We start from the raw sequence: 68286 nt of genomic DNA on the forward strand, positions 1-68286 counted from the left end.
CATCTAGTCTAGTGAAAATGTGCAGTTCGTGGGGTAGTTTGACTTGTCAATAGGTCAAGAAGTCGTTGGTGTTGCTGTATTGAGGTTGATGGATCCGAGTTGGATGAGAAGATTTGTTCTAAAAAAGAAAATGAAATGAGAAGGTTAGTTGGCACTTGGCAGTGAGTGTACAACAGCTTGAGTCCTGTTAGGATAGTTGTCAAAAAACAAAAAAATGTGTCAGTAAAAAAGAATCAAGAAAGCTTGGGTTTGAAGAGAAGAACAACTTCTGCTGCGATAATAATAATCAGACAAACTAAAAAAAAAGGAGAAAATTTTACAAAGCAATGAAGTGCTTTAGACATAATCTATTTTACCAGCAAGAGCAGTTGGCAGTAGTTAGTGTGTCATTTAAAAATCATACATTTCACCTGTAACTTGAGCAGGTAAGCAAAGTCCCCTCCTATCTTTATTTCCCACTCACTATCTACTCTCTATATCTTCAGTCACTATTCCAATTCCAACAACTTGTTCCATTCTCTTTGATCTTTACAAACTGAAACTTTTTTGCTTCTTTTAGTCCTTCTGCAAATACACATTTAGTGTTTTTTGTTTTGTTGCCTGATTTTAACCAGCATTTCATGCTTTGAGGGTTCCATCAACAGTATATTATATATGTGGTGTGTTCATTTAAGTGCTGCAACAGTACAGAATTTCATTTTCTACTGTTTTAAGAGGTACTCATTTCTGGCCTATTCTTATGTGAGACTTGTAGCTTGAGATACCATTGTAGTTATGCTCTGTATTAGTGGTTCAAGCTTCATTTAGTAGTCATTTGGTCTTGTTCCATATAATATTATTGATGCTTGTTTGAATGAAATTAATGGTTAATTGAGTAGAGGGGATGTTTAAAAACAAAAGAACAAAAGGGAATCTGCTTTCCTTTTATATGTTTAAGTTTGGTGAGCTGTTAACTATTGTCATTCTTTACTCCTTTGTGTCCTTTATGCTCTGAAAGGTTCACTTTCTTGTCTGTGGGTCTTTTTATTGTATTAGTGTAATAAGCTTGATCTTAGGGGTTTTAGAAAGTAGAGGTAAATAGCTGGTGAGGGGTGGTAGATTATATGCCTAGTACATTGGATTTCTTCCTTTTTCTTTCAGTGTTTGGGATGCTGCAACTGACTTGGTTTCTTTTGCTTTAATTCCCTCTTGCTTATATAAAGCTGCCAAGTTTACTTGTTCCTTGTTGAGTCTGCAAGAAATTACCAACCATCTTTTAGTCAAAACCCCTTTAGCTTTTGTATTATAGACTTAACTTCTTTTTAGATTAACTAATTATTGTCTGTAATTTCTGGTTTAGGACCTCGGAATTGAGTTGTTTGGCAGTTAAATAGATCAAAATCAAAAGGTTTAACCTGTTCAACTTGGTTTCCTGAACATGGGTGACAATGGTAATCATGATCTAGGCTTTAAGCTAAGTAATGAGAACAAATTGAATTCTCGACCTTCGGAAATGTATATGGAGTCAGAAAACATTGTCAGAACAATATTGAGCTCGGAACTGTTGCCCAAATCTTCTAATGGCGCAGACTTGATCTTCAGTACTGGTTGGGACTTATCACAGAATGTGGAGTTCAAAGGCTCAGGATTGGGTTCTCACAACCCAATTTCTGTTTCGCCTTTTAGCGTTGCTATGTTGGAAACCCAGGGGACCAATGGTACCTGCCACACTCAACGATATTCAGTGGATCCCAGTCTTGTTGAGCTATCGCCAAACCTTTCTAACTTCTCGGCGATGGTTAGTTCGTTTGGCCTGTCTGAATATAATCAGATCACTAACTTCACTAGTCCTGATTACCCCTCGGCTAAGGAACATGGCATCAACAAGATCTCAAGGAAGGCAGGTAATCAGGGTGCTGTAATTCAGGGAGATATTCAAAATTCACACGAGGGCGGTAATGGATCTTCTCCTGATTCCATGAAAAGGAAAAGAGCTCCTGATTTTTCCTCTGGCATCACTCATTCTCAATTTCAGGTAGCCATAGTAATTACGTCTTATCTTCTTACTGAGTTAACAATTTAGAACCCGGATTTATATTTATTTCCATTCCCAAATAGGGTGGGGATGCGGAGCTTGAGTCAGTTGCGGGGTTGAAAGAGCAGGATGGTAAGAAACAGAAAACTGAGAAGAACCCTGGCTCACGTGGTAAGTCAACTGGAAAACAAGCAAAAGACAGTTCCCAGAATGAGCAATCTTCGAAAGATGATTACATTCATGTGAGAGCCAGACGAGGCCAAGCTACTAACAGCCACAGCCTTGCAGAAAGGGTAATTGTTTTGTTCCTTTTCAACAAAATGGTATATCCTTTATACATGTGGCAACATAGACATTGACTGTACGAATCTCCTCGACTTGCAGGTAAGAAGAGAGAAGATTAGCCAGCGTATGAAATATCTTCAAGACCTGGTTCCTGGATGTGATAAGGTAACATAATTTGGTTTGTTTTTCTTGTATCAACTGTGACATTGCTACTGAACTCTGATTGCTAGTTTATTATTCATCACAGATCACTGGGAAGGCACTAATGTTGGATGAAATCATAAACTACGTGCAATCGCTGCAGCGTCAAGTTGAGGTACTAATAAACTGTATGATTTGGTTGATTTGTTCTTCTTTACTGTACTGATTCCAACATTTCGCTTCTTCTAAAGAACAAAAACTACATTCCGACTCTTTTGGCATGTTTGTTTAGACCATATAATTATTTGACTCACCTCATGGAGCCACAATACCTTGATTGTTAGCTTTACTTAGCATATCCATGTTTCCAGCTCTAGATTGGAAATGTTCACGATGATATAAAAATTTGCGCTCTAGTCAAGATAGGCAAAATTTTCCCCACCTATTAGTAATCATCCTCAAATATGCCATTCAGAGGGGTTCCTTGAGGATTTGTGAACCCACCTTTATGTGATATTACGTAATGTGACCACTTTACAAGTGGTCATCAATCAATAACAAAGCAAGAAAATCTTCCGCCAACTCTTTATTTGTGATATAATGCCCAAAAGCAAACGTTGATATGGACATGCTAAACAGGTGTTGTTTTAAAGAGCTAAAGCCATCTAGGCTACTCTTTTTTTATGGACGAAGAATCACATTCTTTTTTAGCTAGGCTTAAGGAGCTTTGCACCCAATCCAGAGTCTGATTATGTACAATGCCAACATTTTAGGGCCTCTCGTATTCTGTTTAGAATGGGACAACTGTATCTCAATTTTTTCCCCTTTCACTGATTGAGATATTTCGTTTTTGCTTTTGCAGTTCCTGTCGATGAAACTTTCTACTGTTAATCCAGAATTGAGTGTTGATATAGAGCAGATTATATCGAAAGATGTAAGAGCAGTTTGTTGTCATGATTTAAATAAATAGCCGTTTCACGTTAAGTTTGTAATAACTTTTATTGTCAACTCAAACGTAGATTCTTTGTTCACGAGTTGGGGGTTCAACTATTCTTGGATTTGGACCAGGAATTAGCTTGTCTCACACTCATCCCCATATATCACAGGGAAGTGTAGATGGTCAATTACACCCTGTTCCACAGGTAACACTAGCAAACAGCACTTACTCTTTTCGTATAAATTGGATTATTGCTTTTCCTTCTGAGATAAATTGACTCCAGTTGGTTGATTGCAGATTCCAACGATATGGGATGATGAGTTTCAGAACTTAATTCAGATGGGCTTGATGCCTAACCCAGCTCTTGAAAGTCTAGGACTGGATGGTAAAGTTGGAACATGTTGATGGGCATTGGATTATGAATTCATGATGAACACAATTGGTCCTGAAATATGCACCAGCTCTAGGGTCTCTTTTTTCTTTTTTTTTTTTTTTTTTTTTAAAAACTTTTTTTTGTGCCGAAGGGAGAGGACGGGTGGTTATATAGTGCACCCATTCCAAGTGAAAGCATTCAACAGGCCCTCAGTTGAGTGCAATGATAATTGAAAAAAAAATTATTTGAAAGTTCGAAACACAAGAAGAGGGAGAAAATGGACAGAATTCTTCAGAGTTGTATAGTTCACAGCTCCTAACAGTTTGCTCTTCGAATTTTAGCAGAAGAAACTGACTCAGTAGACTCTGTGTATACTCACTCAGCTAGCATTGTAGATCTGTTTTAAAGAAATGATTGTTTCCAGTGGTGTTGTAATTTGAGAGAAGTCATGGAATTTAAGTACTTAATTGATTTGGTTGATATTTTTACTGAATTACATATGTTGCCAGGTTGTTGCAACGAATGAATGGTTGTGTTTCTCCCTAATTTATTAGTCCCGCCAAGAAAGAGCCTAAACCTGCACATAGCTAGGTCGTATGTGAGAAGTATATGACAAACCGTATATCCCAAGCATACATGTGATTTCTCAAGGTAAGTAAGGGTCTTAACTCCTAAGTGAACGAAGACGCCAGTGCTACACAGAGCCTATTTTGATGGGTAGTGCAAATTCTTTTTGGACAGCCAATTTCTTTAATATCAAACTCAAGAAGACAAGACAAAATGGCAACGACTAGAGATTCGGGGTGGCATAGCTCTCTCCCATTAACCATTAGAACCTGGCACGCACTGGAGCACAGCGATTCGAGAAGATTTCAAAGGTGAGAGAAAATTGAGCCGTCACTAGAGATATTCCACTGACAATGACACAAGAGTACAAAAACTTTCGAAATATATCGAAAAATACTACCGGTTTTATGTCAAACTCGGTTTTCACTTAAGAGCATTCCCAATGCAAGGGGGGGTTTGTGACTTTATTCACCTCCAAATGGTTCAAAACATTTGCCCAATGCAAAGGTGGATGTTAAGGTGACTATTTTCCCAAGTCAAAATGAAGGTGAAACCTTCAACCGAGATAGTGGTTGAGTTGTGAATTTTGGACGGGATGTTGGATTCGTCTCGCAAGTTTTTTTTTTTTTTTAAATTTCATACGGAATATTTCATTCTATCCGGAGTGTTTTTTCGATTTTTACGTCCAGACCGAATCTAACATCCCGTCCAAGATTAATATTCACCTTTGCATTGGCAGCTTCACCTTACTTTTCACCAAAACGGTGGAAAAAAAAGAGGGGAAATAGTGACTTGGGTTGGGACTTGGGAATGCTCTAACATAAACATAACACCAATATATCGATAGTTTTAGTGTTGATTGAAAAAAATCAGGTGATCGTTCATGGCAGTTTCTGGACATTTATCATTTCCATTTTTGAGCCCAAGTCCAACAACCATTCCTCGAACACAACAACAGAAACATCTTCTTCTTCTTCTCCACTTGCAAACTTTCTGTCAATTACGAGCTTCTTCTTCTTCTTCTTCTAGAAGAATTTCGCACTACTATACTCGAGATGCCGGCATCATCACCGACCCTCGAAATTGGAGTAGTGCGAGATTCACTAATCTCGTCAACGATAATTACGATTATGGTGATGATTACGATTCTGATGATGAAGATGAAGATGACGAAGATAGGAGTTTAGATCTTCTTGTTCGATTTATTCAAAATATGTTCAGAAAGATCTCTAAACGTGCCCGAAAAGCCGTCCGATCCGTTCTCCCTGTTTCCATCTCCACCAAACTCGTATTGATTCTCTCAACTTGTTTTCCTACAATTTAGTTTTGTAAAGCCTTAATCTTGTCTGGTTTTGATACAGGTCGGGTTCTCTGTAAATGGAGTTATCATATTGGCGTTTTTGTGGATTTTGAAGGCATTTCTTGAGGTAATAATATTTATTTTTGTTGATATGGTTGTTTTGATTTCAAAACCTTACAGTACATTGTCAACTTCTTTGCTTAGCCAAATTTGATCAAACTTAATGACCGTGTATACATAAACCAAAATGAGGACCAGGAAATCTATGAGGAAATTCTACGGCTTTTGGGTTCTTTTAGTGTAGATATTGGGACAATACCTAAGAATAAAAGAAAGTTTGAATTCAATGTGACCCGTTTGTTATATATAAGCTCTGTTGCATGGGTACGCTTGACTATTCCTCTGTAGGCTTTTGGGTTATTTGAGTGTATATATTGGGACAAAACAGACCCTAATTCTCAAATTTTGAATTCAAATGTGACCCCAAACCAGTTTGTTACCCATGCAACACAGTATATAAGTGCTGTTGAGGCGGGGCAGGAACTCTTTGCCCATTGTGTGTCTGAAGAGATTGTAACTGCAGAAGTTGTTTTACAATAGCCAGTACAAATACCACAATCCTTTCGAAATATTAAGTAATTGACATGTTTTCAAACCTATGGATGACTAAAAAAAGTTAGGCATGTATAAAGCTAAAAGGTACAAGGAAGTCAAAAGATTTAGCTATTGTTAGATGATTGCAGGTGAAGTGCATGTTCGCTGTATGCAGTTAATGTTCTATCTCAGAACTGTATTTATAGCTTTTCTTGTGCCACCGTATATTTTGTTACTTGTATAGAAAGGCAGAGTGGTCTTTAAATTTTAAAAAGAGCTATTAAACCTTGGGATTTTCTAACAACTTCTCCATGTTTATATCCTTTAGGTTGTTTGCACCTTTGGAAGTCTAGTGTTTGTAAGCATCTTACTTATTCGGGGAACTTGGTCCGGCATATCCTATTTACAAGACACTCGCCACCGTAATTCAAATATTGATGGTGAGAACAGTGCGTGGACTGGTGCACAGCCTGCAAGTTGATGTGTTTCTTCATACTACATTTTTGAAAGGCTAAAGGTGCCTATTAATATCCCGGAGAGAGAATCTCTGTAACGATAGGGAAGCAATTGAAAAAGGTTGATCAGATAACAAGACAATTGCTCCGGAGGCTTGGAAGAATCCATGGTGACTGGTCAATTACAGCCTGGGCCTTGTTTTACTGAGAAAACCAACAGCGAGCTATTTAGATTGTATTGGTTCTGATGTAATAATGGAAGCAGGTTGCCGCCATGTTGCATACGCTGGTCCAACACCTAACATGGACTACCTCTGTTTACTATAATAATTTTTAATTCTCATCATATTCTATTACTTTCATTAGCGTTAAGATGTTTGTACTACTGCTTATCAGTCATCAGTTTTAAGTACTAGTAAATGAGCCCAGTAACGTTAATGTTTGTCTTGGTGGATTGAAATATTTTCTGAGAACTTTATTTAACAAACCTAATGTCTCAATTTATCAGTGCAAGTCTGTAACAAACCTAATGCTCGATTCTAATACGCTTCCAATAAACTCGCTGTCGCAAGTTTTTGTAATCATCATACATCCAATCCAGAAAAGTATCAATCCATTCTTTACACCTAGAATGATTGGCAGCATCAATTCTATTTGGAAGTACAGAAAAAACAAGAAAGAACACCTTTTAAAATTTATTCCTTAAAATAATATTCCCAGAAGGCAAGTAACTCATGTACAACTTCCTTCCAATGAAAGAGTTGTAACCTAGCATCAATCTTAAGTTTCCAGATTCTCTCAACAGTATTAACATTCAAAGATGTGCATTGGCCAGGAAGGTGTTCTGTGTTCAATGCGATATAGAGAAATAACCATTTGCACCACCTAGCAACTCAGGTCTGGTGTGGGTTAGGAGTTAGGACAATGGTGTTTTTTATGGTTACGGAACAGATGCCCTATCCTCCGATTGAGGTTCCAAGAGCTATGATGTGCCTGACTTTCGATTAACAAGAAATAAGGTCCAAGGCCCATTTTCAGGGTAAAATCACGTGACTAAGAACAAGGCCTTTCTCAGGTCAACGAAGGAGTTGCCACAAATGCCACAAATCTACGAGGATTGCTAGCGTCCTGTCCCTTTATGGGGGGTAGGAGTGTAGGACCATCCTACCTCTCTAGATACAAAACAAAGGTGACCAGTTACTTTCAAATTTCAAAGAACTAAAAGTCTAAAACCTACGGTTAGAACTCTCTCAAATGAGTCTCAGTCCTCAAAGTATCACATGCACATTTGCCTCTACAATTCGGAGTTTTGTGAAAAATCATCTCTAGATGGAGGCAAATGTAGAGTTATCACTTGTCTAGCCGCATTTGTAAAGTTTTTACTATGTTTACACATTATACACTTAAGAGTAAGAATGTCAGATGCACACCATATTGCTGCACTATATAATCTAGGGGTGGGCAATGGGCCAGGTCGGGCTAGTCCGGCCCTAAACATTTAAAGTCTTTCAGTTATTAGGGCTTTAAAGTCTTTTCGGTTATTAGAATTTTTGGGCCAAAATTCTAAAAAGTCCCCATAATAGGGCGCATGTATAAGTCTAAATTTGAAGCCTCGACCCTATCCTAAGCCCCATCTTTAACAGTTTAGAGCCGGGTCGGGCCGGACTATATATTTTTTTTTTTCTTGACGTGGTTTTAAAACTCATTTATATTACAAAAAAATTCAAAGATTTACAAACTCAAAGTCCCACCACTTTGAAATTTGAATAACAACCAATCTAGTAATAATTCTTGATAAGTCCAACAATTTAAAATGCATATCCACAATCTAATAAACCCAAAGTATATAGAGACTCATATTTATATTTCAAAATTACAGTTAAAATGCACAAGACACATTTTGGAATGAGCTTTCACTGACATAAATTCGTTATTTTTTGTACTCAAATCTCACCAAAATTACATTTAACATTGAAGAACACAAAGACAAATAAGAGTATGGAATGAGTTTTTACTGACGTCAACCTATTTTTCATTAGGCTAGTGCCCAGTGCTCATTATTATTCTTGGCGACTAGGTTAGACGGGGAGTTGTGAGGTGTACGTGAGTTGTGAGATAGAAACAATTAGGTTTACAAGTTTTTATGATATAAGACAAGTTATTAGAAGTACCCATACGGTAAGTGATAAATTACAAAGGACAATGTTATTTTAATTGAAAATATGTAACAAGGAGTTGGATAGTTTTAATTGTGTATTTTATAGTGAAATTATAACTAGGGCTTGGTTAGGGTCGGGCCTATATTTCAGAACCTTATCCCCGACCACCCTTTAGAAGGCATTAGGGCGGTCGGCCTACATACTAAACTCTGTGAGGGCTTTAGTTGTGAGGGCTTTATAGGGTTTAGGGTCGGGTCGGTCAGGGCCGGGTTAGGGTTGTTAGGGCCAAATTCCCACCCCTAATATAATCTACATGGGATTTTGTAATGCAAGATTTTCCAAGCTGGCCATTATGCCTTGTAATCTGGGGTGTATTTCCCATGAGATGATTATTCTACAATGTTTTCATTGCTCTCTTCTTGATGGCTTTATGGGAATCAACTTTGTTAAAATCTCCTTTAGAGTGCCAAACCCCCTCTCTTTTGGAGGCTTTTGCAAAAAAAAAAAATGATAGATCCGTCATGCTGTTGCTGAAGGTGAGCATTTGTTAAAATTGTATTCCGGCTCTAGGGGCTCTTTCTTATTTTTCGCCTCAAGGGAAAAGATTTCATTTGTTACAAAATCACAATATAAATTTACACCAATGAAAAGGAGAGCAAGGCATTTAACAAACATAGACATAAGAGATAATGTGACCTAATAGGCTAATAAATGTGAGTACATTTTTTTTTTCCAAAAACATAGACAGGTTGGGTACAAGGTAATGCTAGATTCTACTTGAGGAACACATTATAGATCTTTCAAGAAAAGTATGATCTTAAGTGTTTTCCTCGACATAGTGACAATACTCACCAAAAAAGCCAAACTGATCTAATACATTGAGTAACACATATTTGAGTATTAAAAGGATCTTTAATAACACTATCGAGAATCGAACAATCCAAAATCTTAATTTCTCATTTCATGTTTCCTATTAACTTTACTCTAGAAGATTAATTGTACTCCCGTTTCTAACTCCTTAAAACGGGTTATTTAGATTTTGGTACCACTTTTTACACCAATATTAGGAGATAGTACTAGGGATGGCAATGGGTTGGATCGGTCCGGATATATGCAAATCCAAAACCGATCCGCTTTTCAACAATACAGACCCATAATCGGATCCGACCCGAACGGATATTTGAGTTAGAGAACCAGAACCGAACCGAAAACTTTTTTTTTATTCCGATCCGATCCGTTCCGAACCAATAAGCTCAATTTCAACTCGGTCCGAGTTTTTTATAATTGGATCATAATTTTCGTTATATAAATATTAAATAATTTTTTTTTTACTAAATACAAAAACAAAGTACACAAATCCAAAAGACATAATGAATTATTTGAAATCCAAATTTGTAAGGAAGGATTTTCCTTTAGATAGAAACCATCTTTTTATTATGTAAAAAAATATTATAATATTACATATGCATTTTGCATATTTTATTTTGAAACTTTAAATATTGCAATGTTGCATAAGGTAATAGAAATATATGGTGGAGGAAAATTAGGAAGAATAAGAGTAAAAATTTTAATCGGATCAGGCCTATAACGGTTCGGTACATACTTAATCCAGAACCAATCCAATAAGAGTCCGGTTCTAATTTTCAAGACCCAGAACCGGTCCAATATACTAACTACCTGATCCAGACCCGTTTTTATTGGTTCGGACCGGATCGGATATAAGTTCTTACCCGACCCATTGCCAGCCTAGATAGTACCAAATTTAAAAAAATTAGGAAATAGTACAATTTCTATCAGTTGACCGAAGTCAAACTGTTTCAATCTGTCATGATTTTCATAATGTCCACAATACCCTCAGGGTTTTTTAGACTTTGGTACCACTTTTTAGACCGATATTAGGAAATAGTACCAAATTTTAAAAAAAATAGGAAATAGTACCACTTCTGTCAGTTGACCAAGTTGACCGAAGTCGCACTGTTCACAAAACATGCATGCCCGAGTTAAATAATTTCACCTCCGATATTTCGTCCTTTATACTTTCGATATTTACCATGCCAACACTACCAAATATTCATTCCGAGAGAGATTAGCATCAAGTGGTACTAATGGACTATGGAAGTTCTCCTACATCATTGAAGCATGCAAATCCTCTGAAGGTGTTTCCAGCTCCCTCAAAACCACCAACTATAACTCGCTAGGAAAAACTTGAAAAATTAAAATTGAAAGACAAAGACATGAATACTTACATTGCAAAGCAATCAGAGACATCGACAAAACCTTTGAGGAAATAGTAATCACAGCAATCAACCACAGCATGCAAGCAACCATCTCTGTCGTCGACATGAAACTTCAGACAGTGAATATGATAATATTCAACACAATTCACATCATACGAAGAGAAAGTCCCTACAAGCCAGACCATGCATATCACTCCGTTTCCCAAATGAAACATACATGTGTATCTTGCTAGACGATCGTGAAGATTTATTGACTTGACAACCTTTTCTAAACCATGCACGGAATGAAGTCTTGCCCTCCCTGGACTAGATCATAGGCATACAATTCCTTTTTAGGCAAACAGAACATGTATAGACGGTCATCTACAATAACACTTCCACCCCGGTTCATATAGCAGTCATTTCTTATAGGCAAGGTTAGATCATATTTTCATAAATGAGTAGATACATCAAAATAACACTCACAAACGCCATTGTAGAACACAAGAATCTTCTTCTGTTTTTCATAAACTATGGGCATACCAACCCTACTCTTTAAAAGGTTAATAACCTTTTCAGAATGATAAGGTAAACCTTCCCACCTATTCATAGCTGGATCAAAACCTCTACCCACGGCTCCTCGGTAGAACCGAATATATAAATTTTCCCATCCAAAACAGTCGTTAAAGCCGTAGACTTGCCACCGTACATTGCAGTGCCCACACTCATACTAGCAGTCTTACCAAAATAGGGAGTGTCAATGACCTGGACAGTCGATGATATTCAGGCAGCTGAGAATCACAATCAAGACCTCCAATAATATAAGCTTTAGAGTCTACTGAAGCACATATAAATCCATAAAGAAGGAAGCTCCCATAATAAACAAGGGACATATTTAATTTTACTTTTACTACTACCAGTATCAAAGGTCGGATTTAACTCGTACAAGCGGTAATTACCTTTCATAAATACAACAAAGCACACGGTCATCTCTTCCTCCGCTACGTTGCCAGTTGGGCAGTTAACTATGCGAAGACAATGTTTCTTGGTTTCACTATTTATATTCAATTTTCTCTGCTTCATAAACTTTAATCCTATTCTCAACATCCCAAGTTTTGCTCCTAATCTAAACATCTCGTCTCCTTTTGTAACTAAAAGGTTTATTCTTGATTTAAAATTTTAATTCTTTTGGAAAAAATAAATAAATAGTTCAGAAAGCCTGTGTTCCGGTTGTATCAAGGTTTAGGCTCGACCCAAAACGATAATACGACATATCAATTACACATTTACACAACTACCTTGTCTCTCGATGTTCTGGCCTAAATTTTTTTGTGAAGATGGCAACAGTAGATTCGGAATGAACATTTGGCAGTGTTGGCATGGTAAATATCGAAAGTATAAAGGACGAAATACCAAAGGTGAAATTATTTAACTCGGGCATGCATGTTTTGTGAACAGTGCGACTTCGGTCAACTGACAGAAGTGGTATTATTTCCTAATTTTTTTGAAATTTGGTACTATTTCTTAATATTGGTCTAAAAAGTGGTACCAAAGTCTAAAAAACTCTGAGGGTATTATGGACATTATAAAAATCTGAACAGATTTTCCTAATTTTTGAAATCGGTATTTGACCAAAGTCTAAATCATGGACCAAAATATCGCCGACTGATCGGTATATTGGTACTATTTTTCCCACCGAATAATTTTTTTTCCGAAAAAACTTTATATCGCCGATATATCGATTTCCGATAATATATCGGTTGACTTTTTGACTAAAATAAAATGGTACCAAATATTTCGTCTAAATAACCCCTTTTCCGAAAAATAGTTTGGAATAGTCACTAACTATGTCTTATGAATTGGAGTAGATTTGAGCATTACTCTTTTTATCTGGAAATAATGTCATCAACCTACAACATTTCTTACAATTCAAACTATTTATACTAATATGGTATAATGACATAAATTTTATTGAAGGATTTTAGAGACAGTATGTGTTGAGCATATACCACACCTCAGACGTAATTCAATAATATACCGAGCTACTATGAGATTCCCAATCCATCCTAACAATGCACCCCCACAATTAGAATCCTTAAATACATTAGAAAAAATCGGGATGAAAACTTTTTTGAGTATATAATCACAAAAACTCTATGCTGATTTAATCACAACGACATCAAACAATTACGTGAAATTCACAAATAAAATCGATATTAAACGACATAGTCCTATCAATGCAGGATATATATATCTAGGCATCTAGTTGAATTGTATTGGCGTATAGCCAACAACTCTCATCTTTCATCTGTGGCCATCCACATGGAGAAATAAAAAGGGAATAAAAATGACTAATGGACCTACACAGAATGAAAAAGAATATAACATATTTTATCACTCCGGTAAAAGTGTGTATGCTCATAGTTCACCTCTACATATCATCCACCAGGAGTGGAGAGTGGACAACTTTTGAATTTGTATCATTGAGAATTATGATAAAGTGCTTTCTTTTACAAATTTATCCAAGTAAAATTTGATTATATTTTAGATTGGTATTATATTTGGATGAGCATTTAGTTTATCTCATTCTAAAGTCTGACTCTACTTTTTAGTAGTCGTATACATTTTTGTGTGAGTTAGTTATTATATATTTTTATTGGAACCCAATATGATTATTATCAAAAAAAAAAAAACCAGTCACGTTATAGTAGAAGATTGTAGATAAATTTTTGACCATATAAGCAAATAGAGGAATGCTAGTAGGCACCTTGGACTCTTGGAGCTGGGAGTATATTCAGTCGCATCACCTATCCGTTTGCATTCTTGTTCGCAAATTTGACAATTTGGATGCGGATGCGGAGTGACATTGGTAATGTCGCCGAATTTTTTTTTTGGACTTTGACCAGAACCATGCACCATGCTGGTGCTTGGCAGACGCTACTAATAATGTCAGCGAGTTTTTTTTTTTTTTTTTTTTTTTTTTTACTTTTCAATTTGGCGGCCGTTGGAAATGTTGCATGAGTTTTTTTTCACTTGGTGGCGACGATGATAATGTTATGTTGACAATAATAAAATCTTGGTGTAGCCCCGGTACCAATAATAATAGCGTAGGGTCTACAATCGCATTTGCGATTGATATTTGCAACCAATTAAAGTTGGTCAAAATTTGCGACCAATTTATCTATTTTTTTTTTTTTATTTGAAGAATATACTACCACCACCTAGAAATGCTCTTAGATGCTAAGTGCTAATACATTCATTCGAATTATCAAAAAAAATAAGCTAACACATTCATTCACAAACTCATTAAAATTGTTTGAAAACAAAAACAAAATCCACAAGTCCAATTACAATTGTGTACAAGGCTACCAGGCAACGTGGCCAAGGTGGAATGGAACACATTTGATTGTTCAAACCTAATTATGCATTTTCTATTTATCTTTACTTTTATCAAAAAAAAACAGACATACTTTATGCATGCTTACATTTTATAGTGTTAGATTATTAATCCACGAGTTTACTTCACCTTTCACCATAGATGATTTAATTATGGACTTATGGTTGCTTGACCCGGAAGAAAGTGTACTTTTGACCTTAGAGGAATGGATCAATGAAAAGGGACCACATCTTATTTTAGTGTTTAAAGTTCACCAGTTTGGACTTCAGATAAAATAAATAAATAAAAAGGTTTATTAACTTTTAGCTCCACATTTTATATGGTATTCACCGTTTAGCCCCATTTGATTCGCTTATTAGTTTTAAGCTCCATTTTTGTTAGTTGACTTAGTCCACTTTAATACCATCCTGTGGGAATGTGAGATAGTAAAATAGTAAAATCCTTTCAATACGGGACGTGGTATTGGCGACAAAAAGTAAAACAATAATAGTTATTATTTATATATTTTTTACACTTCACATACCCATAGTTCTACTACGGCGATTCTTGTGAAAATCTCATATCCCACGGCAGACAACCGGCCAGCGAGATCGCATATAATCCACAAAGCCAGCCGGCGCTTCTTGCTGGCACATTTTTTTTTTTGTATTTTTTGCTTTTTTTCACTTCAAATTTTGCATATTAAACACACACGACATATGGATACCTCATTTTCTTCTTTAAAGTTTATTTATATACTCCAAGAACAATACCAAAATCATGACAAAAAAAAAATACAATCGAGACATAATTTTGCTATCTTGCGGCAAATATTTTCATATGCTATAAGAAAATTTTGTGATCAAATTAATAAAGAAGAGTTTTGATAATTAACACAAGCAAAGACTCCATTTTAGTAAACAAAATCATCTCGCGACAACTAATTTTTTTTTTATAGTGGCTATTAAAGAAAAATTAAAAAAAAAAAAAAAAAAAAAAATCCACGGCACCCACCTTTCGTGGGATATGGGATATCGCGACAACCCGATACCGTGGATTGTGCGATCCCGCGGCAGGTCCTTGCCGTTAGTGTTTTTTGTATATTTAATTGAGGAGTACTAGTACCGTTGAATTGGTCAAAGGGGTGCTAGTCCCATTTATAGGAGTGCCAATACCGCGACCCTTTAATACTTTCTCAAAACTCAAAAGTAAGAGTTTGTAGGTATATATGTTACATATTTCAGACCAAAAATTTTAAATTTCAATTCTTTAAGATCTCAAGAATCTTCCAAAATTAATTGTAACACTATGTTGCTCATAAACATAAAATAAAAATATAGGGGTATAAAATGGGCTGAGGCGCTGAACTGGGCCAGTCCTCAAATCATGAAGCCTTCATAACTTGAGGGTTGGGCCTATATTAGTCATCTATTTAGATAATTGAGGGTTAGATTGGATTACTCTCTTAAACTATTTATTTACATTACAATATTGTTAAATTGATACGCGATAACTCAATCTCAATTTTGGTTAATGTACCTAATTAGTAATTTGACTCAAATTTGTAAAATAATCAAATTCAAAAGTTTAATTCTTAGGTTCTATGTGCTAATGTATTACATTCCATGAATCAATAAAAAGTATATACGAGACCAAATATAATGTGGTGTTGTAGGTTGTAGAATAATTTGTATGTTCATTAGTTGAAGTTGATTAAAAACATTACTAAAAATTATATCACATCACTCTAATTTATATTTTATTATAACTTATACATAGAGAAATGACCCGGGTTCATATCCATATCTAAGCCCTTACTAAAAATTAAATCCCCTTTAAAATGCAAAAAATTCCATAGTGAGTTTTTAACAAAACAAATTAAATTGCACTTGAGGGCTTAAATTTAATCAGTAACAAAAACAAATTTTTTCACCTAAACCGGTTCACCCATGGGTGGAGCAGGTCGGGGGGACTTGAGGGCTTTTTTACATCCATAGTGAATTTTTATCCATAGTGACTAGTAGTTAGTAACAAAAAACAAACAGCGTGTGAATTGGCATCACCTAAACGGTTCAACACATATGAAATTGCTATGGGAGTCCCTCGTGTCCCAATAAGTATACATCCAATATTATAATTAATCTATGTAACACGAAATACATTCCAAGACCCAAGTAAATGTAATGTTCTGAAAAGGAATGGAGTATATGGTTTGGAAAGGTGCTCGTTCTACTGAAGTGTGAAGTCCTGATAAATGGAGTCATGGAGAATACAATTGCGTATTTTGCATTAATACTATCACAAAAATGTGCATCAATCCAAGTGGGGTGGTCATAAAAGAAGGGAAAAATAGACGACCAAATAACCCTATGAACTGAACAAGACCTGTCATTATCTTTCTCAAAATTGAAAAAATTGCACAGCACAGACAGGAAGATTACCCCACAGGCCCACACACTATCTCAAACCCGTGTTTACCAAACCCAAGTTAGTGCTTCTCACACTATTCCACTTCCCAAATCTTCCTGTTCTCTATTCCCTCCTCCAACTCTCCAATACCGTACACTCATTTCTCTCTCTCTCTCTCTCTATTACACAACTGAAAACAAAGCTCAAAAGAAGAAGAAGAAGTATAGATAAATGAGTTCTTGGGGTTCTTATATTCTCATCTCTTTTCTACCGTTTTTGTTTCTAACATGTTATCACATACAACCAAGTTCAGCAGATCCAGATGATGAAGCTTGTCTGACAAACTTAAAAGCATCACTTGAAGACCCAACAAATAGTCTAAGAAACTGGACTAAAACCACTTTTGCAAACCCATGTAGTGGTTTCACTTCTTACCTTCAAGGTGCTACTTGTAACAACGGTAGAATCTACAAACTTTCACTACCTAACCTATCTCTTCGTGGTTCTATCTCACCTTATCTTTCAAACTGTACCAACCTACAATCTCTTGATCTCTCTTCAAACGCAATCACTGGTTCCATTCCACCTGATCTTCAAATACTTGTTAATCTTGCTGTTCTTAATCTATCTTCTAATCGTCTAAATGGCCCAATACCTCCACAGCTTGCACTGTGTGCTTACCTAAATGTTATAGATCTACATAACAATTTACTCAGTGGTCAAATTCCTCAACAGTTAGGTTCCCTTGTTAGGCTTTCGGCTTTCGATGTTTCCAATAATCGATTATCAGGCCCAGTACCAATTTCACTTGGGAATAGAAGTGGGAATTTGCCAAAGTTCAATGCTACTTCATTTCAAGGGAACAAGGATCTTTTTGGATACCCATTGCCACCTGCGAAAGGTAAAGGGCTATCGATAATGGCCATTGTTGGGATTGGTTTGGGAAGTGGGTTTTTGAGCTTGGTTCTTAGCTTCACTGCTGTTTGTATTTGGTTAAGGGTTACTGAACATGGTATGTCTGCTGAAGAAGGAAAAATTAGTCAACTGATGCCAGATTATTGAGCTGGAGTTTTTGATTTTGAATTGAAATCAATCAACCCCCATTTGTGTTTTTTCCAATTTCTTCAAGATTTCATCTTTACCTTTCTCTTTCTAATTTTATTTTTCAGGTTAACATTTTTTTTTCTTAATAACAATTTTCCTACCATGTAAAGTGTAATTGAAATATGAATTTTTTTTAGTGAATGAATGAATGAATGAATACTGATGATAACTTTCTCTCTCATCAATTCATTGAGGTTGCTCTCATGTTTTTTCCGCACTGAGCTACTGCACTACTGCTGCAGCTGCAGTTGTCTCGTGAAATATCCTGTGAACTTACCGTGCGTTTGAAAAATGAGCAATAAATACAAGGATTTGGACAATTTTGCTGGCAGACATTGAGTAAGAGGATGTCTCTGAGATTGCTTTCTTAATTAATAGGTAAACTTGCCTCTACAGTTATTACTTATTACGGGAAAAAAAAACACAAACAGATGAAGGTTTAAACTTCAAAATTGAAAATAACCTTTGGGGCTAAAATGGCAAAAGAGAGTGCGTTTAATAATAAGAAAGTAATAAGCAGCACAGACAGGACCTGGACCAGAAATGTCTTTAAGTGGCACTTTACTTTCACAAAGTCAGTACAGGTACCAAGTTGTTCAAGTTTAGTATTTTTTCTTTAGGTCGAAAAGTTTAGATAAGAGTATAAGACAAAACCAGTCTAAATGAATAATGCTTCATCTGAACTCTGGAGATAGAATATCCAACCAAGGCCCAACATGTATTTAAGTGGAATTTTTCAGCCGAGGGCTCAGGTACCAAGTTGTTTGGGCTCAGCGTTTTTCTTTAGGTCGAAGAGTTTAGATAAGACACCAAACCAGTCTAAATGAATAATGCTTCATCTGGACTCTGGAGATAGAATATCCAACCAAGGCCCAACATGTGCATTGTCATTTTCTAATGAAGACCCAAATCAAGGCCCAAAATTTCGATATCGTTTAATATATCAAATAAAAATATTTATATATATCGGAAATAACCGATATATCGGATATCTTCGGCTTTTGGTGACTTAAATTAAGTTTAAAATATCGGATATCTCACCGATATATCTCGGATATCTCGCCGATATATCTACGGATATATCGGATATTTCGAAATTTCAATATTAAATTATTAAAACTCGTCAAAAGTCAACCGATATATATCGATTATATCGAGCGATTATATCGCGATATAAACTTTTATATCGGGAAATTGTTATCTAAAAAAGGGGTTTAATTTCATATATCTCCCTTACCAACATGTGCATTGTCAATTTTCCAATGAAGAGCCAAATTGCACTCCAGCGTCAGGAATGTGCACAGCCTTGGTGCACCTCTGCACCAGATTCGTCTCAAAGAGTCAAAGTAACAATCCCCAACTGATGCAGGAATCTGTCCAGCCTCGCAGTCCATACTGGGTTTAGTGGAGGCAACAACTGCGCACGATTGTCCATGGCATAGTTCAAGATTTCGGAATATCTAGAATTTCGGCCTTTATTCCTAGTACATTCCAAAATTATATTTTTTTCGACTTTTAAACTGGAATTCCAAATTTCTCAAAAACCGAATTATTAAGTGGAAATCACGAACTATGGTCCACGGTGACCTAGTAGTCCAAACTTGATGGATATATATTTGGCAAGGCTCTGGTCCAATTTGGGTGATCAAGTCGAGCTTAAAAGATACATTAAGCAATTTTGTGGTGGCTGCAGTGGACATAGTGACAGAGACTAAAGTTTTTTCTTGGATAATGACAGAGACAGAAGATGAAATCTAAGTTTGGGCGTAAGTCGTAAGGATTATGGACTCATGGACATTAGTGGCTAGAATATTTCTAAAATGGTGAAGTTACTTAAAAGAAATTTTGTTTCCAAAATACTACATTGTTCTTCATTATTAGCATAAGAGTCATAGGTGACATTAGTGGCATCTGGCATGTGAAACAGAGGAGGTCGTGGATGTATAGAAGGCAAAGTTGGTAGGGGACGTAAGTGGGCATTACCAGTGCATACTGAGTATGTTCCACGCTTTCTTTTCTTATGTTCCGTGTTTTGTAATCCTCCACCACATTTTGCAAGTCAAGGATGAGATCACATATAATAATGACCATTATTATGGAGAAAGATGAAACGTCCCAATATTTCGGAAGGAATTGGTCATAATTCCGATGAAATGTCAAAATCTTTGAATTCCATAGTGACAGAGTTAAAACAAGTCCAATAGAGAGCTGTTAAATTGGCATGCTAAAAATGCCACATAAGTGTCACACACTTTTTAGTTTGCCCATCTAAATTTGGTTCCCAAAAATAAAAAAACCAATTCAATTGCGTTTTCTATTTTGAAGTGCTAAATGATACGGATAGCATAGTTTTGGACGGACGGCACAATTTCTACTATCCGTCAAAATTTAACACACGGCGCATAAACTATACCGTCCGTCTCCCGAATTTATTATAGAAGCTGCTAAGTCCTAATTTTAAATGAGTTTTTTATTCTATCTAAATTTAAGACCTTTTTAGCAGTCTGATTGGAATATTGGAATGACATTTTTTTTTTAAGGAATTAGTGCTATGTCTGTCTGTCTGTCTTTAGCAGCCCCATATAGCCCTTGTATTTGCTCTTACGTAAATGGTTTGGATAGAGATGGGAATGCGATGACCATGAAGAGGGTATTAACCAACACTTATTACAGCACTCCCATACTTGAACACTCCTCATTGTCTCCCATCTTCTCCCTCCCTATTAAATTTCCATCTTTCTACTCCACCTCTTTATCTTCTCTCTCGTCAGGTAAATAAAATAACCATCTTTCTCTCTCTCTAATTCTCTTCAAAGTTAAAATCTTTATGACTTTCGGTACTGATCTCCATGTTTGCAGGAAAAAGCAAATTGAGTTTAGATTATAATAATAATAATACTCGGATTGCGCCCTTGTCATCGATGGATTCTTCTTCTACGGAGTTGAATAGGAGGGAGTTGTATGGGGATATAGAGCCTTATAGTACCGGTTTTTTGAAGGTTTCGGATTTGCACACTATTTACTGGGAACAATCCGGGAATCCCAATGGTCATGTGAGTCCACACCTCATTTTCTAGTTCCAAATATATCAGTTTTGTGATTGCACAAACACATTTTCGTGTTGTCGTGGCAGCCAGTTGTGTTTCTCCATGGTGGTCCAGGTGGAGGGACGTCACCCAGTAACAGAAATTTTTTTGATCCTGAATTCTACAGAATCATTCTCTTTGATCAGGTTTCCCACTTACGAATTTATAGGATATGTCTTGAATTATTTTTTTTTTTTTTGTCATTTCTATTTATTAAATGAATACATTTACCAGCGAGGTGCAGGCAAAAGTACTCCCCATGCTTGCTTGGAAGAGAACACAACATGGGACCTTATCAGTGACATAGAAAAGATAAGGGAACACTTTGGAATTCCAGAATGGCAGGTTAAAATGTTGTCTTTTGCTTGTTTAGATTCTTCACTTGATATTAAACTAACTCAGTTAAATCGTGCAGGTGTTTGGCGGCTCGTGGGGAAGTACTTTAGCCCTTGCTTACAGCCAATCACATCCAGAAAAGGTGCTATATGTAATGTCATTATAATGTCTATTGTGTAGACTAGTTTGAGAGTTTCATCCTTGTTCTCAATAATCCTTTTACAATTTTTGAATTATTTTTGTTGTTATCCTTTCTAAGGTTACTGGCATGGTCCTCAGAGGAATTTTTCTTTTAAGAAAGAAGGAGCTTGACTGGTTTTATGAAGGTGGTGCTGCAGCCATATTTCCTGATGGTACAATTCTTATCTAAAAGGAATAGGTTTTATGTACCAATGCCCACCAGGCCACCAAAACAACTCTATTTCCCTGACATGCAGGGGACTGCATTTTGTTTTTGTTTTTTTGTGCACGATGAAAAGATTTCCACACTAACTAGTATGTTCATCATCATAGGATTAAATGTAGATACCTAAAGATTATCCCCTATTACACGGTAGTTGAGCTGGAAATTTCTTGACTAAGCATTTTGGAGATAATTAGAACATTTGGTTTGTAGGACACAACAAGATACCTTATCAGCTTGTCAGAGGGATTTAGCATCTTGGGTTACTAGGTGCATGTATCCGTCTTTTACTTTGTCCAGCACAAAAATCGATATCTTTATCCATGCTTACATTGTTCATGAAATATTGTCTTACTCCGTATAACGATAGGTAGTTGTGCACTCATTCTTTATTCGTCTACCTTATATTGTTGACACTTTGTTTTTTAAATTGGATCCGCTCTTATGCATCTCAATTCCAAATAATTTTTATAATATAAGGCATTGACTTTTATTCTCTTTCAATATTCAGCTTGGGAACCTTTTAGGGACTTGATCCCCGAAAGTGAGAGGAGCTGTTTCATTAATGCTTACAGCAAGAGATTGAACGATGATGATCTTGAAACACAGGTAAGAATTAAGAAATCTCTCTTTGATGTAGCTGTAAAGTGGTCATGGTTCCTGTTGAACAAAGTGTTCTGGAATTTCTGTTTTCAAACGTGAACTGTTCTTTGAAGTTTTAAAAGAATTAGGGCTACTTTGTGTTTCGTTTGAATAGCTCTCCTTTTTGCTTGATTGTCTTTCTTGTTCGTAGTATGCAGCTGCTAGGGCATGGACCAAATGGGAGATGATGACTGCTCATCTACTTCCGAACGAAGAAAACATCAAGAGAGGGGATGATGATAAATTCTCACTGGTAACTAGTTCTTTTTTATTTTTGGATCCTTAATGAAGATACAAAAACTCTTACTATTGGTTGCCCCAACCTTTATTCTACCTTCTTTAGTTGTATATGCATTCGGCATGACCAATCACAAGATATTACATGGATTGGTCATTTATTCATTGTATAATACTTTGCATTGGAATTTCTGTAGTGCTATATGTTCTTGTGTTTTAATGGTTAGGAGGTTGCATGCACGAGACGAAATTTTACTGTAAATGCTACACATTTATATACATTTTGTTCTTTTTGGTTCATATGAAGGATGCAGAACAGTATGTAGATTTAGTAACACTTTAGCATGACATCAGTATCTTAGCTGAGATTCCCTGATGCTTTCCTACTTGTCTTGCTCTATTACCTTTGGAGTGCTCAATCCGCAGGAGGGTTCTGTCTCTTGGTTTCATCACCACATCTACATCCCTTTGTTTTCCCCTCTCTATCAGTGATCTAAAGGTTCCTTCTATTTTATTTTATATTTGGCATAAGAGAGTACAAGACAATAAATAGGAGTTTCAGATTCGATTGGGGTTCTGCTTAGCAGCTTCTTTTAGGATTTCTTGCCACTTTGATTCCTCCTGTTTATTGTAATTCATAGGTCTATCCTGGTGATGATGAGTAAACTTTATTGCCTCTACTCGTTACGATTGGCAGAAACTTCTTAGATATTGTCCTTGTGCCAGTTAGCGGTTGAAGGTTGTTCAACGACTCGGTATAATTGACATATCAAGTCTTTTGTAATCCACGTTTTGGTGAGAAAAACTTGACTGTAACTTTCCAGTTCTATAGCTCGGTTTATATCTTCATCCAAGCTTTGTTGAACTTTCTGCTTCCCAGGAGTGTATATTTATAAAGCAAATTGTCATCCTTAACATCTTAAATCATCTCATTCTACTTTCTCTCGTGTAAAGGCTATTGCCATATTTTTTTGGGTTTGTCTTTCCAACCCCCATTATAGTTTCCTTCTCAAAGTTCACATCACTGCAATGAGCGTGATACTTTTTTTACTTCAACAGTTAGCTACAGGTGAAGTGCTGTTGTTGGTGTTGTGTTGTAGAATATACAGTTTTAGTTGTGCCCCCCCTCCCACACACAAATAAAACAAAATCCCGTAGTATATCATGGGTGCACTGTCGCTGTGTTTTCCGAAAAGGTGGTTTCATTGGATTGAATTTTTTCTGTCAGTAACACAATAGATCCATTCTCATTAGGTTTTGGTGTTGGGTATCCATTGCCACCACGCCAATTTACACTGGACATATTTGTGCTGAATATTACTGCAACACACATACGAGCTGTAATTCTGGACTCATACCAAATGTGCTCTTTTACTATGTGCAGGCTTTTGCAAGGATAGAAAACCATTATTTTCTGAACAAGGGCTTTTTCCCTTCGGATTCATTCCTTTTGGATAATATTGAAAAGATAAGGCATATCAAAACCACAATTGTACAGGTGAAGATACTTTTCTGTCTAAAATATTCTGATAAATGCCGATTAATTTCAGTAGACATTCACTTTATCTGTAAAATTTGTAGGATAATGTCTTCCACATTGTACTCCTATCTTCATTTTAAATGCTGGTGCTGCAGCTCGTTTAATATCTTGAATGGTTCAACTGTGCAGGGACGGTATGATGTTTGCTGCCCTATGATGTCAGCATGGGATCTTCATAAAGCTTGGCCAGAGGCAGAATTGAAGGTGAGATTTGTTCAATGATATGAAGTAAAGGAATTCTTTTCATTGCTGTGACAGTCTTGGCTTTATATTGTGATACAAGTTACTCCTTGGAAGTCTCAGAAAGTTAATATTGACAAGAAAAACAACAGAACGCCAAATAGATGAGCATAAATTAACAGATCTGATACTTTTCTTTAGGTTGTCCAAGATGCAGGACATTCTGCCAATGAACCCGGAATAGCTGCCGAATTGGTGGCTGCAAACGAGAAGCTAAAGAATACTTTGAAGACAAGTGGAGCTTAAAGATGTTTCCGGGCATGTAATGTGAAGCAGTTGGTGAATTAGTGACCCACCCCACTTCTCGAAAATAATAATCAGATAGAGCTCATTATACTTTTTTGCCGCTTGTGTCTGATATTTTGCTCATTTGAAATTAGAGATCCTAAAAGTCTAGTACATATGGTCTAACAGAGTTACAGAACACAGCATTAGCCCAACTTGTACATAATCAGCTGCATGAAATTCCTATCCATTTAGTTTGTGGACCACTCTCGTAAAGGAGTATAGTCCCAAGCCCCGAATACATTTAACGGAGTGAACTTTGAAGGGTAGGCAGCTGCTGAAGGATTGGGAAAGTGTGTTACGGTTTTGGACGGTGAAGACCGAATAGTTCATTTGTCTTCGTTACAAACAGACAAATATATAATTGATGGGCGTGTGCAGCTTGCAAACAAAAGAAAATTTTATGTCATAAGACAGGTTTTTATACTGAGGTTAACACATATTTGAACAAGGGGACCAAATAATATTTCATCAGTGGGTAGAAATTAGGTTATCTCGATATCACCTATAAAAATATTTTATTTAATATATATTTATAGTTTAATACACAAATCAAATATCATCCCGATGAGTTAAAAAGCTAATATTTTGTGGATATGATCTTGTAATTATAGATAGATTTTCCACAAAAATTCAGTTCATTTAGAAATCTCTAATCTAATTAAAAATTATTGATAATTTTAAATTTTTTTTGAATGACTCATTTTTTGATTTTACAATTATCGTTTTACATTATTAAATATTATCAAATAAGCTGAAATTTTATAGAAGTGATCTTTAAGATTTGTTGGACATATTTATAAAAAAATTAGGTTCTAATTAATTTAAATGAACTGAAATTTTGTAAAAGTGTTATTTAAGATTTGTTAGACATATCCACAAAAAATTAGGTTATATTGATCCCTCCCCGTAGTTCAATACTTCAAATCTTCACTACAACCTTATTAATGAAAAATAAACTCAATATAAAAAGTACGGAAAAACTTTATTGCGTTTAGTCACTTTAGTGGTAAAGGCACTTTCAGTTGTATTACTTGTATAGTTGTATGTCGTGTCGTTGTGATAAGTAACTGATATAGACATAGAGTCCGTGCAAGCATGTGTACAAGACAGGTGACAGCTGTTTTTTGGCTTTTCTCACTCGGTGTTGGTACAAATAGACAGGTGACAGAGCATAAGTACAGTAATCAACTGGCTGATAATCTGGCTTCTAAAATGACAATAACTATTAAGATTGTCAGTTCCAAATAGTGTTTTAAGTTTCAACCATCTGGAAACACGAGTCACATACATCGGAGTTCATAAGATGGTGTTTATGTGCTTCGTAATGATTCACATTGCTTTTCAATGACGAATCCCAACTGCTAAGTCAATTCTCAAGGTGATTAGGAAAGAGAGAGAACAAATGGTCGACAAAAAGAGAAGAGGTGGGAGATCATTTGCCACTGATGTAACTTCGGGCTTCATAATTGAGCACATTCTAAGACCAATGTCACAATGATCTGAACTTGAATTTAACAGGGAGAACAGGAGTGCCCATTTTCAACAAAATACAGAGAGCTCTGTAACAGTAAACATACCATGGTGGCATGGATCACGCTTACATGCAAAATCCTGAACTAAAACTTACAGAACTATATAGAAGCAACCACTCTTCTTAGCTAAGTTCATTATAACGACACAAAGAGCAACAGAAAGAGGAGGATCAATGGTGAGGAAAACATCATGTACATCTAGAGTTGTAAGTTGTAACTAAAAGTTCTATTCAAATAACAAAATTTCTTACAAAAGAATTGGAATCCAAAGAAAAAAGAATGAAAAAGAAAAAAAGAAGCTTGAGCAATATCTACACCTTTCATCAAGGAGTCCCACCTCCTACTACTGCTGGCATAATCTCTTCTCCTCAAGCGGGGTAGGATTTTGTACAATGAATTGGGCAAGGAAGGAACAAGAAAATTCAGCACTTCCACCTTTTACATTTTGCTGTTACCTTTCAATCTAAATAAGTGCTTAGGCTGATTGGCTCCACTACAACCACTAGGGTGTATGTCTATCTAGTTGAGAAAACCCATGAATTTCTACATTTCACTTTTTCCACTTCATTCAACTTGTTCACCAATCAGGTCGAGACCTACCAACAGGAACGACACCCCTTGAAAGAGCAGGAAGTAAAAATGTATACCTTGTGCAGATAGCAAACTCCTAGTCGCAGCAGTCAAGAGAAGGAAAGCAAGTGCCAACTCCTTTCTGTACATTCTATTGTGTTTCTTCTTCAGCTTTTTTCTAGATTGCTCCTTCTCCATTTCTTCGAGATCAGGCAATGAGTTACCCCGCTGATGCTGCTTTGGATCCTTCTCAACCATATGAACAAGATCACCTTCAGAAGAGCGACCAGATTTCTTGGTGACCACCCACTCATAGGCACTCCCAAGTTGGAAGAGGCCTGAGATCATGGCATTGAACTTGGTTACAGACATGGTGTTCTCAAAAAGGAGGTAGGGGACAATGAAGGGGAAAGATTTTGGGGCTGGGAGAATGTTGAGGAATGACATGGTGGCCGGAATGTAGCAGACAACCCAGAAGGGGAGCTCAGCCTCTGGGACGAACATTGTCATTGGGAGGATTATGCAAAATAGGGTGAAGGAATAGAAAGGCAGTACAAGTTTTCTAAGCAGGAAGAATAGGAAAATGAGATTCGCCTTCTTCCCCAAACTTATCTGCGTCAACCCAAAAGTGAACCAGAACGCCAATTAGCAAAACTTTCTTCTAGGTAGAGTTTAGAAGCAATTTCCATTAATATAGAATAATATAATACTAGCATTATTTCAAATTCAGAAACATTAGTCATAGGCCCAGCTGAAAATTTCGAATTACCTTAGAGCGGATAATTGCAGGTAAACACAGGCGAAACAACTGCATGGGACCAGAATGCCACCTATGTTGCTGTTTTCGATAAGCTTCATATGACTCGGGCAGTTCGCATTGGCACTGCAAAGAGTGAATTAATCAACGTATTAATAAGGAAACATCAAGGAAGAAAGAACTATATGAGAGAATCGTTTGGGAGGATACCTCAACATCGTTGAGGAATATGAACTTCCAACCATGAAGATGAGCACGAACAGCTATATCCATGTCCTCCACTGTGGTTCTCTCCAACCAACCACCAGACTCCTCCAAAGCCTTTATCCTCCAAACACCGGCAGTTCCATTGAACCCAAAGAAATTGATGAACACACTATTTACTTGCTGCTCCACCTCAAAATGGAAAGACAGGTTTATGTTCTGTAACCTCGTGAGTAGATTCTCATCCTTGTTCACAAATGACCATCTTGCTTGAACTAGTGCTAATTCTTCGTTATCCTGTAGTAGCAAAATAACGGGGGAATTGTTTGATTAAGAACAAAACAAACGAGTAACAGAAATAGTAATACATTGGAAAACTTGGGATGGTGGTGTACCTTGAAATGGGGAACTGTCTTTTTCAGAAAATCTGGGGTGGGCTGGAAATCGGCGTCGAAGATGGCAACAAACTCATAGTCTTTGACATAGCTGCAATTCATGGCTGACTTGAGATTGCCAGCTTTGTACCCATCTCTAATTACTCTATGCCTGTATACAATATTGGCACCCTCATGCTGCCATTTATAAACCTCCTCTTTAATCAGCATTTGGGTTGTAGGGTCATCAGAATCATCCAGGACTTGAATCAACATGTTTGTTTTCGGCCAATCTAAATTGCAGACGGCAGCAATTGATTGCTGATAAACCTGATATTAGGGGGAGGTTCTTAAATCAGACCAAACTTGAACAATTAAAATGTATAAACAACACAAACAAAATTGAACTTAATTACCTCCTTTTCATTGCACATGGGGATCTGAATAAGTACCATGGGGAAGTAAACCTCAGCATTGCCTTCCTTCGATTCGATATCTCGAACCGCCTGTTTAGGAACGGGTTTGATCTTCTTATACCGGATCCAAAAGCAGCCCAAACAAAGAACCAATCTGTCGGCGCTTTGAATGAGGAAGAGAATGATACATACATTGGCAAGAAACTGTAGAGGAGGAGCAAGGTACTCAACTCTAACCAAAACCCAACGAGAATAGAAAAAATCAAATACAGTCTGAACCCCAAATTGCATTGACATTAAATGTTGCAACTGTAAATGAGGAGATCCAAAATGCCATCCATTGAAATAAGCAGCAACCTCAAACCCCAACAACACCACCGACAAAAACAAAAACACTTTGATACATGAATAAAATCTGCTCTTCACTGTTACATTATCATTTCTTTCATCAATCTCGTTGTTGTTATTATTAATCTCTGAATCCGTATCAGTCCTCCCCGAAGCGACACGTCGACGTATCGCAGCCACTAGACCAAACATTGCCGAACCAATTGAAGTTAAACATCCAGCTGCTTTATGTGCTTTGAGAAGAAGAACCCAAGTGAGCTGCTTTGCATTTTTACCTCTACCCTTTTCACCACCGACACTTTTTCTATCATTATTTACAATGAAATCTTCTTCAGAAGGTGATTCTAACTCGAGCATGGACCAATTATTAGGATTCTCCATTTTTACTACTACCGGCGTTCCTCTGTGGCTTTCCTTCGCCCACCATTGGAACGACGGTGCCATTTTTAATTTACCAACTTGTCAAAAATCAAATCTTTTTGAAAAAAAAAAAAAAAAAGGCCAAGCTTGAAATCACTCAGATTTTCTCATTTGGAGAGAAAATTGGTCATGGCTAGAAAGAGAGTGATATTGAGGGTGGGAATAGTCCAAAAAGAAATGCCATTGTATTACAGCTTGCAAGTTTTAGAAAGACAGAGTGAAAAGATGTTAACAGCTCAACACGTATTCAATTTCGAAAAAAATACAAGAAACAAAACAAAAGCTAGGCAGAAACTTTCTTAATTCGGTTAATAAATAAACAATCTAATGGATAATTAATTAAAGACTTTGTCTTTTTTCTTTTATGTTTTTTTTAATAATTTTCACCAACCCCATTAAACGCACCCACGAAGCAGGCATTTAAAAAACCACCCAAAAGAAATAAAAAGTGTATTCCGCGCGTGAAAATGTTGTTAGAAACTGAAATTTGAATTCTGTTTGAATGAAAAAAAGAAAAAAAGTTGGTATTTTTTGTGTGTTTTGGATTTTGTTGAACCAAAATTCTATAGCATTCGAATTTTTTGAACCGAATTTGTGAACACACTAACGTGGCACTCATCAGGCAGGGGGTGCGTGCGTATTTCTCAAAGAAGTACTGCAAATCAAGGTCTCTCTGCTTGCCACGTTATTGTGTTCACAAATTCGGTTCAAAGTGTGTGTTGCGGTAGAAACACTCTTTGTTGAATGGGAGGAGGAAAGAGAGAAGGTTTTGAGGTTTTTCCGCAAAAAGCTCCAACAGTAAAGTAAAGTAAAACCAAGACCGTAGCCATTGTAATGGGGTAAGACAAGACTGAGTCTACCGTTAGAATCTAAAATGTCCGAAACGTCCTCTTTTTGTGCCGCTGTTTTTAGATAAAACGTTAGTAATTAGTACAAGAGTTTAAGGGTATTTTAGGACAATCAGTTACTTTCTATTTTCAAATTTCCATTTTTGTTGGGGAGACAGAAAGTTTACTTACACTAAAAAAAAGCAAGATAATAAGAAGATAATGCTACAGTTGCTGACAATGCATCGAAACTGGAGATTTATCTGTTGGTCCTGAGTTTAAATTACATTATATCTACCATCAAACAATCCAGTGATCACAGAGCCATTACTACTTTCACACGCACATAGAATCTAACAACAGTAACCAGCCAATTGTAGAATAGTAGAACAGCCAATTGTAGATAGTAGAAAATTTGACAACTGTAGATTGTTTTGAGATCCAAGTAGCACTCGCCATTTATTCTCTTTTTGAGCATTCCCAATACAGATGACGACTTTGAGGGGATATAACAATTCGTCACTTTAAGTCCCTAATGCAAGAGTGACTAGTAAGATACCTCTTCGCTAAAGTAATTGTTAAGAAGTATGTCGGTATGGGCACACATCTGTTCGTGTGAAACTCGGAATCTAGTCTAGTGTATGTTGGTATGGGCACATATCTGTTCGTGTGAAACTCGGAACCTAGTTTAGTTTTTCTATTTTTTATGTAAGAGCTAAATGGGATCATATGGATTGCTAAATGCAAATATAGCATTCCAATCACAAAAATGTTATTTATATGAGATTGCTAAAAAGGTCTTAAATTTAGAAAGAGTTAAAAATTCAGTCAAAATTAAGATTTTCGCTAGTAGCTGCTATAATAAGTTCGAGAGACAGACGATATAATTTCTGCCGTCCGTGTGTTAAATTTCGACGGACGGCATAAATTGTGTCGTCCGTCCAAAAAAAATTCAACTTAAGTTACAAAATAATGGACGGACGACATAAACTATGTCGTTCGTATCATTTAGCACTTTAAAACAGAAAACGCAATTGGATTAATTTTTTTATTTTGGGGTGCCAAATTTGACTGGGCAAACTAAAAGGCCTATGTGCCACCTTTTAGCAACCCAATTTAACAGCTCTTCATTGGACTTGTTCTAATAGGGTTAAGTATGTATATGAAATTATGGGTAGAGTATGACGAACTCTCTATCTCCTTTATTTTTTCAACCTCCATTCTTCTTGGTTTCTCCCATCTTACTACTATAAAGAGAATACTTCGGTTTCTCCCATCTTACCTTTTCCAGTTATACCTATATATGGGTTCAATTATTGCAATTACGGACAAAAGGGTATTATGTAATAACATAGATGAGGGAGGAGTAAAACTGTCAATTTCAACAGTGAAATTAAGTCGTTTCTCCATCGATTTTGCACATTGCCTTCAATTTTGTAAGCAATTACAATATTACCATTGCCCGAAATTGGGCTTTTTGTGCTGCCCTGTCCAAACCACTAACCTCATTGCCATTGATTTTATATACAATTGCAAGATTGCCACTAGGCTTTAGGTGTACGTGGTTTCTCTCTTTTTGTTCATCTTACAAGAATCACGTGGCGACTGCCACGTTCAATGTACTCGTTACAATAATATCACAACTCTTCTAGAATCACCACTAATAGTACACAACAATCAAGATAACACTTGCTACCTTGATGGTTACTGAATTGTGACTTTAAAACAAAATCTTTTATTTCGTTATTGATATTTGTTTTTTGGGACGAGATGTTTGATGTTTCATTCTATCCCGCATGTTTTTCTTATATTTTTTTCCTATTTTTTGTTTATTTCGATTCAGTTCGGCGTATTTTTTCAATATTATTTTGTTTTTTTATATTCAGACGGAATAAAAACATTTCATTTGAATTTTAAAATCACAATTGTATTGGTCAACAGCTTGTAGCTTCTCACCAACAATGTCACTTCGAGGAGAAATAATCCTGTGTGGAGGTAACAACTTATTTACATTGGGAATGCTTTTACAAGTAGCTCTAAAATCTCTTCAAATATTTAGGAACACGAATCGTAATTTAGTCAGTTGAGCTTCGGTATGTTTAACCAAAACTCATGCAATTGAGTTTCAATTTAGCATGAGTCGTACCTAAAATTAGTTTCGGCTCGACAACACATCAAAGGGAACCAGACGGACAAAATTGATGCAATTTTTAGCCTAGTCATACGTTTAATTCAATTGATTCTGATCGATATTTAAGGGCAATATGGCTCTTTTCATATGAGTACTACTTTGAAGCGGGTTGCCTAACCAAAAAAATGACCCATTTAAGATGCCCACATCAATCTGTTGAGGCACATTTAAGGGTGATTTTCGATAGAATCAGATCAGATAAAGGGTTTTCAAAAAAAAAATCGGATGAAAATTTTTGTCCGAATTTGGAAAATTGGAAAATTTTCAAAATTTTCAAAATCAACAAAATTTGGAAGTAAATTGGAAATTTGAATTATATAATTGGATTCTCTTTTAAGATAACCATTTTTTTTTATCCAATTAATATATTCATTTAGTAATAATTTTGAAATGTATTAATTAAATAAACAATTTAGACATTTTAATACATTCATTCAACAATTTTTTTCTTCATGTTAATGCATTAATTCAGTATATATGAAGATGAAAAAAAAATACATATACTAAAATGATAATATTGATTTCTTGAAGTTGTAAGAGAAGCAATATTCTATTTCTCTATAGTTTTAATTTGGTTTGTAAACTAAAGTTATATGTAGTTTTAATTTATTAACTATATGAAATAGACGTTATATATTAAAATTTTGAAAATTAATCGTGGTTAAAAAAAAAAAAAAAAAAAAAAAAAAAAAAAGAGACTTGAGAAAGTTATGAATGATAATGTTATGACAAATTCTGCTTCTAACGAGTTTGTTTTAGAATAATAAGATTTCTTTATTCAAAAAAACTCATGGGCAGCACTTGTTGTACACTTGTGATAATATTTGTAAAATTCGTTATCATTTATTATAAAAAAAAAAAAAAACCAGGCACGTTGATATGTGTGTCAACAATTTTTATTTTTTTTAAAAAAAGCACCCCTAGGCACATTGATATGTGTGTCAACAATTTTTTATTTTTTTTTCAATAACCCATATTTGTGTGAACAATTTGTCGACACTTCTAGTCTTTTACCAGCTTTTGGTTAGAATTATATAAAGGGTTCTATTGGCGGTACACAATTGGGCCATGCATAGAGTCATTGTGTTGGGTCAAGTAGACCAAAGTCACCAAACAAAATAAAATAGTGTGACTTTTCTTCGAATGAATAATCAGATCAGTGATGATCGTAGCAATTTGTTTGAAAGGAAATATATAAAAAAATTGCACGCACGGTCAGTTACAATCAGTAGCAATCAGTTTTAAAAAATTTACAACTTTTTAGTTTGTTGATTGGTTCGAGCTTCCAAGGTCCCCTCAAATTGAATTCCTTTACTTGACCTGATCCGGATGGTCAGAGATATACATAGTACGTACACAGAAGAGAAGACGCCCATTTTTCAAACCGAGTTTTAACAACCCAAAATTGCGTAAGTTAGACAGTTAGTATGTGGATACACCTGATCCAAGAACAGTCATGTGGAATCATTTAATTGTATCGCTGATCATGAGCATGCATGCAACAGTTAGAGTTGGCAGTGAGCAGTGGCATGTGAGTGAGCAAGAACCAAGAATTGTGCATCTGATAGTCTTTTAGACTTGATTGAAGGTACCAATAACATCAGCTTATCACGTGGTGTGGACTTGGGTTCGCTCAGCCATTTGGTTTTGGGTTGTGGAAAACCTGCCAGATGATTCAGGCAAATCAGTATAGATGAGTGACCACCCACAGAGGTAGCTGGATATCTGGATGTACATTTTAGTCCTGTACAGTTTTTAGAGGGAAAATATTCGGTAAACGTAGGGACTTGGATGATAAGATGGGAAAGAATTGAATTCAAACGTGATAAATATTGATCAGTAGATAAATTGGACCTGAAAATGAGTTGATTTAGGTTTCATTTAAGAGGACAAGAACTTTTCTAGCCACTTCGCAATTCCGCATTGCATTTTCTCGAGCAAACGGAAATAGTTCTAAGGTTCCCGGCATCCTGTTTCATTAAAAGTGTGTGTGTGTTTTTTTGGAGGGGGTGGGGTGTATTAAAATGGTGTGTGTGTGTTTTTTTTGGAGGGGGTGGGGGTGTCTCTAAACCGTTTAATAATGATCCTTACAATAAAGTAATTATCAAACAAAAGTTAGTTAGGAAAGATAATGTAAGAGAAGATAATGTAAGAGCCATTTCCATTAAAGCAACTCGCAAAACTTACAAAGTCATATTTCCCCACCACCATGAATAACATGTTTATCAAATTTCGGCTTATTCAAATATGTCTAACTTAATCAAATATTATTATGAAATCGGAAAATTCTAGATTTTTAGATAAATGTTCAAAATTGAACACTAGTTTTCGCAAAATTGGAGATATCCAAATAGGATGAATTTTGTAAGTGCGTGGTCACAAGCCACTCCCAAAACATACAAAAAGTCGTATCTCATCTTATCAATTGAATTAAGAGTTGATATTTTGTAGATATGATATCCCCACCATGAATAACATGCCTACTAAATTTCGACTTATTTAAATATGTCTAACCTAATCAAATGTTATTATAAAATCGGAAACCTTAGCTTATTCAAATATGTATAACCTAATCAAATGTTATTATAAAATCGAAAATCTTTGGACCGTTAGATAAATGCTCAAAATTGAACACTAGTTTTCGCAAAGTTAGACATATCGATAAAATTTTGTAAACATGTTATCCATTGTGAGAATATCATATCTACAAAAAATCGGATCTTAATTCAATTTATAAATCGATGGAGTCTCTCTTTCTCCTTCACCTACAAAATAAATTCAAACATATATTTTTTTTTATATGATATACTCAATATTAAGATCATCTCTACAAAATTTTAGCTAATTTAGAAACCTCTAACATTGGCAAAAAACGATTACAAAAACTCAATATTTGTAGACCATTAGATTTATTTTTAAAGATGACAACAAGTTTTATGAGTTGAAATTTTGGAAAAATAATTATTATAGTGAGTGCTTCATAACCACAAAAAATTAGATTTGAATTCATTTTGTAAGTGAAGTTTTATGTACGTACTTATTTTAAGTTAACTTAAATAGCTACTTTTGAGAGAATTACTATATATATATATATAATGTCAATTTGAACTAACTAGAAAAGATAATGCACACGGCAAAATCGCACCCCAGTTACACAGGTGCATTCCAAGCGACACATCAGGTAAGACTGTAAAAGGCTTCAAAACCTACAAGAGGATGCTGCCTTACCTCAGCACAAATTGGCATAATTAGTGACACTGAGTAAAACGATAGTTCCAGCTCAATAATGTGTTGTATTCACAGTTTTGCACTGATTTTTACTTGGACTAACCAACTTTCTCTAGGAACATGTCATAGAAGTCGCTTGAGATTGCCAGAGTACTCAAAGGCACGGCCAATAATATCATGAACCACGCTAATACCTTATCGTTCTTTGTCGCAATTCCATGAGAATCCCTGCATCAACAAAATATTTCATTTGACTGATTTAGTCATCAATAAAAAGATACGAGTACGGACATCATATGAGGAGAAGAAGGGGGCAGGATCCAATCTTTGCCTCATGACCTCAGCCCGACATTGGCTCACCTTAAAGCAATGGCAGCTGGAAATATAAAACCAAGTGAGACAGCAGCAGTGGCTCCAGTGAACTGAAAAGCATCCCATATGCTGGGTACATAGTTGGCGCCAAGGAAGACAAAACACAGAAGAGCTACACTGATGGTGAAGAATCTCTTTTGATCAAAATTGATTGGAGCCGCACAAGGAAACAGGAGTCCGTCAAGGTTAAGACGAAGCGTAAAGAATACAATTGGGAAGACAAGCATGAGATGAAACCCGTAGCTCACCCTCACTACATCATTCAAGAGTGCACCGTAAGGTATACGAAGATCAGTATCAAAGTTAGCGAGTACGTCATCAAGTGTAGTCTCTCCAAAGAGGAGGCATCCAAACAAGCTGGTTGCAATGTATATGGAACAACACAATGCAAGCGAAGTCCGTGCTATGGATTTCATTTGTGTCGGATCCTTCAGTTCATTTTCTATTGGGTGTACTGCAAATGATCAAATGTGTCACAGATACATTACATGGTAAACAATGAAATAAAATGAGTTACATTCAATCATCACCATAGGTAAAAGATATTGATGATAGACAAGAGACTTACTACTGTAGTGGCAGATATAGGCAGTGACGAGAACTGGAAAGGTGGTAAAAAGCTTCCAGAAGGAACCATGATTCTCCATTTTCGGCAACAATCTAGGCATATTGACGCTTCCATCCATCAACTTAACCAACGCTATCCCTCCTGTAATAGCCACGAATACAACGGCCAAAGACACGGACAAGGCGGACGTATACCTCAGAGAATCTACAGGACACCAAAAAACATGGCCAGAATGGCCTGCTTATTATGCCACGACAATTAAATTTGAAAGCCATTTTGTTTAATACCGACCTACACGCTTGAAGGAAATCAAGGGAGCGAAAATAAAGAGAGTCGTGAGAAGCAACAAGATGGGACGAGAGGTCCACCAATTCTGACCAAACCACTCTTCCACGAGACCGGAATGATGCACCCCGTCTGACGACATCCCTGAGAGTACATCACCTGTAATGTAACGAAATCATGAGTCATGGAACGAGCAGTATACAAAGTTGTCCACATACATCAAATGAATATACACCATTAAGCACATTGAATAAGCAAGGTCCAAAACATTGATGTTCATGCTATCTGTTTCTAGGAAAAAGAGATATAAATGGCAATGCAACATGGAAGTATATTGAATAATTCCATTCACAAGAATGGCCTTATAGTCAAATATTTCAAGTTCCCTGAAAATTTCATTGGAAAGACCTTAATAAATTTTGGGCGATCTCCAAACTGGCATGAATCTTTTCTGGAAAAATAAAAAATATATAATGTCTGCCATCTTTCACTGTACCAAAATCGCAAAAGTTAACTTTGGTTATCAATTTCCAAATATCGCGGTGTCAAAACTCAAAACTCAAAACTATTAGTTTTCCCAACTATGTTGTGTTTTTTCAATCTCAAAGCGCACACCTGAAAGAAAAATATCTTAATAGAATACTCACCAATGATAATCATGTATACGACAAGGCTCCCAAGGTTGTTAACGACTATGCAGGCCTGCAGGAGAGTGCGACCAGTAGCACCAAAAGCGTCCCCTACTACGCCAGCGTAGGAAGTCCTTGACGCCGCCCTTCCAAATCTCAAAATCATCTCGATCGATAATCCGGTCAATAAGGCCGCCAAAACAATCATGATCAGACCAAGAAGTAAACCCAATTCCTTGATGGCCGCTGGCAGCGCCATAATCCCTGCTCCAACGATTGTTGTAGACAGATTGAACACTGCACCGGAGAACGAGGCTCCGTCAAATCCACTTTCAGCTGGTTCCTTCACTACTTGGCCGAGAAGACTAGTTCTTGGACTCCGACGATACTTGTTCGGGTATGTCACTATTGTCATTTTCTCTTCCTAAGGGTGTAAGAAACCGAGAAAGAGAGATGGTGTTGCGTAAGGAAAGACTGATTCCAGAAAGAAGAGGCATATTAATAATGTATTTATTGGAAGAGATTATATATATATAGAATCATGCAATATTGGAGGTGGGTTTACGCGGGACGTGCTTGAATTGGAAATTCCGCCGAGTCCACGCGATTTTATAAGCGTTAAAATTAATGTGAAGGTATCCGACCTTGTGATTCTTTGACCCGTGGGTCAACTGCAAATAGAAATGGGTGCAATTATCACGACCAAGGAATTGTCAATGACAATTTACTTCACCAGTTTGGTTAGAGTACTCTATATTTTTTTCATCTTCTTCACAAATACATTACTAAACAACTAGATGATTTTCTCCTCTCCATAATTCTCTAAATACTAACAAGTCTTTAAATACTTAATAGTTTATTTTCAGATCTCATCTATAAAACTATTTAAAATCTTTTTTTTTTCTTCAATTTTTATCTAATTTCAACAGAGATTCAACAAAATTAGTTGATTTGAGTTGGTTTAAATCTTTATAGAGAGGAGATTAAGATTCAAGGAAAGAAATTAACTAATTTGATATGGTTTATTCTTTTAGAGATGAGAAATTGAGATGAAAAAACTAAATTTTTATTTTTATTGCTAGTGGCAGTTACAAAAGATGAAGAAATTACAAAAAAAAAAATACGAACCGAGAGAGAGAAATTGCAAATAGTTACACTAGTTTTTTTTTCTACAACAAGTTGTCTCCAGACCTATTTATAAGGTGCACATGAGTACAATTTATTTGAATAACTGTCACTTTGCATCTAGTTAGAACATCTTTAGGAGTAAAACAAAAAAAACACTAAAAATTTTGAACCAAACCAAACACCAAACCAAAAAAACACCAACTATTTTTAGAAGCAACATCAAATTTTCGACATCAAATGACGCGGTTTTGGATTAGCTCGGTTTTGCACAATGTGTCACCCACGTGATTTTGGAAAAACCGCATCGATGTCTTATTTATTTATTTTCTTTTCAAATCTCTCACGCAGTTTTGGCAAAACCGCGCCATAGAAACCCACTTAAAAGCCCAAACCCATGCGGTGTTAGAAAAACCGCGCAATACCAAATCTGGAACCAAATTTTGGAACCAAATGTTTGGTTTGGTGATTTTGATTTTAAAACAAATAAAATGGTGATGGAAATTGTTTGGTGTTTTGTTTCACTCCAAATATGCAGTCGACCAAATTGGGAACGTGACACATGCCAATAGAAACTAACCACGTGGAATACAACTTAAACGACTTGAAGAGCTGGTAAAGTTAAGAAAAGACCAATCTTGCCCTTTTTCTTTACCACCAGCCACCACCAATTACCAATCCCCCTCCACTTCTACTCTCTCTTCCTCCTCCTTTTCTCTCTTACTTTATGCTCCTTCTCTCTTCTCTTGAACATCACCACTACCACATCTAATCATTTTTATAATTAAGTCTTTTAGAATTTTAGAAGTAAGAATTACAAATCAATCAGGCCCTACTACTTAAAAATTTGAAATGTAACGAAAATATAGTTTAACTTTACATCAAATAACCAAAATCTATGAAACTTATCATGTGATGTGTAAATTAATTAGTTGCAACCTGTTTTAATTATGTGTTTTTGATCTGAGAATAAGAGAAATACAAAAATAAATAGAAACAGAACGATGTGATGAGAGAGAGTCGGTGGCCGTGCCGGTTATGGTAGGGGCAGCACCTGTGCAAAACAAAGAAAATGGTGATGGATTCTATGGTTTTTGTTTCTTGCCAACGTACATACTAGGTCAGTTTCCGTCTCTTTTCTATGTGGAACTGACTATAGTGGTATCAAGGTTTCTTTTCAACGTGGCAAAATTTACCTAGTTCGTGTTACACACTACTTGGGTAACACAATGTGCTACCTTTAGAACGACTCTTTCAATATTTATTTATACCAAGTATAAACGCACGTCGCATTTATGTTTTCTTCAATTATATTCTGAAGTTTTCAAGGGAGAAAAGAGGGGTTTGTATTGAAGATAAATGGCCCTGGTCTCCTGGACTTGGTAAGCGATCAGAAAAGCCAACATAACTACCTCGAGCAGCGGCAAGATAGAGATTTACTAAACATTCAGCAAAACTCGCAGACTGACAGTGGGTAGCAAAACAGACACTAGCAATTTGCCTGTAGTTACAATAAGTTGTTGTCATTGTATATGTGACACAATACAAGCCACAAGTTGGTTTGCACAAAATAAAGGCACACTCTACATAACCTTTTTCCTTGTCCCCCAAATTACTGGACTTTTTGGTTACAAACACTGCAATGGAGAGGTTATGCACTGTCAGCAATCTGATTGTCGCCAAGAAATCAAGCATGGAGCAAACCATAAAGATTAAATAGTAACAAAATAACAATTAAAAAAAATGTTTGTGCAGATCAACCCAAGTGTGTGACCGTGAAAAAATTATAATGACAATGAATCTTGATTTGAAAAGTAGTACAGAATAGAAACTTAGTAAGTTCAGTCAATATTGAGCATAAGTGACTAACTGATAGAGCAACATTTAAGACATTCTAATATTGGATAACCATTAACTTGGATAAGTAAAATAATCATGTGTAACATATAGAAATGTGATGCTTTCCCAAACTAAATTATGGGTGCCAAATGTATGACTGAGGTGTTAGCATGACTTTGGAGTAAAATTTTAATATGTGACTAATAATGTCCTACAAGAAATTGTATAGTGGAAGACGCAGCAAGTTATAGACATAAGAAGGGATGTTCTGTTACTGGACTGAAACAATAGGAATGAATTCCCCCAAACTGGGAAATAAGACTCTCAAAGCGTGTAAAGCAGTAACAATTTTTTTTTTTTGCATTTCCGAACTACTTAGTAGTCTAAAATAGGAATAGTTCAAAGTGCTTCATCGTTATAGCATTCAACACAGAAGTCATTACTACTCAAGCATTTCAAGTTTTTCACAGATACTGATAAAAAGTTCATAACAAATTCCAGACAAAGATATACATTCAATAACTCTTAAACAAGAAACTTAACTTACACTAGAATTGAACATTACACTACTCTTACCTACGCTGCTACGCAGAAATTTGGTGACGCTTATCTCTTTCTCTTGCCAGATTTTCTCTTTGAGTTCATCTTTAAATCAGGATCTGATGGGGAAGCTACTGCCTTGGAACCCACAACAGAGCTCCATAAGGCCATTTCAACATCAGACGGAGTGAAGTACTCTCCTTCAATACTTAGTTCCTGCAAGTTGGTAGATACTATTACAGAGTATCCACCAGAGGTTTTGCAACTGCCTTATGCAGCATGATATGACCAATCTTTGTTTGTTAATGTATTTGTTTTGTTTTGTTTTGTCATTGCCTTTTTTATTATAAGGTAATCCAACCATCTGATTGGATATATATAAAATCTATTTTTAAACATCGACCACCACGTTATTCATTTATTATGTATATAGTTCACTGCCGAATCCTGCCTCAACTTTGTCAACATTCATTTTGTAAAACACTTGGTGTCCCTCAAATTCCTTACTGAACAATATATTATTGTCAGTTGGTTACAATGGAAGCTTCTTATGCTTGTCTTGACTTCCTTCTTTGACTTCTGATAGAGAATCACTAAAAAATAGCCAAATTCAGTGTTAACAAAAAATTTATAATCCAACTAGCAAATAACTAACCTTGGCTTTGGACTGTAACTTGATGGTGAAATTTAAATACGCCTTCAGTGTATAATCCTTAGAGCTACCAAGTGCCGCAACCATGGCCTTAATTAAATAAATAACAAACTCAATTTCTACAACCAACAATAAATATTACTTCAAATAAACTAACTTATTAAACCTAACCTCATCGGACATAAAAGGCACAACGTCAGGCGCAAATGCAGCGAGAACAGCAGAAGCTGTAGCGGGACCCACTCCTTTCAAAACGGTTAATTCAGATACAGCTTTGGAAATATCTGGTAAAGATTGGAAAGCCTTTCGAGATGAAGATTCTACGAGGGTCTCGTCAAGTGATGAAACGAAGTTTAGAAGACGTGGCCTCCATTTGCCTCGGGTGAGTTTCCAGTGCATGAGATTGGTTAGTTCTGATTTGGTGATGTAAGGGTTAGGGTTTCTGTTGTGGATTTGAAGTGGGAGTTTGTTTCGATACAAGTCATCGAGTTGAATGAGTTGTGGTTTGTTTAGTGATTCTAAATTAGTTTTGTAGGATGAAATTGCTTCCTTCCATAGCCTAACATCGGAGGTAGCAAAATCCATACTTCAGTTTTAGTCTCCACCTCTATTTTTTTTTTCCCCCCAAAATCTTGGAAATTTCGCGCCTTTTCTATCTTCTTTTGCAGGGATGTCCGGCCCACTAGAAATTCGGATCGGTCTTGACCGAGTCCAAACAATTTTCAAAAAAACATTTAGTTTTTGGGGACTATCCTAATATCTTCTTCAAAATCAAAAATAAAATAAATGGTATTTGTTACTCACAGACCCGGCAGACTCCAAAAAATAATGCAGTTGTATCCATAGTCTGATTTTCCATTAATTACTTTTTAAGATTAGTTTAACGTTTGCATTTGTATCCAATTTTCGATTTCCCGTTAAATATTATTTGAGGTTAGTTCGATGCATTTGCAACCTGTTTTTAGTTTTCCATTAATTATTCTTTGAGCTTAGTTTCATGTAGTATTATATATATTTTAAAATATTTGTCATTATTGGTTTGCTGTTATTTTTTTTTTTTTTTTTATACATGTGAGTTTGTATTATAATAAATACAAAATTTTATATTATATGTTTTGTGATGTTATTTTTTATATAATTTAATTTTCCACTGTAATTTGTTTTGGTTTGGTATATATATATATACATTATAAAATTTAGAAACTATATTATAGTGTGGAAAAAAAATTTATAAATTTAATTGGAATATGTCGTAATTTATGTGGTTTTTTAAATCATTAACGATGACTAAATGTCTAAATCTCAAAGTGGATGATGCATTAAATCTATCAAACTTTATTTGTTTAAGCCCATATAGACATGTAGTGCATACAATACAATTTTATTTGTTATCCACTTAGTTTTGGGTGTATAATGTTACTTATTTTATGATTAGTTGATTTTTGTTTTTCCTTTTTTGTCCCAGTCACATGTGTGGTTAACAAATGTATAAAGTAAACTCAATTCATTTTTTCTTTGGTTATTTCATTGTATTTTTCTATAAATAAACTTTCTTATGTTAAATTTCACCTAAGATTAGTGTGAAAACTATTTTTTGAGGCATAAGGATTTTAGGAAAATCGTTTTCGGTATAAACTATTGTTTTTAGCAATTTAGTTTTTGTCTCATATTTTTTTGTAATTAGTTATAGTGTTTAGGAAAAGTTTGATAATATGTGAAACTCTAGATGGGATTGTTTCATTTTTTTATCATATTTTTTCCGTAATTATTAATAGAGTTTAGAAAAAACTGGAGTCAATGAGTGCTCCAATTGTCTAATTTTTCCATATTAGTCTCATACTTTTTTGTAATTAGTCAAAAATTTTTACAAATATTAGAGACTCTACTTGATACTTTCCTAAATATATATCCAAGACACTAAACAGCTTATAATATATATCTAATAATGTCACGCCTAAACCTAAAGGGGTGTTTGTTTTTTCTTTTTTTTTTCCTTTTGGCACTACCATAAGTGCTTTTTGGTTTTGCATTCAAGTTTTTAACTTACACTTTTTCAATGGAATTACAAACTACCATCCGGGTTTATCACTGGGTTAGGAATTTAAAGAAAAATAAATAAATAAATCCTCCCAATAAAAACAACGAATTCTAACAAGAGTCCGGTTCCTTTTTAACTGGTACAGATATGAATTTTTGTAACCGTGTTATTACACCATTGGATCGTTACCTTGGAAAATGTTGTTATCTTGGACCCCTGGTTAGTTATGAAAGGACGTTACCTTGGAAAATGTGGCGACATGAGGTTTGGTTGGTGGCAAACTGGCGAGTAGTTGTCGCATTAAAATGCATGCGGGATTGGTTTCGCTGCCCATGGAGTGAAGGCGCGTCATGTGCATTCGTTGTGTGTTATCTGTGAGTATATACTCGAATTAGAGGTTCTTAAAGATTGCACGTTACGCACGAACACAGCCAGAGAAAAACACAACTCGGAAAATATAAAGAGAAAAAGCAGAAGAAATTGCCTTTTCATCTCTCTCATCCTACATACTACGTACGTTTTCTCTTACGCTAAAAGGAAGATGATTGAATACATATTTGGAGGAACTCTTGCTTCCCTGCTGGGTTTTTTATTTCTCTACTTTTCGTCTGGAAAGAAAAAGGAGAAGATCACAGTTTCTTTGGACACAAAAGATGAATGCGTCAGAACAACTAGTTCTACCAATGGCATTGGATTACAAGACCAAGATAATACCACCGAGGTCATTATTGTTGGTGCTGGTGTTGCTGGTGCTGCTCTCGCGTACACGCTAGGAAAGGTAAAACAAAAATTTTGTGTTCTCTGTCCCGAATTAGTCGAGTGAGCGGAGCGGACGATCTTGGCAAAGAGGAGTTATAGAGACAAAAACCAAATTGGTTGTTGGTTGGTTTCTTTCTGTCCTCACCTCTTTCTCTCCCTTTCCCTCCTTCCTTTCTTCCCTCTCAACCAAACTCCCTAACTCTCTCTCTCCACCCACAAACCCATCTCTCTCTCTCTTTTCCATCTCCGCTTACCCCCAACTGCTTACAGTTATCTTCTAATCGAGTGAGCGGAGCGAACGATCTTGGCAAAAGAGGGGTAATCGAGTGAGCGGAGCGAACGATTTTGGGAGAAGGGGGCTATGCGGTCTGTCTGTCCTCATCTTCTCTCTTATTTTTTTTTTACTCCCCACTGCCATGCAGTATACTAATAGGTATGCGGATAAAAACCAAGTTGGGTGGTTTCTGTCCTCAACTTATCTCTCATTTTTTCTTCGCCCCAAATACCCTTTCTCCTTCACCCATCTCTCTCTCCCCGCATCACCCAACTCTCTCTCCCCCAGCTCCGCTCACTACCCACTGCCACGCAGTATACTAGTATAGTGGTGCATCTGTTCAACAATGTTGATAGTTTTCTTTGATAAAATAATTCATTCATGTATATTCCAAAACTCTACAGCAATTCGGGCATGTACTGATCAAGAAATTGGTTTTAGTGCATGATTTTATTGGGCAATGAAGCAAGTGTAAAACTATAATGCATTTTCCTCAGCAATGTTACTAGTACAGAGTTGCTGAATTTATTGTTCGCTTTAATTTAGTGATCTAGCATAGCATGCTTTATTCACATTGGTACTTAATCACATTGAATTTTCATCTTTTTATGTACTTACTCTTTCGTAATGATTATTAAGCTACATTGGGTTGAGAAAGACGGTGCTTTTATCTATTAAGTCTCTCATATAGAGCTGCATTGTAGATTTAAATTGAACATTTCGATCTACATCTAAAGATGCTTGTTTTAGGATGGACGCCGCGTGCATGTGATTGAGAGGGACTTAACAGAACCTGACAGAATTGTTGGAGAGCTGTTACAACCAGGAGGCTACTTGAAATTGCTTGAACTAGGCCTTGAGGGTAGAAATGAAACTTTGCAGTTGTTTAATGCCTTCTTACCATTTCAGCTTCTCTTTCAGTCGAGGATTTTTTTTACATGAAATTTCTTTGTCTACACTGCAGATTGCGTTGAAGAAATTGATGCTCAACGAGTTCTTGGTTATGCTCTTTTCAAGGATGGGCAACATGCTAAACTCGCATATCCCCTGGATAAGTTTCACAGTGATGTGGCTGGAAGGAGCTTTCACAATGGGCGTTTCATACATCGCATGAGAGAGAAGGCCGCAACCTTGAGCAAGTAAGCCCTTTCACTGTGTGTAATTTGGAGGTGTTTCCTTTACAAGGACAAAAACCTGCATGCTAATTACTTATTCTTACTTTCCATCAGTGTTCTGTTGGAGCAAGGAAATGTTATATCCCTTCTTGAAGAGAATGGGACAATTAAGGGAGTACTATACAAGAATAAGACTGGTGAAAATGTTAAAGCATATGCTCCACTAACAGTCGTATGCGATGGTTGTTTTTCTAATTTGCGGCGCTCACTTTGCAGTTCTAAGGTGAAGATTTTGCCTTATTTGTTTGAAAAAATAGCAATTCCTTTCTCTGAATTTGGAGCAACAATGTTTGGTAGAACATCATTTAAGTTTTGCATCCTTCTTACTTCTATGAAGTACTAGAAACTACACAAAGCTAACATAATTGCTCTCTATGAATTTATCGAATTTGTCCATTTTGGTGGTTAGTTTTCTGTCTTCCTTCGTTCTTTTCTCAGAAACTTGATGTGTCAGATACTTGTACATATCCACCAGTTTAAGATGGATGTGTCCTGTTTATAGTGCAAGGTCTCTGACACTGTACGACGCTTGTCTGTATTTTGGTGACATGGATGAATTTACATCTTATCTTTAGAAGATGATATCAATGAGTAAACTCAATTTTTGCAGGTGGAAGAGATTTCTCGTTTTGTTGGTCTGATCCTGGAGAACTGTTGTCTTCCATTCCCAAACCATGGACACGTGATCCTAGGATATCCTTCACCCATCTTGTTTTATCCCATCAGCAGCACTGAGATCCGCTGTTTGGTTGATGTACCTGCGACAAAGGTACCTTCTATTCATAGCGGTGAAATGGCCAATTATTTGAAGACCGTGGTAGCTCCTCAGGTATATACTAGCTGGTGTACGTGACTTTTTACATCTTAATTTTTTTTTTTTTTTAAGGCATTACTTACTTGGCAACATTTGCATTTCAGGTCCCTCCTGAGCTATATGATTCCTTCATATCTGCAATTGATAAAGGACACATAAAAACAATGCCAAACAGAAGCATGCCAGCCGCTCCCCATCCGACTCCCGGTGCTCTATTAATGGGAGATGCATTCAACATGCGCCATCCTTTGACTGGTGGAGGGATGACAGTAGCTTTATCAGATATAGTTGTGCTACAGAACCTTCTCAAACCTCTGCGGAATTTGAATGATGCGCCTTCACTTTGCAGATACTTAGATTCCTTTTACACTCTTAAGTAAGGTAAACTGGGTTATTTGATGGTATCTTCCTGAATAACTATGTTTAAATAGGTACAGTCCCCATTGTTTGAAGTAAAGACGAAAATAAATGAAAGGAAAAGAGTGAGATTTGGCTACAAACTTAATTAAGAGATAAATCTGGATGGGAAGTATAAGTTATTGACTTCTACTATCCATCCAAAATAATTATATGTTGACTGCTAATGATATGCCCCTTCCCGTCTTTTAATAATCTTTCATCGTCTTTTGATAATTTATAACGACTTTGCCTAGGATGTTTTGAGACAATCGTATATTTTCGTATTGATAATTAGAACTTGTTCTTAGATTAGTACTATGTACCCTGCGAGACCGGAATGACGAGTACATCATGAGGAAAACAAACCTTTATGTTGTTATTTGTTCATTTAAGTTTTAATTAATAAAAATAATACTATTTATTACCAAAATTTGTTGCCTTGGTTTTGTGCTTCCTTTTTTTTTAAAGTTTTTATCACTTGTGATCCAATATGGGTACATTTCCAGCCAGTGGCTTCCACTATAAATACACTAGCAGGTGCGTTGTACAAGGTGTTTTGTGCTTCATCTGATCAAGCAAGAAACGAAATGCGCCAAGCCTGTTTTGATTATCTAAACCTTGGAGGCGTCTTTTCATCAGGGCCTGTTGCTTTACTCTCTGGTCTCAATCCTCGCCCACTGAGCTTGGTTTGCCATTTTTTTGCTGTGGCCATCTATGGCGTTGGTCGCTTATTAGTGCCATTTCCTTCTCCTAAACGCTTGTGGCTTGGAGCTAGATTAATTTCGGTAATTCTTTTTTTATTTTCATCATGTGTTCATAAGCAGTCTTTTCGAAGAGCTATAGTCATTTATTTCATGCCATTTTTTTATTCTTATTTTCTTTTCCTGTTTGCAGGGTGCTTCAGGTATCATATTCCCCATTATAAAGGTGGAAGGGTTCAGACAGATGTTTTTCCCAGCAACTGTCCCAGCATATTACAGAGCTCCTCCGGTGACATGAAGCAAAAGAGAACATTTTTATATGGAATATAGGCAGCTGCTTTATGAACGGTGCCCAGTTGATATGACCTACTTAGTTCCCGATTGTTCAAGTTTTGCTCATCAAAATGTGTACCACTAGATGTCATCAGGGGTCTAGTTAGTAGGAGAAATTATGCTTTCGCATAGGAACACGATTCTGTGCAGTATGTAATCATGTGAGAACTTACTTGTAACCCGCGCCTAGTTCTTTACATGTTCCTTGATGTATTCTATTTAGCTGAACTATGTAACTTGAATTTGTGAACATTTTGAAACTGTCTAGGTGATAACTCACCCACTCTTTATTTTCTTTCAGTCTGTAATTTTCAATTTTCTTTGTCCCAATAAGTATGCAACTTTCTCTGTGTACCTTCTATTATGAAATTTAGTTGAAGGTTTTATTTTCAATGTACACATTTGTTTTTTTATCTTCAAAGTTGATATCATCGGAAACAATATATGAAAACGTAAAATCAGGTGTTAACAAAATCTTGGCATACTTGTAATGTCTTTTAGCACAAGATTGAGATGTTGAAGAAGTGTTAACATGTGTGCTGTGATTGCTGTCTAGAAATGAAGGTTTTCGGATGCATATATATTCAATAATTCAATTGTTTTTCTGAATTACAGTCATAACAATCTTTTTGATTTACCACAATCTTTTTGATTTAATAAAAAACGGATGGTATAGTTCACCTTTTAAGAAATTTCAAGAACGAAATACGCCGAAGAACTACTATAATAAGTATATTTCTCCGTCCCGCAGAGCGAATTTTCGGACGGTTGAACCACCGCGCCGTCCTACCAAAAATTTCAAAAAAATAATGGACGGATCCGTATTATGTCCTCTACATTGGACTTGTTCTAATCAAACAAAAAAAAAAGTTTTGTTCAGTCACAATGGGTTCATACTTCATTGGCCATGGGCTGCTAATAACAAAACGTTCCCGAGAAATAATAGGTATATAATAGCAAGTCCAATGGGAGGTTAGCAACTACTATAATAAGTTAGAGAGATGGACGGTATATTTCGCCGTCCGGCCCTGTATTATTTCGGACGGCGAAACTGACCGTCATCCATCCAAAAAATTTAAAAAAATAATAGACGCATCCGTATTATTTAGCACTTCAAAACAGACAACGAGATTGGATTGATTTTTTTATTTTGAGGAGCCAAATTAGCACTTACGAGGCACTTTTAGCAGCCCAATTTAGCAGCTCTCCACTAGACTTCTTCTAATCAAACAAAAAAAAAATTGTTCTAATAACAAAACGTTCCCGAAAATACCCTCGATAGTGAAAGAAAATACCTAGAGTGACATAATGAGCCCCATTCTTTTACCAAAATCCCGAAACTGTTGTAAAAAAAAACTCAGTTTCTCTGCTTCACACCAGATCTTCAAACTTGTCATGTAGATGTAGTAACCTCAAAATTACCCATGGCATATCGAGGAGCGACTGATTCCAAATTATCTACTCAATTGAGAGTTTTGTTGTTGAGAAACAGTTTATTCCAACTAGTTTTTTATGTCGGTTTACGACCAACATTCCTGATCCAATCATCGTAATCTCAATTTGGAAAGCTCCTCGTCTTACTGTAAGTAGTTGAATCTTTTTTTCTTAAGCTTAGCATTTGAAATCATTTGCTGTTCGTGTTTGGTTAAATATACTTGAGTTGTACAGTTTTCAGTTAAAGAAATGAACTTTTGAAACTTTTGAAACTTGGCACAATTTGTTAATTTCTAAGTTTAGGAGTACTGAAAACGAGCTATAGTCTACATGTACAATCAGTATCTTAATTTGCATTTAAGTACGTTGTTTAGTTTAGTTTGTGCTCGAGCTTTGTTCTTGACTCTGGCCTGTATCCGCTTGCAGTGTTTATCCTGGAATATTATCCCGATAACCACATGGAAGATTTTAACTTTTCTGTGGGCCAAGAGTTTTCTGATGTCAAGGCTTTCCGGAAGGCAATCAAAGAGGCAGCCATTGCTCAACACTTTGAGCTTCGCATAATTAAAAGTGACTTGATCCGTTACTTTGCAAAGTGTGCCACAGAAGGTTGTCCGTGGCGTATCCGTGCAGTTAAACTTCCAAATGTCCCTACATTTGCAATAAGAAGTATAGAAGGGACACATACTTGTGGAAAAAATGCGCAAAATGGTCACAATCAGGCTTCTGTAGATTGGATTGTGAACTTTATTGAGGATCGGTTGAGGGACGATGCGAACTACAAGCCCAAAGATATATTGGAAGACGTTCAGAAACAGTATGGGATCACCATACCGTACAAGCAAGCTTGGAGGGCCAAGGAAAGGGGGATGGCAGCAATTTATGGATCTTCTGAGGAAGGGTATTGCCTTCTCCCTGCATACTGTGAGCAAATAATGAAAACTAATCCTGGGAGTGTTGCACAGGTATTCACCACGGGATCTGATCATCGTTTTCAAAGGCTATTTGTTTCTTTCTATGCATCCATTTATGGGTTCATCAATGGTTGCCTTCCTCTCATTGGGCTTGGTGCAATCCAGCTAAGAAACAAATATCTTGGTACTTTACTTTCAGCCACATCTTTTGATGCTGATGGGGGGCTATTTCCAGTAGCATTCGGTATTGTTGACGTAGATAATGACGAGAGTTGGATGTGGTTTTTGTCTGAGTTACACAAGCTGATAGAGATGAATACTGACAGAATACCTCAGCTTACATTCTTGTCCGATGGACAAAAAGGCATTGCAGATGGAGTGAAAAGGAAATTCCCAAGTGCAGTTCATGGGTTCTGTATGCGTCATTTGACTGAAAGCGTCTCTAAAGAATTCAAGAACTCCAGACTTGTGCATCTTATTTGGAAAGCAGCCTATGCCATCACTACCATTGGCTTTAAAGAAAAAATGGCGGAAATGGAGGAGGTTTCTGCTGAAGCAGCCAAATGGATACAACAAATTCCACCTTCGCTATGGGCAGTGGCATTTTTTGAAGGACCACGGTTTGGTCATATGTCGTCAAATACCAACGAACTCAGTAAATGGATTGTTGAAGCTCGAGAACTTCCCATAATTCAGGTGATTGAAAGAATTCATGCTAAGCTTATGGCTGAGTTCGATGAAAGACGGATGAAGGGATTGTCTTGGATGTCAACCCTGCTAGCTCCATCTGCTGAAACACGAATTTTGGATGCACTCTCTCTCGCATCTTCATACCAAGTCCTTAGATCAGATGAAGTAGAATTTGAGGTATTGTCTGCTGATCGATCTCTCATTGTGAATATTGGGACGAGGTCTTGTTCTTGTCGAGATTGGCAACTCTATGGTTTGCCATGCTCACATGCTGTTGCAGCTCTTCTTTCTTGTAGAAAAGATGTCTATGAATTTTCAGAGAAGGGTTTTACAGTTTCTAGTTACTGCAAGACATATTCACAAGTGATACGCTCCATCCCTGACAAATCTGAATGGAGTGAGACAAGTGAAGGTCCTGGCGACGAGGATACCAGACTTGTTCGTCCACCCAAGTTTCGACGTCCACCAGGACGCCCAGAAAAGAAGCGACTTTGTGTGGATGATCAGAATCGGGAAAAGCACACTGTGCGCTGTAGTCGGTGCAACCAGACTGGACACTACAAGACTACATGCAAAACAGTTCTTATGAACAGCATAACACTGCACTCTAGTGTACTGTAGTTTCCTAGTTAGGATTTACACGTTCTATACTATTACTTGTATGGTCTTAGAAAGTAGAGTGTGTGTGGGAAGGTCCTTCCATCAATGTAATTTAAAATTGAAAAATTGTTGTTGTATTCTAATTTTAACTGTGTCTAGTACAACTGAAGTTATTGAAGATGAATGCCAGTAGTCCAGAAGAATGAATGCCAGTAGTCCATTTTTGTACAGAACTTTTTTTTTTTTTTTATGAACAGACTGATATAATAAAAGCTAGATGTGTCCTCATCCATTGAACCTAACTCCACCTGAACAGAAACCGGTCAAAAAACCCCATTACCACTTTCTCCAAATCAGGGCCCCAAAGGACGTTCATCAAATTCCCAGCCCATCTCTCAAACACTCTTCTCTCTGTCGTCCTTGAATCAATCAATCCAGACAAATTGAATTGGCCAACTTTCTCAGGTATGTTTCCTGAAATCGTAGAAAACTTTAAATATGTTCCATTTGATTAGGAAGTGGAATGTACTTAACAACTCTTCCAGTTTTATAAAGATTGAGTTTTTAATTTTGTTTCAGGTCCTCGAATTGGACATAGCAACTTGTTGAAAGTATTAAACTTTGAAATACAAGGGAGAGTCTAATAAGATAAATGAAGAGAGCCTTTATTACAACTCACCGTCTCTGCAACCGCACATCGAAGTCAAAACTCCCTTTAACTCTCTTTTGCTCACAAAATTTCATTTCCAGTTCCACACCAATAAGTGATCCACCATCATCACCATGAGGCTCACATTGATAAAAAATCACAAGCCTCACACAAAATCATAAGTGGTTCACCTTTTATAAGTCTTGGAGATAAGACAAATGTCTACCGTAACAACCAGCTTAACTCCGATGAGTACTCTGCAGATGTCGAAAAGCTGTACAGAATCCTCAGGAAGTTTCATTCTAGGGCTCCCAAGTTGGAACTTGCCTTGCAAGAATCTGGTGTCAGTGTCAGTTCTGTGTTGGTGGAAAGAGTCCTTGAATCGATGCGGTGATGCTGGGAATCTAGGTTACAGGTTCTTCGCTTGGGCATCAAAGCAGCCAGGATATCGGCACAGCTATCAAGTGTACAAATCCATGATCAAAATTCTAGGAAAGATGAGGCAGTTCGGTGCAGTATGGGCTTTGATTGATGAGATGAGGAAAGAGAATCCAGAGTTATTAACTTCTGAAGCATTTGTCATCTTGATGAGGAGATTTGCCTCTGCTAGGATGGTTACCAAGGCGATACAAGTACTTGATGAGATGCCCAAGTATGGGTGTGAACCTGATGAGCACGTCTTTGGGTGTTTGTTAGATGCTCTATGCAAGAAGGGTAATGTTAAGGAAGCCGCTTCTCTTTTTGAGGATATGAGAATCCGTTTTACACCCAATGTCAAACACTTCACGTCACTGTTGTATGGTTGGTGTAAAGAAGGAAAGCTCATGGAGGCTAAATTTGTTTTAGTTCAGATGAAGGAAGCAGGTTTTGAGCCTGACATTGTGGTATACAACAATCTTCTTAGTGGGTATGCACTTGCAGGGAAAATGCAGGATGGGTATGACCTCCTGCAGGAGATGAAGAGGAAGGGGTGTGATCCAAATGCAACCTCTTACACGATCTTGGTTCAGTCACTGTGTTCAAAGGATAAGATGGAGGAGGCAATGCAGGTTTTTCTTGATATGCGGAGGAAAGAGTGCGTCGTGGATGTTGTCACATACACCACTCTTATAAGTGGATTCTGCAAGTGGGGAAAGATTGAGAGGGGTTACGAGCTACTGGATAATATGATCCAGCAAGGTCTCACTCCAAATCAAATGACATATTTTCATATTCTTGTGGCTCACGAAAAGAAGGAACAGCTGGAAGAGTGTCTGGAATTGGTAGAGGAGATGCAGAAAATTGGTTGCTTTCCTGATCTGAATATCTACAACACGGTGATTCGCTTAGCTTGTAAGTTGGGGGAGGTGGATGAGGGTGTTCGTGCTTGGAATCAAATGGAATCTTGTGGACCTGCTCCAGGGCTGGACACCTTCACCATTATGATACACGGGTTTCTCGGACAAGGTCTTTTAATTGAAGCTTGTAGGTACTTCAAAGAGATGGTTGGAAGAGGACTTTTGTCTGCTCCTCAGTATGGGACTTTGAAGGAGCTCCTGAATTCTCTGCTGAGAGCTGAGAAGATTGAAATGGCAAAAGATGTTTGGAGCTGCATTCTGAGTAAAGGATGTGATGTTAATGTGTTTGCATGGACAATTTGGATTCATGCATTATTTAAAAATGGGGATGTGAAAGAAGCTTGTTCTTATTGTCTGGACATGATGGATGCTGGTGTTATGCCTCAACCCGATACCTTTGCAATGCTTATGCGAGGTCTCAAGAAGTTGTACAACAGACAGATTGCGTTGGAGATCACTGAAAAGGTCAGAAAGATGGCTGCTGACAGAGAAATGACATTCAAAATGTATAAACGACGTGGTGAGAGAGACTTGAAGGAAAAAATAAAGGGGAAAGATAAAGACGATAAAAGGAAAAGGAGGGCTCGCCGACGTCAATGGGGTAAAAATCAAGGCAGAACCGACATTGCGTAATTACAAGTACAGGAATTGTTTCTTCTTCCTCCATCTACATGATGAGCAGAGCATGGATGGATTGCATTAGCGTGGATTTTGTTACTTCCTCACATCTACAGAGACATGTATCTTGAGTGCAATCTCCTGTATGCCTACCAAGCTCTCAAATACAATGAAATAGACTTTGAGGTTCTCTCTGCTGATCGAGCTGACACTGTTTATATTGAGATGTGGTCTTGTTCTCGTTGTGATTGGCAAATTTACGGTTTACATGCCATTCCAGCTCTTTCTTCTGGTGGGAATAATGTGTATCCATTTTCAGAGAGGTGTTGTACAGCTAGTTAATGTGAGACATGAGGACGAGTAGTAGACCCATACCCTGGTAAATCTTAAAGGATCACTACAAGTAAAGGTCCTGTGGACGAGGATGACAGACTAGTTCGGCTGCCCAAGTTTAGGCGTCTACCATAGTGGATGAGACAGAATTCGAAGCAGATATGATCAGAGTATAACTCAGTAGAAGGGCAATGCTGTATATTCATTTTTGTTGGACATCCACATCTTATTGAAGCAAGAAGAAGTTTTCTTCGGTAATTATTGGTTTTGAAGTTTTGAAATTTGCTGGTGGACTATTGGTGCTTCTGGGATGAGAAAATTAGCTCACGCAAACTTGTGTACATTCCCTGGATCCAACTTCCAGTAGCCGTGTGGTTAGATCACTCTCATGGCCTCAGGCTATTATCTGAACTAACTTTACTTTACCTTGTCATCCTGCAGAGAGATCAATCTCATAATTTAAGGAATTGATGAGTAGGTTTTGAGATGAATTTAAGGAATTGATGAGTAGATTTTGAGATGAAATGAATGTTTATTGTTAAGAGCTTGTCCATGGCCACCTAACAAAAAAGAAAAAAATTCTAACATGCGCCAAGCCAACTGGGAGACTGGATTACAAAAGTTGTTTTAGTACTCCAGAGTTTATTACTTGCTGGAAGTCGTTGAAAAACATTCACTTGAACCTTTGAACAATGAAGAGTGCCCCCAGAATGCAAAAGATGCATCATTACATATTATTTACCATATTAATGGGATTTGTCTATCGTTCCACAGTACATACTGGTGTTTGTGTTCCCCTAGTAACAAAGAATATAATGACCAGCTGCATAAGTTATTCTAAATGCGCGCCTACAAAATTACATATACATGACCTCTCTTGCCATCCTCCAGTAAAGCTTCTCATTTAGCCTTGCAACAACCATTACAACATCTCAAAGACCCCAAAAGAATAATGCCGCAATAACACTCAGATCCATATCTAATATCACTGGGTCCCTAAACCATCCTCCACCTTGGTGCTTTGGAACTGTTCATTAACGGGGGCTTTCTTGAATTACAAGTGCCATAACAGGTCAACTATCAGCATTGCCCATTCTTTCTTTCCTTTTTTATTGCCTCATAGGATGTCATAACCTCCTTGAACTTTGCCTCAGCGGTGTCTGCAATAAACATGAGAATTATAAAAAACCAATAACAAGGCAATATAAGGCACCAGATGATTTACAACTTGGCATCATCTGAATGAACACTAACCTTTATTAGCCTGGTTTTGATCTGGGTGGTACTGCTTAGCTTTTGTTCTGAAAGCTGTCTGCAGAAACGTAAGATGTACCCTTTAATATTAAAGTTCCTGAATTAAAGAATAAAAGCTGCAGCACTCTAAGCTCTACTTTGGCCTCCTCCTAAAGCTATTGAGTGCTTGGAAACATTATCCGGCTACACAAATCTCAGTGCATAATTCCAGAGACTTCTTAGGTAAAAGCCATATTGAGTAGACTGGGAGGGACAGTTAGTTTAGTGAGGTGTTATTTCAATCAAGAGTTTATCCTTTTCGCGGGCGAAGTTCTCTAAGAAATTGATGGTATTCCATTTTTTTTGAGATATCTGAAGAGATGCCTCTTGCGTATGTTCAACTATGTTTGGTAGTTAAACTAAAGATTTTTGTGCTATCACAACCACATGCTTACCAAAGCAACACATGCAAGGGGAGTTTTCGGCACATGTTGAAAATCCAAACTTGTCAAGGGGAATAGTAAACATTCTGATTTTTAATGGAGATTAATATCAAATTACATAACAAATATTACCTTAATCTCATCTTCCGTGTAAGGCTTTGTTCTCCACCTATAGCAAAGGGAGAGAAATAAACATGATAATTAGTTTTAACTGTTTAAGAGTCTCATACTGCTATGTGGTAGATGTGAATAACAAAGTATTACATATTTACATTCTCAGTGCCTTTTTTGTCCAGAAATGCATATAGAGTAACAACATCCTAAAGAAGCTACAATAACATTGGCACAAGTAGCAGACACAAACATCAACACATGGTGTGTGGTAAGCTAAATCCTTAGAAATTGCAGTTTCGATGCCACATAAACTTAAATTCAGTTACATTCTCTGTTTCCTTTTTAAAACCTAATCAACCTTGTCATTACGATTTTCAGTTTAGTAATACCTGTCAAGGCCCAGAACTGAATAGTGATGTGACAACAAATAAGTTCCACTTGCTCTGGGAGTTGCTGTTGAATTAGTTCGTCGATCTTTGAATGATGTCTCAGTCTTCCAGTACCAATCTTCTCGCTGAAAGTCTTGATTATATCCTCCCCTGTCATTTTCCCTCCAACTCTCATAATTTCTTTTGAATTTGTTTCTCTCTTTGTTGAAGACACTTTGCATCCTCCTTATACGCTCCTACAGAAAGTGTAGGCACCAGGCCAACATCCAACAAAAGAAAATAAGAAACAGATCAAGCCAAGCGAAGATGCATCTTAATATATGACTACTTGAATGAAAGGACTGGACGCGATTCTTCTGCGTCGTGTTTGTAGCCTTTTATTGAACGCAAGTGCATCACTATGTCTAAAAGAAAACAAATAAGAGACATTGATACTAATACTGATACTAATACTAATAGACTAAGAACAAACTGGAAACTGACATTGACCGTTTTCAAGTTAAACAGTTTCACTTTCACTTTAAACACAACAAAACATCATGAATAAGAGACGATAACAAGAACTCGTTCTTACCACTCTCTCCATTTCTTCTTCATACTCCTCTTGCATTCTACGTTGATATCTTCTCCTAGCTTCCTCCTTGAAATTAGATCGAAATGAGCTTCGAGGAGCGTCTGACCTGGTCAACTTTAGGTGGGAAAACAATCATATAATTTTAGCTATAAAGTTCCAAGAGAGTACAGATCAAGTAGAACATAAAAAATAATCGGAGAATACATAGAACCAACTAAAAAACCCTTGTCTAAAACTACCAACTGGCTTATGTATTAGATATGCTGTAGAGATTGGGATGCACATATACTTATTTAGAACACATGGACAATTCTAGGATCTGAGCCTACAGCAAATACATATTAACCAGAGCTATGTTTGAAATGAGTTAACAAGTGTACAGCCTATTGGAGGTTTACACCTCGAAGGCTGTAGCATAGTAATGTTTATTGAGGTTTGCACATCAACATTTCACGAGTTAAGTTTTAAGGTTATAGTCTCAACCCCACAACCCTACTGCAAATTTACTTTCAACATTTCTCCCTCTTTAAGTTTCTTATCTAAACATATCTCAAATACCAAAAGTCAATTACTGGTCTGTGTTTTGATCTCCACGCATCAGATAAAATCACAAATTCAAGTATTTTTGTCAAACAAAATTTTCTCTATCCAATGAGGCATTGACCATGTGAGATCACACCATCCTTGAATTTTAATATTCCATTCTTCTCAAGATTTTATAACACAAAGTACAAGCAATCAACATATAGATTTCATGTTTTCATCTGCTTTTAGTTAGCAGGACTCCGTTGTTTTTGTGCGTATCAGTGTTCCTATGATGATTACATTATTTTAATTCGGGAAAACATAACATAAAAGACAATCAAATAGAGTCCAAATGTTGTACCTGGTGGTAGAACCAATCAACAGTTCTCCTCAGCTGTCCAACCTGTAAATGCATACAACACCATATATTACTCCAAAAGGCTATATGATTGAAAATGTCTTACTCTGGAAAAGCTGTTATTCTAAAGTTCTGTTATTTGAACTTTTCAGTAAAAGATTATCTATAAAACTTTTATTTTACTTTAAACGAGACATGAGTTTCAATTAATACCAGGCGTAAAGCAATTCAGTAATTGATACAATTTCAAGAAAACCAAATAAAGTAAGAAGAAATTACAGCTAGAGTTGTGGCGGCAGCACCAATGAAACCGAATACTAGGATCCCCCACACCCTCATTCCTTCTTCTTTTGGCTCGTAAGCGGGCTTGTTTGGCCATGCTGACGATGATGAATCTGTACTACTACTACTACTACTAGCTCTTCTTTTTTTCTTCTTTTTCGGAAACCATTGCTCTTATTTCTTCTAGTATTATTAATTTATTATTACATCTTCAACAATTTACCTCCCTTTTTACCAAGTAGCTTCTCCAACTTTTTTCTTCGCTCTCAATTTCAACCAAACCGCCATAAAACAAAGATCGCTGCTTTCGATCAACAAATAAAATCTGCCACGTGTGTATCTACTATATATATACTAAAACAGAGACGATTTTATCTCTCCTATCTGGAAATCTAATACGAGAGTTAGTTTTTTCTATCTACTCTGTGTGGCACTATAATATATAATATGAAATATAGTTTTCTAATAGCCTACAATTCCAATCCCACCTACATCCCAATTCATGTACATACAATTTTTTTAGAGAGTTTAAGTGTATTTCTAATTTTTATATTTAAAGAAATAAAATTTATAAATAGATACATTTGATCAAATAAAAAAAATTCTATTAAAATAGATGATTTGTTTTTAATAATTTTCCTGATTTGATCAAATAAAAAAAAATTGCTAAAAATATAATGATTTGTATAAACTAATTCCTTATTACAAATAATATACAATTTTAGTGTTTATGATAAAGCACCAACTTATTTGGAATATATCCTTAACAATTAATGGCCTCAAAACATAATTAAAAATAATTATACAAAAAATAACATCACAAAATATATATAATATAAAATTTTAAAAAAAAAAAAAAGTGAATAATAATGACAAATATTTTTAAAAAATATATATAATGAATGAAACTAACGTCAAAAAAATTAATTAATGAAACCAAAATTGGATGCAAATACATCAAACTAACATAAAAAATAATGGGAATTGTCGGAAAATCTTAAAAGTAAAAAAAATTAGATGAAAAAATGCATTAAACTAACCTCAAATAAAAATTTATTAAGATCTGAGAAATCAAACCGAACCTGGATGCAAACTAATGCATTGACTAAACCCCAAAAAAAATTAATTATAAATAGGAAACACGATAACCTCAAAGAAAAATTAATTATAAATTGGAACTAATCTTAAAAATAATTAACGGAAAATCGAAACCGGATGCTGTCGCGACCGAACTAATCTCAAAAAATAAACTAGATATAAATGCATTTAACTAACCTCAATAAATAATTAACGAAAAATCGAAAACTAAATGCAAATTTATTTAACTAATCTCAAACAATAATTAACGGAAAATCGAAAACTATATGCAAATGCAACTTTATCAAATAATAAACAAAAAATCGAAAATTGGATGCAAATGCATTAAACTAATCTCACATAATAATTAACGAAAAATCAGAAACTAGATGCAAATGCATTGGACTGACCTCAAAGAACAATTAACATGAAATTGAAAATTGGATGCAAATGTATTGAACTAATCGAAAAGAATAATTAACGAGAAAGCGGAAACTGGATGCAACTGCATTGAACTGATCTCAAAAAATAATAACAGAAATTGAAAATTGGATGCAACTACATTGAACTAACCTCAAAATATAAATAACAAAAAATCATAAACTAGATGTAAATCCATTAAAATAACCTCAAAACATAGTTGGGTTATATGTTGTGGCAATGTCTCGATAAGTATAGTTTTACATTTAAAATGGTGTTTATCTTATCTCTTTTAGCATGATTGGGAACTCCTTGCTATCCAAGTAGCTTCAATATATATGAACTATTAGGCAAGCTCACAAAACTTCAACCAAACTTCTATTATTAAACAACAAAATGAAATTGAAAGATTTTATCAAATGCGAGTTATTTTTTTTTTAATGGAGAGTGAGATTTTCACGTTATAAGAAATTTGGTTGAGTTATCAATATAATATTATTATATAATAGTTATGTATATTTGCAAATATTTTTCAGAATAATTAATATAACACACCCGTTCATAGATAATATTTGAATATTCCACATAGTGAGTCCTGCATAATTTAAATAATAATTAATGGAAAATCGGGAACTGGATAATTTTCGATGATCTCACATAGTAAATCAAACATAATTTACTTTTTATGTCATGTTTGCAAGGACACTACAGATGGATCAGTAAATGTTGGTATTACACACCATATTGGATAATTAAAATAAAATCGGAAACTGGATTCAAATACATAACTGAGCTCAAAGAGTAATTAGCGAAAAATCGGAAACTTTATGCATATGCAATAAACTAAACTCAAAAAGTAATTAACTATAAATCAAAAACTGGGTGCAGTTGCATTAAACTAACGTTAGATAATAACTAACGGGAAATTAGAAATTGGATGCAAATCCTTGAAAAATATTTAACGGAAAGTCGGGAACGGTATGTAAATACATCAAACAAACCTCAAATAATAATTAATGGGAAACCGGAAACTATATGCAAATGCATTGAACTAAACTCATAGAATAATTGGTGGGAAATCGGAAACTAAATGCAAATGCATTGAAATAATATCAAAGAATGATTAATGGGAAATCAGAAACCGGATATAATTGCATCGAACTAACCTCAAAGCATAATAATCAAAAACTAAATGTCGATGTACTGAACTAACCTTAAAGAGTTATTAACGGAAAATTGAAAACTTGATCCAAATGCAATGAACTAATCTCAAAGAATAATTAACGAAACATTGAAAAATTGATGAAATTGCACTAAACTAACCTAAATAAATAATTAACGAGAATTAATAAATTTGATGTAACTGTATTGAACTAACCTCAAAAAATAATTAACGAGAAATCGGAAACTTGATGCAAATGCATTGAAAACCTCAAAGAACAATTAACATAAAATCGGAAATTGGATGCAACTGCATTGAACTAACCTCAAAGAATAATTAACGGAAAACCAAAAATTGGATGCAACTGCATTAAACTAAAATAAAATAAGAGATTAACTAACGGGAAATCAAAAATTGGATGCAAATGCATTTAAATAACCTCAAAAAATAGTTAACTGAAAATCGAAAGTCGGATGTAACTGCATCGCACTGACCTCAAGCATAAATGTCCGCTTTTTAAACCTTATAACATGAGTAATTACGATAATTAGGAACCCAAAATGAAAGTAAGTTTATAAAAACAGATTCTTACATGTATGCAAACTGTATAGAAATTGTAAACTATCGAACTAACATAGAAAAACAATTAATGGGAAATCAGAAACTGGATGTAGATGTATTGAACTAACCTCAAAAAATAATTAATGGGGAAATTAAAACCTATATGCAAATGCAATGAATAAATCTCAAATACTAATTAACGAAACATCGAAAACTGGATGCAACTCTACTGAATTAACCTTAATGAATAACTAACGGAAAATTATAAAGTAGATGTAATTGTACTAAACTAACCTAAAATAATAATTAACGGGAAATCGGAAATTTGATGCAACTGCATTGAACTAACTTAAAATAATAATTAATGAGAATTTCGAAACTGGATGCAACGTACTACATTAAACTAACCTCAAAAAATAATTAATGGAAAATCAGAAATTTGATACAAATGAATTGAACTAGTAACCCTAAAACATATTTGTATTATATGTATGGGGAATAAATGTCTCGACAAATATAATTAAGTAGTGTTTATCATAATTCTTTTATTGTGATTGAGAATGTCTTGCTATTCAAGTAGCTTTAATATTATCTTCGTCACAATGGGCATTATCACAAAACTTCAATCAGACTTCTATTGTTAAACCTAACAATAAAAATAAATCAATGAGTTTTATCAAAGTTTGATGCTTCCTTTTTATAGAGAGTGGTGCAAGAAATTTAAATGAATAATTAATATAATTTTCATATCTCATAGCTATGCATAGTTGCTAATATTTTTTTAGAATAATTTAATATAACGACACCCGTTCGTAAGACACATTCATATGATAAATCTTTTCAAGTGGGAGTAGTGTATTCTTTAAGGATATGGAAACAATCAATATGTGGTTAGTGATTTGTACACATTAGTACGTAAGCTACGCGGTGATGATTTACCGTTAAATCACCATAAATTTAATAAAACTATTATACAAGCTAGATCGAGTTTAAGATAATTTCATTTGAAAATTACAGATTAATATCTTAAACCACAAAGTGAAGAGGCGATCTCAATTTGATCCCTTAGTTTTCAAGTACTTGTACACCATAATCGCTGCTCATTAACGTATTTCGGTTTATTTTCAATAAAAATATATTCTAATTCAAAAATTTGCTGTTAAATCACCATAAATCTAAAAAAACTATTATACAAACTAGATTGAGTTTAAGATAATTCTATTTGAAAATTACGGATTAATATCCTAAACCACAAAGTGAAGATGTTATAATCTCTGCTCATTAACGTATTTCGGTTTATTTTCAATAAAAATGTATTTTGATTCGAAAATTTGTGTGAGACATTTTGTAAAAGCCTTTTCAGGACAAAATATTTAATAGATCTCCGGTGTATGCCGGGTCCCAAATCTAGTTTTGAAATACTAAAATGGACAGTCCGTTAATTGATGTTTCATGTTTGCAAGGAGTCGCTCGTCAGTGTCACACACTCGCCACGTGCATCTAACACACACATACTATACACGGCGACTTTTATACAGAACGTCAAACTTACTAGAATAACTGGGGCTGGGGCTGGGGCGGAGATATGGGTTTTGGCAGTGTGAGTGTGGGAGATTGGAGAAGAGGATATGACCGTAACCAACCTACATTTGGCCCAAGAGGTTCTCCGTTGCTAATATATTCACATGCTTATTCACCCCATACAATCTCTCTCTGAATTACCGGATTAATACATAATAATCAATTGCAACTTACAAGCATCCAGTAACTCCATCTCAGGTTGATTAGCGAGAAATAAAAAACAAAAAATACCTCCATCTCAGGTTGGTAGTGTAGTAGTGTTCCACTTCTATTTATCACATTTATCATTCAGTCCTTTGCTTTTCCTAGTCAAATGCAAATTGTCTGTTTTTTCACCTGACTGTCATACATAATCAATTACAAAGCCTAGTTACTTATCCTACTTCTCCTCCAACTGTTCCAGTTCTGTGCATACAAACTACTCAAAAAGTAGATTCTTAATGTTCATTGCTAATAATTAGTACACACAGCGCCAGAATAATATTTGCTAGGAATTCTCATCGTGATGATCCGTCTCATCAAAGATCTCCTCCTACACGAAAATTTAATATCCAGAGTTACAATCACGAATGGAAACTATTGAGAAAAATTTGAAAGAAAATGGTAGTAGGTAATAAAATACGTGCTGCACCTGTAATAGCTCTTCAATAACATCTTCCATAGTTATGATGCCAACAGCTTCCTCTTCCTCATCGAGCTTTTGCAGTGGGCTCTCATCCATTTGCAGGACATCTGCATCAACGTCTCTAGCCCACTTTTTGCTCCTCGTCCATGATGTGCTCCTTTGAGAATTGATACCGTTGTTGGGAAAACTTTTCCACTTCTGGAGTGGTCTCATCTTTATGCTTTTATCTCTTGGCAGCTTTTCACTATCAATGTCCACCTTCACGTCTTTTGCAGAACGACCCAATAAAAGTCAGAAGAGGGAAACAAATACGTAATTTATGCTTTTGCTACAGATACGAACATAAAACCACAACTTACCATATAAATACCACAAATGACAAAATAGACGGAAACTGAAGGAAAACCAATAAAATTACTAAGTATCAAAGTCAGCACTTACCAGCACCTCCGAGCTTGCTGGATGGTTGCTCCAATGTCATGTCATGACGCCTTATGACCACAGCCATGTGACTGTGACCTTTCTGGAACTCGTTCAAGATTTCATACAAGGGCGCGTTCTCTGGAACTCTGGCACATACATATAGACAGATCAGTTGAAATGTTATTGAAAAACGTAAGCACAAATAAATGTATAATCATTCCACTATTCCAAAATCAAATACCATTGTTTCAACTGGGTAATAAATCTTAATCTCCTTTGGTCATTGTCGTCACAAAATGGAACTTAATGCCAATTCAGAGTTCAGACTGAGTCTGTAATTGAGGCAAAAATAAGAGATTCCATTTCACTGCGGTACACAATGGAGTGAATATCCTCAGGACAAATGTAAGACCAAACAGACAGTAGTAATACCTAATGCTACCAGTTTGAGATTATGAATAAAATGGTTTGGGGTGTCTATATCACTATATTAGTGTTACGCAATTAGTTTGCTTAAATATCTTAGCTTTAGAAGGCATGGGACACTACCTTTTATTTAGTTCTTATATTACTGTGACTACATAAATTACTAATTATAAAGTCAGGATGGAAAAGGTTTACAGTTGACGTCCAACAGACCCAACTGAAGCAGCAATAACAGGTTCAGAAGCAATTCAAGACGAGTCCCATGGTGGGGGAAAAAATGCAATTCCTGCAGTGGAGCCCTTTAAGGCTGCGCGTTGCCTAAATGAACAAATCAACATAGTCTTTGCAAGTGTTCTTGTACTTTTTTAGTGCCAGGAAAACCTTTAATGTGCTTTTGATAATGACTGGTTGTTAACTTATTATACTTATATAGAGTACAAAGAAGGTCCTGTTAAAGTGTTTAATAATAGTATATTAAACAGTTAAAGTGTTTGACTAGAGGCTGTTTATCTTTTCAAATCATCTCTGAGTCGATCACAAAGTTGTAAGTGGATTACCCTACAGATATAATTACCTTGGAATCCTGCGAACGGTGACATTCTTGACAGGTATCTCATCTGCAGGATGAATTGTTAATAAATTCTTCACCTACAATTCAAAGACAAATTAGTTGAGAGCATGGCATACTAATTTAAACAAGTCATTTTGCCTACTTAAACTCTAAAGTTGTAATGGACCAATCTTAATTCCGAATTTTTCTATTTTGTATACCTTCCAAAATAAAAAAGATATCGACTTAAGCGGATGTCAGTAAATATATGTTTAACTCAAACCCTTTTCTTCCTATTGGTAAAATTATAAGCCCCTCCCAATTTGGCATATGATTAACCACTTCAAGAGGTCCACATATTCTAAACAAAAATAAAGAACGACTCATTTCACATCAATAGCAATTATGATAAGAATGTAACTTACAAGAACAAGCCCAATTATGTTTGTAGGTTGCTCATAGTAAACAGGAACTCTGCTATGCCCTTTCTCCAAAATCAGCTTCATCAAATCCCTGGATGATTCAAAACTATTATTTGCATAAAGACAGGATGAAAACAGATACTAATACACTATTCTTAATTATAACAAGAAACGAGCATATAAATAGTTGGTTTACCCTTTAAACATTTTACATACCTGTCAAGTTTGGCATTGATATCAATTGCAAAAGTATCAGAAATAGGAGTCATGGCATCACCAGCTGTTTTTTCTGAGAGCTCAAGTGCTCCTGCAATGATAGTTGTTTCATCATGAGTCAGTTCTCCGCCTTTTCCAGCCTGTTTACAAGACCAAGGATGAATATCAGTATATTGTACAAAAGGAAAATGGCTAATGAGTGTGGTAAAAACTATAATGTAAGAGATAAAGACAGCTAAGTAAGAGTTTTCATGACCAGTTAAACAACAAAAAATAGCACGTATCAAAAAACAAGAATATTACAAAGTCGTAAATTTCCTATTCTGCATCACTAACCAGAACAATGGTGCTCTTAAGGATTCACAAGATAAACTCTGGCAGACTGGTCGTGAAAAATTAAAATGATTAAAACAGCACACTCACCTCATTTCCATGAAAATCCACAAGTGTTTTCAATTCAGCTCTACGGAAAAGAGCTACATGCCTGTCTCCCAATGTAAAGTCTAATAGCTGAAATATAACATAAAAAATTGATGTTCACGACCACAATGTTCTGAGAGAGAAAACAGTGTATAATGCACAGAATTTTTGGGTAAAGAATAGAAGAATTAGAGAGAATAAGAAACATAAACAATTCACCTTGCTTATAGGATATGCAACAGGAAAGCAGATCCAAACAAGTACACGTACAAGTGGAGCCACTGCCGCACCAATTGCCAAACCGTGTCGGGAACAAACTGATTGTGGTATGATCTACGAGTGCAGACAGTCCATTGAAGTCAACTAAGCAATTCAATCATGGGCTCATGGCAAAATTTAAAAATCAATAAATACATAACTCAATTAATACAGAAAATCTTGTTCTATCGAGTATAACAATAGTTTGTAACCTCCAGATCGTAAACTGTATGTCTCCCAAGGTGGGTGGTACTTAAGAAGAGGAAAATAAAAAGTTACATAATAGATCTTTCAGTCCATCAATCAGCATGAACTCAATAAGATCTTCCAAATAACACGTTGAATTGTTAATACATAAATGGGTGCTACTTCTTATCAGTATATATATTTATTTCTAGCTCACCTCACCAAACAAGAGTATCAAGGTGACTGAAATCAGTATTGCACCCCAAGCCGTAATGAGACCATCAAGAAAAATGGGGAGGGCCTGAAGAAACAAAAATAGCAATGATTTCAGATACCAATTAACAAATTGAAAACATTATTTAAAATAAATTGACCTCCATGGCTGCAGCATTGTAGATAAGTAAAGTGCATAGCAATAAATGCTGCTGTCTGACCACCGGCAATATTTTCTCTGAAAGGAAAAAGGCCACCCATTAATTAGGTGAGATAGTTAGAAGTAACGAGTATTAAATTGAGATCGATAGTACGAACCAGCGTGTTTCCGGTCCTTGGGAGTGCCCGATTTGGCAAGGACTTCAAGATCAACTATACTCAACGACATGAGGCCTAAAGTGAGTCCGGACATCATACCCGCGAACAACACCAGAAAAACGATCACTACTATGTATATGAAAAATCCCGTCTCGCAACATCGATGCTCAATCGTCATTCACTTCAGAATCAACTTGAACAACTTCAGAATGATGTCGGTTTTTATGCGTGGGAATTTTCTGTTATTATTATTATTATTATATATATGTGGGGAAATGGATAAAGAGAGATAGAAACAATTGCGTGATCGAAGGCCGACTGGTTATAAAGGTGACACGAATGTTGTAACGGAGATTATGTATGCTAAAAAGATTGGAGAGAGAAACAGAGTGAGACATTGTTTGGGGGCAAGCGAATTAGACGGTAATATTAACGGGCACTCGACGGTCACTTGCAAAGTGGTATGTGTCATGTGTGGGTTCAAATAAAGTACTTTGGTTGTGGAGTCGAGATCTCTACAACCGGGTATAGAGATCATCTTTGTAACCGTGTTATCTCGCCGTTGATCCGAATCTAAAATGTGTGTGTGTTTCAAAATATGTATGTGTGCGTCGAGATACAAAATGTGTGTGTAGTACAAAAATCAATCTCTATAACCGGTTATAGAGGAACCGGTCTCGTTGGTTATAGTACTTATCATTAAGTCGACTGCTACAACAGAATCAATGACTTTGGTCTTTGAACGGCCTACCATGTGCCCACCTACCAAGTGACCATAGCTCTTTGTCCTTCTGTGGTGGCCCCGTATAAAGGAGCTATTAGTTGGATGTGTTTAAGAACACACACATAAGCAATGGATGTGA

General features: G+C 36.0%; 11 protein-coding genes across 18 annotated transcripts; 6 read left to right on the forward strand and 5 right to left on the reverse strand.

The window, feature by feature from the left end:
- Positions 1-230: 230 nt before the first annotated feature.
- On the forward strand, positions 231-4230 carry LOC147520988 (uncharacterized). 2 transcript variants are annotated; one of them, XM_086592520.1, is made up of 8 exons: positions 231-425; positions 1340-2014; positions 2098-2307; positions 2399-2464; positions 2547-2615; positions 3303-3374; positions 3460-3582; positions 3675-4230. In XM_086592520.1, exons 2-8 carry the CDS (start codon positions 1418-1420, stop codon positions 3780-3782), a joined length of 1245 nt encoding a protein of 414 aa, XP_086448646.1. In that variant the 5' UTR covers positions 231-425; positions 1340-1417; the 3' UTR covers positions 3783-4230. The 2 variants fall into 2 exon arrangements, with proteins under 2 accessions (XP_086448646.1, XP_086448645.1); XM_086592519.1 differs by having other exon boundaries at positions 356-716.
- An 810-nt stretch (positions 4231-5040) lies between these two features.
- On the forward strand, positions 5041-7022 carry LOC147520989 (ATP phosphoribosyltransferase regulatory subunit). The gene is made up of 3 exons (XM_086592521.1): positions 5041-5605; positions 5679-5744; positions 6540-7022. The coding sequence occupies exons 1-3, from the start codon at positions 5201-5203 to the stop codon at positions 6690-6692; spliced, it is 624 nt and encodes a 207-aa protein (XP_086448647.1). The 5' UTR covers positions 5041-5200; the 3' UTR covers positions 6693-7022.
- A 9916-nt stretch (positions 7023-16938) lies between these two features.
- On the forward strand, positions 16939-18109 carry LOC147520990 (receptor-like protein 44). The gene has a single exon (XM_086592522.1). The coding sequence runs from the start codon at positions 17058-17060 to the stop codon at positions 17886-17888; it is 831 nt and encodes a 276-aa protein (XP_086448648.1). The 5' UTR covers positions 16939-17057; the 3' UTR covers positions 17889-18109.
- A 2341-nt stretch (positions 18110-20450) lies between these two features.
- On the forward strand, positions 20451-24815 carry PIP (proline iminopeptidase). The gene is made up of 11 exons (XM_086592523.1): positions 20451-20701; positions 20790-20983; positions 21064-21162; positions 21251-21361; positions 21432-21494; positions 21612-21705; positions 22267-22364; positions 22549-22650; positions 24019-24132; positions 24304-24378; positions 24556-24815. The coding sequence occupies exons 1-11, from the start codon at positions 20482-20484 to the stop codon at positions 24658-24660; spliced, it is 1275 nt and encodes a 424-aa protein (XP_086448649.1). The 5' UTR covers positions 20451-20481; the 3' UTR covers positions 24661-24815.
- Positions 24816-26438: 1623 nt separating this feature from the next.
- Positions 26439-29541, reverse strand: CSLC12 (Cellulose-synthase-like C12). Its single transcript, XM_086592525.1, has 5 exons — positions 28556-29541; positions 28161-28469; positions 27772-28062; positions 27574-27687; positions 26439-27416 (listed from the first exon to the last, which is right to left on the reverse strand). Exons 1-5 carry the CDS (start codon positions 29345-29347, stop codon positions 26799-26801), a joined length of 2124 nt encoding a protein of 707 aa, XP_086448651.1. The 5' UTR covers positions 29348-29541; the 3' UTR covers positions 26439-26798.
- A 3975-nt stretch (positions 29542-33516) lies between these two features.
- Positions 33517-37958, reverse strand: LOC147520993 (amino acid transporter AVT6A-like). Of its 4 annotated transcripts, none has more exons than XR_015212942.1 (6): positions 37442-37957; positions 36801-36953; positions 36510-36713; positions 35930-36395; positions 35570-35797; positions 33517-34004 (listed from the first exon to the last, which is right to left on the reverse strand). XR_015212942.1 is itself a non-coding variant. In XM_086592526.1 (5 exons), the coding sequence occupies exons 1-5, from the start codon at positions 37836-37838 to the stop codon at positions 35668-35670; spliced, it is 1350 nt and encodes a 449-aa protein (XP_086448652.1). In that variant the 5' UTR covers positions 37839-37956; the 3' UTR covers positions 35406-35667. The 4 variants fall into 4 exon arrangements, 1 of the variants encoding a protein (XP_086448652.1); XR_015212943.1 differs by having other exon boundaries at positions 33517-34085; XR_015212944.1 differs by lacking the exon at positions 33517-34004 and adding an exon at positions 34486-35106 and having other exon boundaries at positions 37442-37958.
- A 2055-nt stretch (positions 37959-40013) lies between these two features.
- Positions 40014-42348, reverse strand: LOC147520994 (DNA binding protein). Of its 3 annotated transcripts, none has more exons than XM_086592528.1 (4): positions 41751-42348; positions 41583-41669; positions 40968-41143; positions 40014-40185 (listed from the first exon to the last, which is right to left on the reverse strand). In XM_086592528.1, exons 1-3 carry the CDS (start codon positions 42162-42164, stop codon positions 40994-40996), a joined length of 651 nt encoding a protein of 216 aa, XP_086448654.1. In that variant the 5' UTR covers positions 42165-42348; the 3' UTR covers positions 40014-40185; positions 40968-40993. The 3 variants fall into 3 exon arrangements, with proteins under 3 accessions (XP_086448654.1, XP_086448655.1, XP_086448653.1); XM_086592529.1 differs by having other exon boundaries at positions 40014-40217; XM_086592527.1 differs by having other exon boundaries at positions 40964-41143.
- Positions 42349-44021: 1673 nt separating this feature from the next.
- Positions 44022-48426, forward strand: LOC147520995 (squalene epoxidase 1-like). Its single transcript, XM_086592530.1, is given in 8 exon segments — positions 44022-44395; positions 45401-45512; positions 45615-45789; positions 45880-46048; positions 46436-46654; positions 46744-47029; positions 47549-47823; positions 47933-48426. Coding segments are annotated over 8 exon segments (1578 nt in total). The 5' UTR covers positions 44022-44158; the 3' UTR covers positions 48038-48426.
- A 980-nt stretch (positions 48427-49406) lies between these two features.
- LOC147520996 (putative pentatricopeptide repeat-containing protein At5g65820) lies at positions 49407-55189 on the forward strand. 2 transcript variants are annotated; one of them, XM_086592535.1, is made up of 4 exons: positions 49472-49654; positions 49933-51922; positions 51968-52175; positions 52290-55189. In XM_086592535.1, exon 4 carries the CDS (start codon positions 52578-52580, stop codon positions 54327-54329), a length of 1752 nt encoding a protein of 583 aa, XP_086448661.1. In that variant the 5' UTR covers positions 49472-49654; positions 49933-51922; positions 51968-52175; positions 52290-52577; the 3' UTR covers positions 54330-55189. The 2 variants fall into 2 exon arrangements, with proteins under 2 accessions (XP_086448660.1, XP_086448661.1); XM_086592534.1 differs by lacking the exons at positions 51968-52175; positions 52290-55189 and having other exon boundaries at positions 49407-49654; positions 49933-51894.
- A 158-nt stretch (positions 55190-55347) lies between these two features.
- Positions 55348-59056, reverse strand: LOC147520997 (Chaperone DnaJ-domain superfamily protein). Its single transcript, XM_086592538.1, has 7 exons — positions 58563-59056; positions 58287-58328; positions 57401-57514; positions 56827-57062; positions 56456-56492; positions 55902-55959; positions 55348-55807 (listed from the first exon to the last, which is right to left on the reverse strand). Exons 1-7 carry the CDS (start codon positions 58620-58622, stop codon positions 55728-55730), a joined length of 627 nt encoding a protein of 208 aa, XP_086448664.1. The 5' UTR covers positions 58623-59056; the 3' UTR covers positions 55348-55727.
- A 4489-nt stretch (positions 59057-63545) lies between these two features.
- On the reverse strand, positions 63546-67996 carry LOC147520998 (DUF21 domain-containing protein At2g14520-like). Its single transcript, XM_086592537.1, has 11 exons — positions 67424-67996; positions 67267-67343; positions 67110-67193; positions 66668-66781; positions 66452-66538; positions 66029-66168; positions 65816-65903; positions 65415-65488; positions 64433-64560; positions 63998-64257; positions 63546-63898 (listed from the first exon to the last, which is right to left on the reverse strand). The coding sequence occupies exons 1-11, from the start codon at positions 67599-67601 to the stop codon at positions 63854-63856; spliced, it is 1275 nt and encodes a 424-aa protein (XP_086448663.1). The 5' UTR covers positions 67602-67996; the 3' UTR covers positions 63546-63853.
- Between the last annotated feature and the right edge of the window lie 290 nt (positions 67997-68286).

Source organism: Coptis chinensis, chromosome 2, assembly GCF_015680905.1.
Source record: "Coptis chinensis isolate HL-2020 chromosome 2, ASM1568090v1, whole genome shotgun sequence".
NCBI classification, from domain to species: Eukaryota; Viridiplantae; Streptophyta; class Magnoliopsida; order Ranunculales; family Ranunculaceae; genus Coptis; species Coptis chinensis.

Bases quoted from the DNA above. Each gene is read 5' to 3' on its own strand.
- LOC147520988 (XM_086592520.1), top strand. From the start codon at position 1,418: ATGGGTGACAATGGTAATCATGATCTAGGCTTTAAGCTAAGTAATGAG. The intron at 2,465-2,546 runs GTAACATAATTT...TATTCATCACAG, and splicing joins TGGTTCCTGGATGTGATAAG to ATCACTGGGAAGGCACTAAT. The intron at 3,375-3,459 runs GTAAGAGCAGTT...ACTCAAACGTAG, and splicing joins AGCAGATTATATCGAAAGAT to ATTCTTTGTTCACGAGTTGG.
- LOC147520989 (XM_086592521.1), top strand. From the start codon at position 5,201: ATGGCAGTTTCTGGACATTTATCATTTCCATTTTTGAGCCCAAGTCCA. The intron at 5,606-5,678 runs GTATTGATTCTC...GTTTTGATACAG, and splicing joins TTTCCATCTCCACCAAACTC to GTCGGGTTCTCTGTAAATGG. The intron at 5,745-6,539 runs GTAATAATATTT...TATATCCTTTAG, and splicing joins TTTTGAAGGCATTTCTTGAG to GTTGTTTGCACCTTTGGAAG.
- LOC147520990 (XM_086592522.1), top strand. From the start codon at position 17,058: ATGAGTTCTTGGGGTTCTTATATTCTCATCTCTTTTCTACCGTTTTTG.
- PIP (XM_086592523.1), top strand. From the start codon at position 20,482: ATGTCTGTCTGTCTGTCTTTAGCAGCCCCATATAGCCCTTGTATTTGC. The intron at 22,365-22,548 runs GTAAGAATTAAG...TCTTGTTCGTAG, and splicing joins ATGATGATCTTGAAACACAG to TATGCAGCTGCTAGGGCATG. The intron at 22,651-24,018 runs GTAACTAGTTCT...TACTATGTGCAG, and splicing joins ATGATGATAAATTCTCACTG to GCTTTTGCAAGGATAGAAAA.
- CSLC12 (XM_086592525.1), bottom strand. From the start codon at position 29,347: ATGGCACCGTCGTTCCAATGGTGGGCGAAGGAAAGCCACAGAGGAACG. The intron at 28,063-28,160 runs GTACACCACCAT...TTGCTACTACAG, and splicing joins AGACAGTTCCCCATTTCAAG to GATAACGAAGAATTAGCACT. The intron at 27,688-27,771 runs GTATCCTCCCAA...CACTCTTTGCAG, and splicing joins TATTCCTCAACGATGTTGAG to TGCCAATGCGAACTGCCCGA.
- LOC147520993 (XM_086592526.1), bottom strand. From the start codon at position 37,838: ATGACAATAGTGACATACCCGAACAAGTATCGTCGGAGTCCAAGAACT. The intron at 36,954-37,441 runs GTGAGTATTCTA...GTTACATTACAG, and splicing joins CGTATACATGATTATCATTG to GTGATGTACTCTCAGGGATG. The intron at 35,798-35,929 runs GTGAGCCAATGT...TTGTTGATGCAG, and splicing joins CCAGCTGCCATTGCTTTAAG to GGATTCTCATGGAATTGCGA.
- LOC147520994 (XM_086592528.1), bottom strand. From the start codon at position 42,164: ATGGATTTTGCTACCTCCGATGTTAGGCTATGGAAGGAAGCAATTTCA. The intron at 41,670-41,750 runs GTTAGGTTTAAT...TATTTAATTAAG, and splicing joins TGCCTTTTATGTCCGATGAG to GCCATGGTTGCGGCACTTGG. The intron at 41,144-41,582 runs GTTAGTTATTTG...ACCAACTTGCAG, and splicing joins AGTTACAGTCCAAAGCCAAG to GAACTAAGTATTGAAGGAGA.
- LOC147520996 (XM_086592534.1), top strand. From the start codon at position 49,965: ATGGAAGATTTTAACTTTTCTGTGGGCCAAGAGTTTTCTGATGTCAAG.
- LOC147520997 (XM_086592538.1), bottom strand. From the start codon at position 58,622: ATGAGGGTGTGGGGGATCCTAGTATTCGGTTTCATTGGTGCTGCCGCC. The intron at 56,493-56,826 runs GTATTACTAAAC...CCTTTGCTATAG, and splicing joins TCAGTTCTGGGCCTTGACAG to GTGGAGAACAAAGCCTTACA. The intron at 55,808-55,901 runs GTTAGTGTTCAT...TGTTTATTGCAG, and splicing joins TCAAAACCAGGCTAATAAAG to ACACCGCTGAGGCAAAGTTC.
- LOC147520998 (XM_086592537.1), bottom strand. From the start codon at position 67,601: ATGACGATTGAGCATCGATGTTGCGAGACGGGATTTTTCATATACATA. The intron at 65,904-66,028 runs GTATGTAAAATG...TGAATCATCCAG, and splicing joins ATCAATGCCAAACTTGACAG to GGATTTGATGAAGCTGATTT. The intron at 65,489-65,815 runs GTAAGTTACATT...TTTGAATTGTAG, and splicing joins ACATAATTGGGCTTGTTCTT to GTGAAGAATTTATTAACAAT.